At 44.8% G+C, this 71,509-nt stretch overlaps 2 protein-coding genes across 7 annotated transcripts in view; both read left to right on the top strand.

The window, feature by feature from the left end:
• Window positions 1-16,830, top strand: part of BTRC (beta-transducin repeat containing E3 ubiquitin protein ligase) — a 203,068-nt gene extending 186,238 nt beyond the window's left edge. For all 6 annotated transcript variants that reach the window (XM_015415946.1, XM_015415944.1, XM_015415945.1 and 3 more), the window contains 4 exons: window positions 1,960-2,070; window positions 4,307-4,385; window positions 10,873-11,066; window positions 11,655-16,830. In XM_015415946.1, the coding sequence (XP_015271432.1) occupies window positions 1,960-2,070; window positions 4,307-4,385; window positions 10,873-11,034 (352 nt within the window). In that variant the 3' untranslated portion in view covers window positions 11,035-11,066; window positions 11,655-16,830. The remainder of the gene's footprint in view (window positions 1-1,959; window positions 2,071-4,306; window positions 4,386-10,872; window positions 11,067-11,654) is intronic.
• A 12,326-nt stretch (window positions 16,831-29,156) lies between these two features.
• On the top strand, window positions 29,157-60,875 carry LOC107114423 (solute carrier family 2, facilitated glucose transporter member 9-like). The gene is made up of 12 exons (XM_015415897.1): window positions 29,157-29,192; window positions 37,177-37,275; window positions 40,050-40,210; window positions 42,031-42,155; window positions 43,493-43,638; window positions 44,960-45,092; window positions 51,719-51,906; window positions 52,475-52,585; window positions 55,492-55,593; window positions 56,563-56,638; window positions 59,342-59,469; window positions 60,496-60,875. The coding sequence occupies exons 1-12, from the start codon at window positions 29,157-29,159 to the stop codon at window positions 60,739-60,741; spliced, it is 1,551 nt and encodes a 516-aa protein (XP_015271383.1). The 3' UTR covers window positions 60,742-60,875.
• The last annotated feature ends 10,634 nt before the right edge of the window (window positions 60,876-71,509 follow it).

Raw genomic sequence — 71,509 nt, 5'->3', positions numbered from 1 at the left:
GGTGCTGAAGGTTAAAAAATCTGCCTGTAAGATATGGGAACTTCTTCGCACAAACATCTTTCCACGCAGAAACACATTTCTCCTCTTCATCAACCTCCTTTCTATTCCAATGTACAATGGGTCTTTGTGTGCCAAAGAATGGAATTTCCATTGCAAGTTTAGAACAAGCTAGACATTAAAGTGCCAGACATACGTGTAAGAGTTAGGTTGTCACTGAATTTATACGTGGAAGGAGGAGGGCTGGCAGAGAGGTCTAAGCCGTCCTTCCACCTACCCCCCCTCCCCAACAGATCTGCATGAGCAATTGCTTTTTTTCTTGGTGGGGCTCCAAGACTGAAAGATTAACACTGTGGAAGAAAAGTGGATGAGAACTAAGCAGTTTTGAATGGAGGAAGAACTCCCTTCTCTACCATTCTGTGCTTTGAATCCTCTCCCCAGTTTAGTGTGGCTGGAATTGACACTGTCATGGCATCTAGTTTGATTCTTAGCTGCAGACCGTCACATGAAAAGGAATTTTAACAAATCCAGGCAAAAATATGGAGACCATGAATCTTTAAGCGATTATTTATTTCTTTAAGAAGTCTTTAAAACCATCACTCCAACTAAGGGCTCTCAGTGCAATAAATAAAACAATATCAAGTCAATTAAATTATGAATATAATGAACCAGGTAGCAGAACTGCAACATATAACAATGCTGGTCAGTGTAAAAATGAATATAATAAACTATCTAAAGAAAAAAACTGAGCAGAAGAAATTGTAGTATAGCAAAGTAGTTGGGGGGGGGGACCTTGTTAGAAAGAGAATTCTACCAGTACAGGGCCACCACATAATTGGCCATGCTCTTATGCTCTGATTTCCTGTGGATGCAGTGGTTATCTTAACATGTGAGTATTGTAATATGCTTTATACAAAGCTGCCCTTGAACACTACTCAGAAACTACAGTTGATGTAGAATAGGCAGCCCATTCATTATCACAGGCTAGCTGTGTGGAACAAACTACTCTCGTTATATGATCATTGCACTGGTTGCCTACATGTTCCTTGACCCAGTTCAAGGCACCAGTGCTTTCCTTTAATGCCCATAAAAATTTGGGACCCACATGTGCTCTGAACATCAATAATCTGTTAGCCATTCTGACCCCTACAAAGATGCATTCTCCAACTGCCTGATCATGGGTTTTCTCAGTACCAGCTCTGTGGAACAGTCTCCCAAATGAACTAAGATGGACTTTATCCCAGTAGCACTTTCATAAGGGCTGTATGTGTGAACTCTTTAAGAGAGCCTTTTGGGCTACTTGACGGTTTTACAGTGTTAAGATTTTGGGGGGCAGGGATCTGTAAATGAGTATGATTTATTAAACTCACTGGCTGTTTTTAATTGTTAAACGTTGTTGGTATTGTGTGGCCTTAAATGATTTCATTTGGTTATCTGCCTTGGGTCTGAGCTGTCTGGGAGAAAGTCAGGCCTATAAATATTTTAAGTAAATAACTCTGAGAGGGGATCAAGGTGTAGTTGACAGAAGCAGGGTTTGTGTCTGAGAAGCTGATGTAGCTGGAAAAAGCTGTGCAAGCAACTATCAAAGTCTCCCTGCAGCAGCAAAGCCGTTTTCCCACTCAGTCTGCAAACCTCTCCTTCAGAGAGAATGTAACCCAATCCAGAAGGGGCAGTCTTACTACTTCAAGACAGTGTGGGCCCCCGTCACTGTTGTCTGGGTTCTCCTATGGATTATTAGCCTTAATCCAATCCAAAACACCAAGCAAACAGTGAGTCAGAGGCATCATTGGCAGGAAATGAAAAATAATAGGGTTAGAGTTTAGATTTAGAACGTAGGTGAGCCTTTTAAAGCCCTTTGAGCCCTTGGTGAACAGTCAGGTAGGTTTGATTAAGAACTTGCATTTCTCAGGTAAAATTTCAAACAACTACATAATGCCAGTTATTTGACTTGTCTTCTCCCAGGTTATGGGACATTGAGTGTGGAGCATGCTTGCGGGTCCTAGAAGGCCATGAAGAGCTGGTGAGATGCATACGCTTTGATAACAAGAGGATAGTCAGCGGGGCCTACGATGGGTAAGAATTGGGGAGAGGGGAGGCACTAGTCTCTCTTTTTCATCTCCCAACCCCACTCTACACCGTCTTTTCTTTGATTCATGCCCTAAATGCTGAAGTGTGAAAAGAACTTTACAGGGACGTGACTGGCACCCTACTATTATCAAGAAACTTGTCTGCAATTTGTTTTTGTTTTTATAATGGAAGTCAACTTTTCCCCATTCAGTTATAAATTCTGGAAGGAGGAAATATTTATAGTAATGTAAGCAGGAAGTAATAAAATATCTGCAGATCTTGGCTAAGCAACTGCACTACTACCTGCCATAATAACCAAGCTTGCTGTTCACCTGACCTCATTTCATTACAGGAACACGTTCTTCTGAGCCTCCCATTAGATTGATTATCTCTTACCTGGGGCCAATTTCATTGATCTTTTTTTTAATCTCTCCATTAGAAAAAGGAGATATGGGTTGGACACACTTTTAGTCATTGTGGAAATCCAATCCAGTTATGAGCAAACCTGCTTTACTGATGTTCCCATTGCTTGTATAACTTTAGTTTCTTCTTTGCACAAAAACTCATGCCTATCTCATATTCTTCTTTTACACAATGTGTCTTAGCTGAGCATCAATGCAAACAACGTGTGCAGTTCAGGCTACTTGAAACCAGTCTTCCTGCTTCCCATCTTTGTATTTCTGAACTTCTGTGCCCATCACCTGCTCACTAACAGAATTGTGTGTGGTGTTCTGGTTCACATTTATTATGGACTCTGCAGGGCAAAGGCCCTCAATTCACAATTAGCTAGCCATCATGGCAGGCTGGCTGCTGTACTCATTTACCTCACCAGTGTACCTTTTCCCAGTGCAGAAAGAACACAACTGCGGTAAGGCAAGAGACTGCAAATACAATTCGGAAAAAGTTGATCTTTTGGTTATATTGTGGGCAGGCTGTAAGACTGTGGTGTTCAGAAATACTGCCACAAAATGCTATGTTTATAAGGTAACTGTAGGTGTAAAGTGCCACAGGTTAAGAGGCAGGCTGAACCAAATAGGGTTGCCAAATCAAAAAACCGGACCGGCGGGGGATCGTCCCGCCAGTCTGGGAGTCGTCGCCGAAAGCGCGCGCGCGCGATTCGCGCGCGCGCCGCCTGAACATCACAGGAAGTGACGTCATACGCTGGGCGGGGCCACGCCATTTGAGGGGAAAACTCTTTGTTTTCCCCTCAAATGGCGTGGCCCCGCCCCCAGCGTATGACGTCACTTCCTGTGACGCGCACGCTGGGGAGGGGTTCCCCCCGGGCCCCGATTCCCCGGCGTCGGGGAACGGGACCTCCGGGGCGGGGGATTTCCGCCCTACCGGGGGGTTTGGCAGCCCTAGAACCAAAGGATGCACAGAAGTCACCAAGAGCACCAACGTTCAGAAATATATTGCACAAGTATACAGAGAGTACAAAGAATTTCACGAAGGGACTTGTGGTTTCCAGCTTTAATTTGCTTTCCTGCAGAGAGCTGCTCATTGCCTGTGCTGATAAGATTTTTCTCACATGTTATGTACCACTCCTCACTATTTCAGTTCTTGTGCCTGCAGTCTAGTGTATATCAGACTGTCAGCACTGTCCTGTTTCCCATCATCAAATAAGGTAATGAACACTCTGTGGCCTTCTCTGTCCCCATTGTTTGGGAGCCCAGGCCTTCTCAATAGCAGATGACATCACATTAGTATGCATGGAGAGCAGAAAACTAAAGTTATTGCTGGCCTACTCTGAAACACCTGCATCATTATAGTTTTGAGGTTTTGGTGGCAGCTCACCTGCCTACCCAGAAACACTACTTGGGTGCCTTCTTCTCTGCCAGTCTACAAAATGAGGAATGGAGTGGGGACCCCTGGATGGAAGGTTAGGTGCAAATTAGATAATGTCAAACAAGGGTGGTCACACATTTACACTTGTCTGCCTTCTTGCTTCTAAGCCACGGTATGATACAGAGTAGCCTCTCATTGCTTCTGCTTTAGTCAGCATCACTTCTTTAGTTTTGAATCAATTTGTATGACAGCCATATACTTTCCCCCCATTAAGATCACTAAGCTCTATACAGGAGGGAATGGGAGAATCAAGGTGCAAGGTTTAAATTATTCTTTTTTGCCCATGAACTGGATTTATCACCTAAGTTGTGTTAATGGCTAACTTTAGATCTCAGAAAGTGTTTGCTTTCTCTCCAGTGGGATCCTGATTACCTCTCTTTCTTTCTTTTGTCATTAGGAAAATTAAAGTGTGGGATCTGGTGGCTGCTCTGGACCCTCGTGCCCCTGCCGGAACTCTCTGCCTACGCACTCTTGTGGTAAGAGCCTTCAGTTGCTGAGTGGCTGTATGCCCTTAGTTATGCTATTATTTATGCTAGTAGTATGTAATGAAATCTTAATGGTTTGGCAAACAGCAGTTGCCACCAATACAGTGTGGCTGTCCTGTATCATTGAGATCCATTTAAGGTTGGATCTAAGGAGAGGAGTTTTAGAATTCAATTTGGTTCCACTGCAAGAAAGGAAGAATGCTGGTTTGAGTGAGTTTATAGCAGAATGGGAAAAGGTGGTAATAGTGCTTCGCTCCTCATTGCTTGCATTGTGTAGATGTTGTCACTGCATTTTTAAAAGTGTACACAAAGTAGAGAAAATACAGAGAGCAAAGACAATGGGTTGCATTCAACCACACTGCTCAGCTAGGGGTGGCACATCCACTGATGCAGAAATCCTGATTGAGGCTGGGAAGAAGGGCGTTAACTCTTTCTTCAATGCCCTTTTTCCATAGCTGATATTTTCTTGGGAAGAACGTGCTGTCCAGGGGCTCAGCCCTCCCCCCACCTGTTTATCTGTAAAAGGACCTGAAACCCAGTAATGTTTTGTTAATTACTGGTAAATTATTTGGGGGAGGGTTGCATTTTATTAGGATTCTTTATGTTTCTAAACCACGTTGGGTGTTCTTATGAACAGAAAGGTGGGATATAAATAGATTAATCACATATTTGCCTTGTTGGGGAAAACATGCAGGTTGTTAAGAGGGTGCCTGTGTATTTTTCCCCAGTGGGGCAGATAGCCTCTGTGAGGGGACTTCTGAGGTAACGAAATCTTTCTCACATTACAACTGCTAATTTACAGAGAACGACATGCTGGAAAACTGGTTATAGATCTTACAGCATCTCTTTCGGTTTGGCCTTCATACTCTTAGCCTAGAAAGGGTGGGTAGCAACATGTTTTAGGTGTTGTGTATATCTATAGCAACTTGATGGGCATCCTGTTTGCTGTTTCACTTCTTCTCCTCAGTTCCTGTAATTAAGCCTGGCTGCACAATGAACATAGCATACCCCCTGCTGTTTTATGTTCAGTTTCCAGAAAGCAAGAGAAAAGTCCACCCAAGTATTCATGAGAGCCCTGCTGTGCATGGATGCATCTAGCCTAGCATCCTGTTTCCCACACTGGTCAGCAGATTTTCTGGGAAGTTGGCAAGCAGGGCATGGAGGCAATGGCCATCGCCCACTGTTTGTCACCCAGTATCTAGTACTTAGAGGTGTACTGCCTTTGAAAATGGAGATCCTATTTAGTAGATACGGCTAGATAGTTTTAATGCCCCTATCTTCCATTAATTACTCCTCCAATATACTTATGTGTGGCAGCTCCATTCCTCAGGCTGTTTAAGGTGTGATTTTGTAGGCATACTCAAACACCATCTGCCCAGGCCAGACCAGTGCATTTGTTTCTGTGCTGTGGAATGGCGTTCTTGAATACCTCAAGATGGCATCCTCTTTGCTGGTATTCCAGCACCACTGTAGGATGGGATTGTTCAGTAGTCTAAGTTGGGTGCATGAAGTAGTTTTAATGTTGCATTTGTTGAGTCTAACATTCTTATATTCTGGATATATATTTTGATTTATGTTGTAACTCATCTCACATCCATGGAGGAGAGGTAGGTTACAAATGCTATAAATAAATTAGTATGATTCCTATTTTAAGCTGGCTGTGTATTGTATAAGTTTATATGTATTGTGCAAAAAGGTACTTCCTTTTTCTCTGTCCTAAATCTATTGCTAGACCGTTTTGAGAGAAAGCAAAACATTTCTCTGTTCACTCTTGCCACACCATTTATAATTTCAAAATCTTATCTCCAGCATTTCCCTTTACATTCTTTTCTGAAGAAATAGTAACTGAAACTGTTGAGCACAAGGAATACAGATGGCATCTTGCATGCTGGGCCTCTGTCCTTTAAAGCCCTCTTGCCAGGTCTGTTCCTTAGCAGCTCTTGGCACTGGTTGGGAAGAGTGGGTCAGGAATATGTTGGAAAAATTGGTAAAAATAGATAAATATTCAGAGATTGCAATGGATCTTCGCTTCACTGGAGAGAAGGCATTTTCTTCTATGTAAAAATCTTTATTTCTAAAGGGAAGGGTTCACAGGAAATCTACAAAACAACAAAGATACCTAAGGCTGCAGTCACACGGAACATTAGCCACGCAAGAGAGATGGAAGACAGGCAGATTTTCCGGTTGCGATCTCACCGGCACATCTGGGAAGCGTAGCGCTTCCGTGGCACAACCGAGGCTTCCCGCCGAAAACGCGCAGCAAAAAACTAGTACCACGGAGGTACTAGTTTCCGGAAACCGCGGGGCAAGGGCGGGCGTCTGATCGCGTTTCTGGTGGCATCCGGCGCCCGCCCATGTCCCCTTGCGAAAAAGGTGTGTGGTTTTTTTCCAAGTCTCCGTGGATGCGCACACGCACCCAACGGAGCATGCACATTTGTCGTGTACACAAAAAAAAGAAAACCAGTTTGCCACACCGCGCGCTTCTTCGTTGCGCGCAGGCGTGTCCTGTGATCGGCACCTCTCCCTACCCACGGAACCTCCACGGTACCTCCACAGGACCTCCACAGGAGGTCTGATCGCTTAACCATGCGTTAGTTTGCCCCGGGGCAAACAGCCACGCTTCCCCCCCCCCGCAGTTTCCTGCCCGTGTGACCCGGAGCCTAAGAACTACATTTTTACAGTTTGACCACACAGTCTACAACAATGAAGATTCTTCTTCTTCTTGACCCTTAGAAGGAAATTACCTGAATGCATTAACCAATGATTGTTAGTAAATAGGCTGCAGTTTCCTGGGCTCTCTTCCCATTGGCTCTGTGCTAGGTTCCCTTCCAGGTCAGTCTAAACAATAGCACATAAGGTAAAGCACATTAACCCTATAATGACTGAATTTTAGACCTTGCAACACACATATTTCTAACAGAAATGGGCCCTTAGGCATATTGGCTTGGTTACCTCTTATTTGTTAATCGGGTAAGTACTTTATGGAGAGAATGCTCCCTTGCAAGGCACTGTTCACATGCTAAATTCTAAAATGCTATCATATACTCATATGCATGGCAATATGAAGGAAGTTATGATAGACCCCAACTCTCCCCCACTCCCAGGCAGATTTTCCCACCAAAAACATTTTAGTTTCCCTTCTGTATCGTGTATTTCTTCTTTATTTTATAATGTTTAACTGTCCCACCCTGTCACCGATATTAGTTTAGGCTTCTGACCCAGCACAGGATCTTAAGGAAAAATACAGGAGCTGTCTTACATTTGAACCCTTATTGAAATGGCACTTGAGGCAAAGTAACATTCAAAAGAGAAACAACATTTTATTGAACAGGCATGGAATATATATAATAGGAGATTGTCAAGGTTTAGAAAGGCGTAGGTAAAATTTCATGCCATATACAGATTTGAAAGCTTAGATCATACAAGAGATTGTATTTGCAGTTTAGTTTCAAGGTTTTGTAGTTCTTTCTTCAAGAGGTACTGTATTTAGTATATTGCATCACTAATACAGTTCTTATTAATGTTTCTTCTGGAGAATAGCATTTGCTTATAGTTCCTAGATTTCTTCTTTTAGAAATCTGGTTTCTCCCTTCTGGTATTATAGCTTTCCAGAAACTCTTGGGTTATCTAAGCTCTTCCTCTTTATCACAGACCAGGGTCCTCTTCCCAACCCCTTCCTACTGGGCTAGAAATTATTCTTGTCCCTAAGAAGCAATAACTCCTTTTACTATTTGGTTTATCTGGGAATTCTCTCTAACTCCTCAGACCGCCTGCCAAATTCCTCTTCTAGTTCTATATGTCTGTATAAAGCAGTGTTGTAGTTTTCTTGACTGAGAATCTGAATTCTCCTTCAGAGTAGTTTTAATATATCTTGGACAATGAAGTCCTTCTTCTCACTATAGAAGTACTTTTCTGACAATTCCCTGACAGAAATCTCTGACTCCCAAAGTCTCTTCCCTCAGAAGACAAACCCTCTGGCTACTGATCCAGATGTTAGATTTCAGACAAAAACTAAAAGTGATTCAGAAAGAGAATGAATCTTTTCCCTCCAGATCAACTGTTTTATTTCCTCTCTAAGCTGATGCTGGCCAATCAGAGAGCAAGTAGAGCATCCGGTCACTTAAGCTCTTCTCTCCAGGGAAGATTAACCAGTATGTGTCAGCATGCTCCTGCCATGGATAGTATCCAAAAAGGAGAAATGATTTGTACTGAACAACGACTCCATCTTAGTGCTGTTAAGTGGCAGGTAAGCATACAGTCAGTTGTGAACACATGGCATAAGTAAGGGCTGTCTTTCAGCTCACAGAAAGGTGTCATGTCGGTTGAAATGCATTTTCTGTTGAGTATGTTTTATGTATGTCAGGGCCAATCTATGTGTTAAGAAAAGGCCTCATGGACTATACCACTTAAGTCAATCATAAGACTGGATGCTCCTGAGCAGCAAAAACATTCTTTGCCGGTGGAACATTGTTATGTCAAGGAGAAGGGTTTTAGTGGAGCCTAGACCATATTGGTCTGCTAGTTCTCTGTTGGCAGTGATCTGTTGCCATGACATATCATGTCGTACTTCAGATTAGGTCTTATGTTTCTGGCTGTAGTTTCCCTGACATTTCACATGGAATTGCATTGATCTCTCTGTGCATGCACAAGTAGATTGACAGAGGTACATTTGAAACCATAGTTACAACACAGAGCCATAAACACAGAATAGCTGTAAGAACTTGAGGCTAGTGTTCAGATACAATGAGAAATTCAGAATGTAAACCCTTTCTTGGTTTGTTAGAGGTTAATTAATGGATGTTTGAAATATGTTAGAGGCATGGTGTATTTACAAGCAGAACTAGATTTCACATTTTTGGACTCCAAGATTTCATATGTGAAGACCAGAGTAAATTCTGGATGTTATCCTAGTTACATACAGGGCTCTACTGGTAACAGGAGCTCCTTTGCATATTAGGCCACACACCCCTAGTGTAGCCAGTCCTCCAAGAGCTTACAGTAGCCCCAGTAAGAAGAGCTCTGTAAGCTCTTGGAGGATTGGCTACACTAGGGGTGTGTGGCCTAATATGCAAAGGAGCTCCTGCTGCCCTGGATGCATGTAATTCTTCCTAATATATTTCATTCATAAAATGTGGAAGATTTCAGGACTTTTAGTTGGAACATGAGTTCTTATAAGAGAGGAGATGACTAGAGATGGTCTGGGCTTTACATGCATCAGAAAAAGAAGTTGCATAGTATAGATACAGGCCCTTTCTCTAATCCACCACAAATCCTACATAAAACCTCAAACTTCTGAGGCTTCTGTTCACATATTATTCTTCATGGTCTCTCTGCGGGCTCGTGTATGAGTTCTGTGTTGGCACAGAGCATTGAACCAAAGCATCCCTTGGAGTTTCCTAAAGACAAAGCCATAAAATTGGTAGCAGAGCATCTTTTCCTCCTATTCTCATGGGGAAGGAGCAACAATGTGCATACCTTGAGGAGCAGGGCCACATCCAGGCCCGTACCTGTGAGGGGCATTTGAGAGCAATGGGCTCATCTCAGGAGGATGCCAGACCCACCCACCCCTGGTGCACTGCTCTGCTGCAGCTGGAAGCAGTAGGAAGACCCAGCAAGGCCACGCAGCAACTGCCCGCTGGGGTAAGGAGCCGCCTCCTGCTGCGGCCGAGGGGCAGCCTCGGCAGGTCTGAGAAGCCCACTGCGGATGGCACCTGTGGGGGGGGGGAGCACCACACTCATTTGCCTCACTCGTGTTCGCCTTGCCTACCGGGCTCTCCTCCTCGAGTGTGGGCATGGGCGAGCTCGGGCACAGAGAAGGCTGGCATGCAGGGCAGCGGGCTGTGCTAGCGAAGAGAAAGTAGGAGGCAGGCAGGCAGGGGAGAATGGCCAGCCCCAGTGCCAATCATCAGGTCATATGATTTTAGGACTATTTAAATTTGTTTACTTATGTGTTTTAATCTATGTAAGCCGCCCTGAGCCAGCTTCAGCTGGGGGGGGGGGTATAAATCCGACAACAATTAAAAAAAAAAAAATGTCACAAGTGACGTCACCACATCAAGGGTACGTGTGCTCCCTCCCAACAGAAATTTTCTGGTTATGGGGCTGACTGTGTCATCCTAGCCTGTTCTCTTTCAACCACAACAGCATTGCTGAAAGCTTTCTCCTCTTATGCAGTGGGCGAGGCCTGCTTTTTCATTCCGTTCTCTGTGTCTATTCTTCTTACTTCATTATTCAGTTTTCTTCCTTTCTGTTTTGTGGTTTATTTCCCTTAGGATCTTCCCACACATTTCTGAGCTTCTGCATCTATCACTGTTTACAACTTAGTAACTATATTCAAAAATATATTAATCATTTAACTTTCTAAGCTATGAATAATGTCTAATCAGAACTTGCAGTTGACTTGTATTAAACTTTCAGCAATTCTAGAAATATAATCTGCATTTAATTTGTCTTTCTTCCCTCCCTCTCCCCAACTCAGGAGCATTCTGGCCGAGTTTTCCGGCTCCAGTTTGATGAGTTTCAGATTGTCAGCAGTTCACATGACGACACCATTCTCATCTGGGACTTCCTGAATGATCCAGCTACCCAAGCAGAATCAACCCGCTCCCCCTCCAGAACGTATACTTACATCTCCAGATAAATAGTACTACACTGTACCTCACACTTGCACAGGTAAAAATGAGAACCCTTGCAGGCTGCAAAGTGTGTGTTGGGGAGGGGGGTTTGTAAATGGCCAGGTAGGTCTCTGCCTCCTGGAAGAAAGTGGGGATATTTCCTGGTTCCTTAACACGGAGGCATTCTTGAGAGCTTAATAGCCAGCCCAAAGTGAGACTACAGGACCATCCTGTCATCACATCAGCCAGGCAAGAATCTAGTTTCCTGCCTGTAAGGTCAGGTGACCTTTCAAAAATTGCAGAAGAACAAAGGGAAAATGCAAGGATGATATCGGAAAGTGGAATACTTTGCTTTGGATTTGTGATGCTCTAAAACCACTGTAGAGTTAGATGACTTGCAGAGAGCTAAAGTCCCATTCTGGGATTATATGATGGTCATGAAGTTTATTCAGCATTCCCCCACAAAAGAAGGATGAGGGGGGTGCTTTGTGTCGTGAAGACTAAAGAGTACTCGAGATTGTAACAGGCTGGTGTATAGACAATTGGATTAAAACCATATCATGGAATCATCTTTTCACTAGTCGCAAGGTTCCATTTGCAAAGATGTAGATGAAGAACTGTTCTTCTCTTGTCTTCTCTCCCCCAGGACTCATTTAAGCTGCGATATTTAAATTATCTGCCAATGCCAGGGCAAAAGAATTATCCACATAACAGATACTCCTGAAGAGAGGCTCTCAGACATACTTCTGGAACCAAGTTGGCATGCGGTTGATCTCGATCAAGGTCTTCTCAGCACGGCTGACTGCTCAAGTGCTGCTATATCAGAAGATTTCTTTTGTCTTTCCTGAATGACTGATGTGCTAACCCCCCCTTTGCACTCTTCCCCCTCTCCAATTCCCCCTTTGTTGTCCTGAGTGCACACATCCTATAAATATATTTAACATGTTACCAGGATTTCTTGCTTTGCTCTTAAGCAGAAAAATCAGTGCCACCACTCATTCCACTGGGAAAGTCATCTTGTGTTTCAGGTGGAGGGGAGCAGCAGGCTGATGCCTTTACTTTTTGGGATTTGCATAAAGGGTATCTCTGTTTAGCCGTAGAATGCCATAAGACTTTACAAAAGGGCCAAATTAATGCCAAATAAAGGCCCTGGTGGCCAGAAACCAGTTGAGAGGAAGTCATAATGAAGTCCAAACTATTTCGTCTGGACCTTTTGGAATAGTTCCATCTGTACAAGGTGTTGGTTTGGTAGATGCCAGTAAGTGAAAGCTCTCATTTGCCAGAGTCTAGTGTTGCTGAAGAGGTGAGAGTTACTGTTGCTATTAAATCCCTGAGATTGCAAGAAGTTCGTGGTGGCTTTGAGAAATGTTTCTCTGTCAAGGGTGTTCTACAGAAAGCTAGATTTCTCTGTCCTCCTACAAAGCACTGTATGCTGATTTTTCTGTCCTTATTGCCTCTCTCAAATCCACCATATTGCACCAGTACTCCTTATGCACAGCATGAAAACAGAGTTGGATGGTGCCTTCATCAGCACTGAATGAATGACCTGGTAATTCAGACTTTTCCTGCTCACCTGTTTATATCTGTTCATGGACTGACATATGTGCATTACTGTCCTTCCCAGTCAGCTGCAAATGTGTCTCTCAGCCCCCAGAACTGCAAGGCAGATATATATAGGGGAAGGACAGGGGGAAGAGTGGGAGGCGAGGGAGCACAGTAGGATGAGCAGCAAGCCTATGGTACTAAGTAGCTCTCATTACTTTGGGGAACATTTTAGAAAAGCTCTGACCTTCCAGTGGAAATACCAGGCCCTTTGTCTCCTAAAACGGGGTTAAGAGTAATAGGGCTACTCTTTTGGTAAAGACTTGTTTTAATTTAAGAAAGAAGAGGGCTTTACTTCATGCTGCTAGGCAGGCAGGCTTTGCCTGTGTCCTGTCCTTATTCACTTGGGAGTAGCTGTCGTCCCAGTAGAATCCATGGTAATGTTTGGCAATTGCCACAGCAGGCTTGGGAGGCTGGAAATTGTTGGGTACTTTAGACTAAGCGGGCAGCTGGTCCTGTCCTTGTGGTTCTCCATACTGGTTCAAAAGGGATACCCCATCCAGGGATTTTTAACCTACACATGAGCCAGGGACATATTATCACCAAAGGCATAGAGTCAGAGGCATTTCTTCTCTGAACAGAAATATTAGTGCTGATCTGATGTTTGTTTTTAAGTGTCAGTTACTGTAACTAGGAAATTCAGAGCTGCAGGTAGGGATTTTATCCTTACTCTGTGCTGCCCTTCAGTGGATGGGAAGTTTTGCCTTGCACAGTGCTTTGCAACTTCATGCATAGCAAGAATGGAAATGAGAGAAACAGAATTTTCCAGGTATTATTCTCTGTTATGATTAGTCTCTCTCTCACACACACCTTTCACATCGCTTAATAACTATGCCCTTGAGTCCTGTGCCTACAAAGCTTGCAGTGTTGGCTGTGTATGTGGAACAAGATGCAGATCTGCTACAGCTGGAGCATCATCAAGTTGTACTCTTGCTTGCAGCTGGAACTGTGAGACCAGTGTTTTCTTCTCCGAATACTACAGGCATTTTTTAAAAATGTGTATTTGGTGGCGACTCTGATATGACTTTTGATTTGCTGAGTTATGTGGAGCTAGGGATCATAAAAGAGGCTATGCCAGTGATGGGGCAGCTCTTCTTTGGCTGGTGTTGCCTTGCTGTTGTTCTCAAACCATTTGTAAGCACTGAACTCTTTAAAAGAAACAAACATGAATGAATGACAGTGTGCAGAGCATGTTCTCAAGGGGAAAGCAGCAAGATTTTGCTATAAGCCATTTCAAAGGAAAAGGCTAGAAGTGTGGGTTTTTTCCCTGATAGACAAAAAGGTTACCACAAAACAAAGACCTTCCCTCACTACCCACTTGAGTTGTATGACCTTGAAGGAAATTTTGAAGTTTACAGCCTTCATTCTGTTGCATTTCCAACCATTTGGGACGGGTTTGATGTTCATCTGATGTGGTTCTAAATCTTTATCTGTGTATTTGGATGTTTTCCGGATGGTTAGTTCTCAATTGGATCTGAAGTCAAAGTAGAAAAAAGGGAAATTTAATGGTCGTGATGGTTCTTTAAAAGATCTGTGATCCAGGGCTACAGCTTGCTTTGGAGTGAAATGCTAACCTGGAGTTACTGCTTGCAAAAAATAGCCTTCTCTCTCACACACTGTGGAGCAGAGAGCTCTGCAGACAGGTTTTCAGAGGAGGAAGAGCAGTGCACTAGGGGAGATCCCTGGTACAAGAACGTACATGTCTAGCATGAGGACTGTTGGCTAATTTAAAGTGTATTTAGAGAGTGTGGATGCACAGTGAGATGTAGCACATAGGAATCCCCTGCAGAAATACATGCTGGGTCACTTTCACTGTACTTATTTAGGCTTCTGAGGTTTGATTACAATTACAAGGCCTGTTTGTGAATCCGAAGATGGACAAAAAATCCCATTGCTGCAAAATAAAATAAAATAAAAATCCTGTATTTAACTCTGTAGGACAGAATAAGAATGCGGCATATCTGTGTGTCGTCCCCCCCCCCCCCTTCACTGGCCTCCCTTATGTAATTCTGGCTGTTTGAGCCAATGTAAGTGGCAGGTGCTTGGCATCTTTGATATTTGGCTCTTTGGGTCCTGGGGGTTTCTTCCTTCCAGGCTAGGCTCAAGCATATCTAGCAGTTAGCAGTGTTACTAAAAGAAATAACTGTGTGTATATTATTTTCTGTAATTAACCCATTCTAGAGAGAAGATGTTCTATGCAGGATTTGAAGGAATATTCAAAAATTTCCAGTAGCTATCCAGGTTACATGTCTCCCATTTAGCATATCTTCTTTCTCTAAGGGAAGATCTGGGAAAATCCCTTTCGTACGTGGCACTGCCATGGCCTCCTAATTGGCATGTATGATGCAGTGCTGAGTTGGGATCCAGTTTATATCCTTGGCCCAAATGGCTAAGTAATTTCCTTTCCTGAAACAGGAGAGATCTCCAGATAGCTTCCTACGTCTGTGTCCTCCAGGTTTCACTTCTGGATGAGCCTCTTTCACATGAAATTGATCCTACATATCCAGCCAGGAGTGAACTTACTGTGTGGCCTTGGAAGCACAATTCTCCCCGTGGGTCACTTTGGCTCAAGCAGCCTCCGCACAAGTTAAATGCTGTGCACTGAGAGGTGCATATTCTGTAAGAAACATATATCTGTTGTAAGTCCCTTTTGGCTCCCTTCTGAACTATAACTTAGCTCTTGGTATTAAGCACCAGTGTGGCCTCTCCTTTACAGGTCTGCCTGATGGAAGCTGTGATTGATCAGTTACTGCTTCCCTTTGGTTCTTAAACTCAGCTTTCTTTAGGGCTTTGCATTATCATTCATCATGAGCATCATGTTGGAGGGTTGACCTCCCCGTCCCCTTATGCAATGTGCAGTTGGGCTATAGCTCAGTTGAATTCAGGTCCTTTGGAGTAGCAGTGATCATATCAGGATTTCTAATTGCTTATTAGTGACTCTTCAATTATATGAGGTATGCTTAGGATTATGGGCCTTGGAGAAATCCACATCAGTACAAGCACTGAAACATTATATAGATGCAGTCCCCACAAAAGTCACTAGTTAGTATTCTAAAGTCACTGTAGACTCTTCTCTAAAAATCACCTTTCTAGAGACAGAAACATTTGTTCTGGAATACTGCACAGCTTTTCTGGAGAAGGTACAAATGGTTCATTATTTTCTAGGTCTGCTCATGTGCGTAAACAATTAAAATTCAGTGCTCAAAATAAATACAGATCAATAAAGTGTACACTGATTTTCTTAATTTTTATCAATTTGCATGCTTTGTTCTGAACATGAATTTGAGTTTTTGCACACTATCAAACTTTGGGTGCGGAATTATGGGTTAGCAAAGGCAAAATGCAAACTGAGGTGCTCTATGGAAGAGCATAACATTGAGTGTTATGAAGGCAGACTACAGGAAACAGAAGTACCACCTTCTGACTGGATAATTTCACAGTACCTCCTGCCTGTTTCAAGTGTGTTTTCACATTAAAGAAGGTTGGTCATTTTACTTTAAAGGTGGGAAGGGGAACTGAGATTTTCAGGAACCCAGAAAACACACAAGTATTTGTGCACAGAGACTTGCAGATTGTTCATTAGAAGAAGGCTCAACATCTTAAATTGCTTCTAAGCACCCCATTTTTGTTCTTCAGATGTCTTTACTGGTAAGCAAAGAGCTCTCCTTAGTTCTGTGGAACTAAAAGAATGGTTGATGTTCACTTACCGAATGATGGGTTCTGGTTGAGTAGGGAAAGGGCCAGGAAGCCCTGGTCCATACAACACAGGAGATTGCCTTGTATGAATGTTGCTCAGAATATAATAATGGACCACTCTAAAGAGGAATTTTGGTAACACATTTGGAAAGGATGCAGCTTCATCCAAAACCTTGCAAAAAAGAATTAGCACCTGGTGACAATTCCCCTAGCCTAATAGCATGTTGCTCTTTGAAAGTACACAGCAGCCCAATACATGCGTATTGCAACTGCAGGAAGCTCAGAGAACTGTGGGCACAAAAGGTTAGGAAGTAAACATACGATCTATGAAATTTTATTTGTAACTGCTCTCTGTTCTCTAGATCCTTAAAGTAAATGAGTGCTTTGGAATTTTTGTGATTACGGTCTGGTGATGTGTAGCTGATGTACTAATGTTCACTTGAGCTAGGATCATGGTAACGTGTGGTTTTTTTATAATTTTATTTTAACTGTTCAGAAGATAACTTAAATACAAATATAAGATGTGAACCTGATAAGCGTTTTTATTTCTTGTATTTTGAATGAAAACCTTGTTTTCCGGGCATTCTGGCAGTGAACAAACTAATGCAGAAGTGCAACACCATCTAGTTCAGTTAGCTGTCATTTGTTCACACTGGTACGAACTTTTTCATAAAATCTGTGTACTTTGTACAAAGGTTATTCATGTTGGCTTCCATCTGAGAGCACTGTAAGTCAATCAGGATGCATGTGAGCATAGGCAAAAGGGGAGGTGCATTATTAAATGAATCCAGAAATATATACAAGTGGGACAAGAAAGAACAAATTTGGTTTTAGAAGTTATTCTAAGTGCAGTTGTTTAATGATTATGGTTAAAAGAAGATGGCCTCCAAACTGATTCAGATGTGAAACCATTTAATCTGATCTACTCTGTTGAATCCAGTCTGAGCGCATTCAACTTTGGTCTAACCTTTCTCAACTAGTATATTTTTGCCGGTGGTCACCAGTTCAATGCTTCCCTCATCCTTGCTTCAGTTAGTGTGCTTTGTGACTGGAAAGTTTACTCCTTTGCCAGCACACTTGGTCCATTGAAATATATCATCTGGATTAATAAACAGGAGATTCATCTAACACAGCACAAGAATATGACAAAACAATGCAGGTGACTTGAATTTGTCCCACTTTTGCAGAGAAAGACCACAGGTGTACTTTGGCTTCTCCAGTTCTTCTTTTCTTTGGAACTTTCCCAGAGGGAAAAGAAAAAAACCCAGTAGGAACAGCCTTAGAGATTTTTATGGAGAGTAGCATCTCGCATCATCTTTTATGCTGTAGGCATTGTCTGTATCTTACTCTGGAAAACCCCTGTAAATTGTTCAGTAGGTTATAATTGATTTCAGAGGAAGAGAAAATGCAAGGTGTGAAAAAAGAGCAAGCATCAAAGGCTGAGAGTGGGGAAATGTATATATTCCGGTTTGATATGTAACTCCATTAGTTAACAAAAAGCAAGCTTAGCTGCAGAAATTGAATTTCCAGAATCTGAGACCCTTCATGTGATCCACTATTGCACAGGTGACTTAGGTGGACAGGTTATCAGGTAGAAAACCCCTTTCAAAACAGCTTAAAGGGTGATGGAGTCTACAGAGGCCAGGGGGAGAAAGAAAGGATGGGTCTCCATTCCTTTCACTCACTGGTATGATTTACTTAAGGAAGTCAGTCCTATCTCTCACCCCATATCTTTTGTCTACACTGATGGACTTCTTTCCACTAGGTTTTCAGTTGAATGTGGGCATTCATCTTTACCTGATTGCCTTTGTGGGTTGTGTCACTGCAAAAATTTGGACCACATCAAGCCGTATACTCTGGGCCATTACCTGTTAAGGTCCATCCCCATTTCATTCCATTGGCTGACATTTCAGCTAGAGGTTAAGTGATCAGGAGAAGTGGAAACGGTCTCTAAATCCTCAGCGTGTTGTGAGGGGCGTCCTGAATAAGAACGTGCCTGACAAACTGCATCAGGGAAAACGGCTTGATATTACAGACTAAGCAACGAGTTGCTCCTTTTGCAGTGGAGACCACCTTCCAATTGTCCCGGGTCCCAACAGCCTTCCCAACTTGTTCTGAAAAGCCCATGGCCATACACCTAGGATACATTTTGTAAACTAATGTGCAGCCAGTAGTGGAAAGCCCTTTACCCTCGTGGACTGTCTGAACTCCCATATTAAAATTATGGGTAGTTTTCCCAAGAATTTTCTGGGGAGAGGGTGCTTCTGAATATGGTTAATGTACATAAAAGGATGGAGTAAAGGCATAAATGCACATCATCATAATCCTTCCTGTGCATAGATGCAGACTGAAGAGTTGGATTGGTTGATGACTGCCTTTACCATAAAGCAGCAGCATAAGGAACTGATGGCTGCGGTCAGGGCTTTTTTTGGGGGGGAACACGGCAGAACGGAGTGCCGGAACCTCTTCGACAAAACTCTTTTTAAAATGTTTAAAAGTTCATGAGTTTTCAGTATACAGATAGAAAACTTCATTTCCCTCTTGAGAGTTCCGGCACCTCTCGACCAAAAGGGGAAAAGGCCCTGGCTATGGTACTGAAATACAAAATGATAACCTTTGGAACATGGATAAATATACATTGCTGTAATCCCATCTTGCAAGAAAAATAAGTTAAATACCTCTTGTGAAATTGGTCATTCATGCAGGAAAGCTTGCAGGTTGGAAAGTGGGCCTATGATGATCTGGGGCTACAACAGCAATAAGGTCACTGATAATGGGACTGGCATTCAGAGGAAACTCTTCTTGCATGTTGCTGTGCAGCAACCTGCTATGTGCTACAAGTTGACTTTGTGGGATAGCAAGGAATGTTCCAGTTTGGCAGAATGCCCAGTCTCTACATAGATTTTCTCCCCACAACCACAAATCCATGGAAAATACAAAATTACTCATTCATAGTTAAAACTGAAGAAGCACAGGCTTGGGGAGGGGAGGCTGCACAGTGAAGAAAAGTGTGTTCTTTGGTCCATGTGGATTCTCAGTCTTGTACTTTGCTGCCTGTACTGTAAAGTCAGGCTGGTGCCCAAACCACCACTCTCCCCCAAAAGGAAATGTCAGCCTTTAGAGCAGTGGTCTGCTTTTTTCCTGGTCTACGACCTTTTCTATCTTCTTGCCAGTTCAGGTTCTGTCTCTGCAGATCTTCATAGCCCTGTGTTGCATAGCCCACTAGCCCCCACTAACACCAGTAAAAGTGTGAACTCCCCAAGAACTTTTGGCCTGGGATGGATGGATGGATAGATACAGTTTTGTACTCAAGAATTTTTGACCATATGATGTCAGGAGTGAGGGGAAATGCCTCTATTCTCACCTATCCAAGGTATACTTCCTATGCATGCATAAGTATCCCTTCTACCACAGGCTGGTTACACTATCTTATCAGAGCCCAAGACTTAGGTTTGCACATGTAGGGTTCCAGGGCTTAAGATGCACCAACCAGAGCCTGTGTGTTGTAGTGGTTAGAGTGTCGGGCTAGGATTTGAAAGACCGTCTGAATCCCCACTTTGCCATGGAAGCTTGCTGGATGATCCTGAGCCACTCACATACTTTTTCAGGTTAACCCAGGGGTCGTTTCGTAGAAAAAGAGCTAGGGGAACTAATTAGAATAACTCATTAGCATATATCACACACCCTGACATCACCGGAAGTGTGTTATAAGGCCACACACCCCGCCCCCAATGGTCCCGGCCGCCGCCGGCGGGAGTGTGAGGAAGCCCCGCGAAGGCCCTCCCTGGCCCCAGGCAGGCAGGGGTAGGGAGAGGCAGGGAGGAAGCAACTTACCCTCCCTCTTCTCCTGCCTCCTCCTGGCTGAATGAGGGCCGGAAGTGGGGCGGCCGGAAGCAGGGGGCGGGGCTTCGTCGTATGCCCTGCCCCCCGTACCTCACCCGGGGGAACTGCGATCCCCCCCCCGAAATGACCTCTGGCTTAACCTATCTCATAGGATTGTTAGGGTAAAATGAAAAAGAGGAGAACAATGTAAGCCACTCAGGGGCCCCACCGGGCAGAAAGGCAGGTTATGAAGGAAATGAATAAATAACCCCAAAGTTCACTAATGGGCAGCTAGGTTCAGACATTTTAATCCAATGCCAGATCATAAGAACATAAGAGATGCCAATGTTGGATCAGGCCAAAGGCCCATCCAGTCCAACACACTGTATCCCACAGTGGCCAGAAATACCAGTGCCATCAGGAGGTCCACCAGTGGTGCCAGGACATTAGAAGCCCTCCCACTGTTGACCCCCCCCAAGCACCAAGATGACAGAGCATCACTTGCCCCAGAGTCCCTATCTATACCTTGTGGCTAATAGCCACTGATGGACCTCTGCTCCATATGCTTATCCAATTCCCTTTTGAAGCCGTCCATGCTTGTAGCCACCACCACTTCCTCTGGCAGTGAATTCCAAGTGTTAATCACTCTTTGGGTGAAGAAGTACTTCCTTTTATCCGTTCTAACCCGACCGCTCAGCAATTTCATGGAGTGCCCACGGGTTCTTGTATTATGAGAAAGGGAGAAAAGTACCTCTTTCTCTACCTGCTCTTTCCCATGCATAATCTTATAAACCTCAATCATGTCACCCCTCAGATCCTAGTCTTGCACCAAAATGGGGCAATACCTTCTCCATTGGCACCCAGGCAAATTTGGGTGCATAAGAAGGGCATCACAAGCCTTCCATTTTTGTATCTGGTTCCTCTCCAGAACTCTCCCATCACCATGGAAATCACTGATCCTTCCTTCTTCAAGACAGGTAGAGTATGATTTTTGTTATACTTCTTCCCTTACAAGATTAATCCTTTTCATGAGGTTTATCCGTTTACTTTCTCTTAGGCTTCTCCGCTCAGGACTGACTTTCCTTAACATTTGCCAGCTCTTCCCCACTGCATCCTGGTTAGGGGGGACTCCTGCTTTCATTTATGTTCCAATTTACCCCGCCACACTTTTTAGTCCCAATTTGGGTAACCCTCCCCCCTTTGCTCTGAGTAGTCAAGAGGAAGAAACACAATTTCTATAAAGTCTAACTTTAAGTTGGTATCTAGCTTAAAATAACTACATACAAAGTAACTGCTTTTTAGAGGATTTTCTGATGTAACTGCTTACACTTGCATTTCTTTTCCGTACTGATTCCTCATTTTCTAGTCTGTATCTTGGTAAAGGTAAGTGCTTAGATCCCTTCCATCATCACATGATCTGAGATCTATTATGTCCAATTGGGAGTCATAAATACAACAAACTATTTATTTTTGCCCCCAAGTTGTATCTTGGCTATTCATCTTTAGGGGCACACTTCAGTGATGTGCCTAACACAGGGACTGATTTGGGTAACTGTACCTCTGCACTTTCAGTCAGTGCACAGAAAGGGACAGTGAATGTAATAATTATTGTATAGCACTGTGTGTAGAATAGCCAGGAGATCCTAAGGTTGTCTAGCGGCCTATTCTAGGTTTTTTAGCATTATACACCACTAAGTTGTGAGATAGACTTTTTTTAAAGGCAAGAGATGTTCAGAGGTGGTTTGCTATTGCCTGCCTCTGTGTCACACAGCCCTGGTATTCCTTGATGGTCACCCTTCCAAATACTAGCCGAGGCTGACTGCTTATCTTCCGAGATCTGGCGGGATCAGGCTAGCCTGGGCTATCCAGGTCAGGGTTGACAGTGAATGTGATCACACTGGTCCCACTTCCCATCTCTGAATGATCATCAGCTCTGTGCTTACATGTGGAGGGAGTGTGCAACTGAGTGGGCAATCATGTAGAGAGGCAGGGGCTGCTGTCTATTTTCCCAGTCTGCTGACGGAACGTGTGGATGGGTTGTGCGCTCATTTTTCCTCCCTTTAGAGTGGAAGTGATGATTTAGAGGAACAGAATCTGCTAGGGATGTGTGCTCAGAAATTAACTAATCTGAGTCAAATTTCCATTATACTATCTTCAGCATGACTAATAATCCATTCACTAAAAATAAATATGGTAATGTTTGGCAGGCCTAACCTGGATAGCCTAGGCTAGCCAGATCCCGGAAGCTAAGCAGGGTTGGTCCTGGCTAGTGTGTGGATCCAAGGAATATCCAGGTTGTGATGTGGAGGCAGGCAATGGCAAACCATCTCTGAGCATTTCTTGCCTTGAAAATCCTCTGGGGTCACCATAAATAAGCTATGACTTGACAGCACTTTCTGCCACCAATATTTGGCAACATATAGATCTGTTGGTAATTCTGATGCTTCATTAACTAATTTTCAAGATGCAAGACACGAGAAAAGCGAGAGGGGCAGTGGGGGAGGAGAGTTAACGACAGAGAAATTTTCTGCCAGAGCTGGCAGATTGTTCCTGCCAAAGAAAATTGTCCCCATAGGCATCTGTGCACAATGTTTTCACTTTCCCACCAATCACTGCATTATCCTCACTGGCGTTGGGAGGGCTTTCCTGGTTATAGAAGCAGTTAAGTCCAGTTTACTTCCTGTTCCATTCTCTATTGTGCTACTGCACTGAGTTACCGACCTACTCTGGGAAATATTTTGCTTGGCATTCTCTACAAACAGGTACTGCAAACTCAGACATCACACCTGCAAAAATGAGAGAGAATATTTTCCTTCTACTCCCTGGAAGGCAGGCAGCTGTAGACAAACAAAACAAACTGAATAAAATTTCTATGAGCATGCCCAGAACCTGCCGCTGATTTAACCTTCCTCAGATTACATATCACTCGGGCATGACCAAGCAACTCTCTACTAAGGAGTCAGAAAAATAAAAGTAACCTGTTTTGTTCAATGCACAACGAGCGTACATATCAGGAGGAAATGTGAGGCAACTGATTTTCTGTGTTGCTGCTGGCTGAAGACGGCGTGCCATCCTGCAAGAACCATGGTCTCTAATGGCTTAAGTGGCAGGACAACAGATCTGTTGTATAAAATATTTGCTAATCGGCTATTTTTGGGCAGGAACACACAGGAACGGAGTTCCGGCTGGCTCCCAAGTTGGCCATGCCCAGCAGGAACTCATTAGCATAATAGGCCACACCCAACAGGCAGGAATTCATTAGGATTGGCTATATTAGGGGTGTGTGGCCTAACATGCAAAGGAGTTCCTGCTACAAAAAAAAGCCCTGAGTTTTGTTAACAAACAAGCTAAATAGAATATCAAGCAAAAGGTGGGTGTGGCTGGATAACCACACTTCTGGTAACATGGGGGTGCGACCTAATGTGCCAATGAGCTGTGCTGTCAGGGGTGTGGGCTAATATGCTAATGAGTTCCTGCTGTTGGGTGTGGCCTATTATGCTAATAAGTTCCTGTTGGGCTTTTTCTACAAAAAGAGCCCTGTTAAACTAAAAAATTCCCTGCACTTTCTAAGATAATTCAGGATCCACAGTTGAAGCCACATCCTGCTGTGGTTGATTCTAAATCACAAATCATTCTTATGATACCTATTCCAACCTTTGTACGAAGAGTATTCCATTCTTTGTGCTCATTAAGCCCACTTGTATTCACTGTCTTTCTCTGTCAGGATTCATTCAGTCCTTTCCCACCAAATTTCCAAATGTCCAGGGGTAGCCTCAGCACCACTGTACTTACCAGAGGAAGAGGAAAGGGCCAGCTGGAGTAGCCTACCAAGCAATGGCCTGCAACACAGCAGAATTTGGTCCCAGCCCATCAGTCAGTACAGCAGGGCAGTCTGCCCTCCAGGTGGTAGGCCCATTGAAGCAGAGCCCGCCTGAAAGACCTGTGGCACGCCCAACCCAGCAGGATCAGGCAAGAGAGGACCAACCACCATGGGGGAGGGGGCGGCTCTGAGCCTCAAAAGTACCAGCACCAGCTGGCTGGCGGGAGGCAGGGAAGCCATTTAAAGAAAGTGGAGGAGGAAGCTGGCCTAGCCCAGTCACACTTGATTGGTAATAGCTCCTGCCAATCTACCCTGGATGGTGGGGCAACCCTCATGGAGGCAGGAAGAGGAAGAGCAGGATATCCCAGGGAGTCTCCCTCATAAGGACCAGGGACTCTTATGACAGAGTAGCCCTTCTGCTAGCTAACTGGCTACCAGGGAAGGCAATAGAAAGAGAGAAGGAAGACCAACAGTGGCATTAACCCGGTCCCCTGTCTAATTTGAGACCTCTGGAGGGTGTGTTGGCAGTGCCCAACCCTGATGGTGTGGTTGTTGTTGTTCAGTCGCACAGTCGAGTCCGACTCTTTGGAACCCCATGGACCAGATCACGCCAGGCCTTCCTGTCTTCCGCTGTCCTCTGAAGTTTGCTCAGTTTCATGTTCGTTGCATCTATGACACTGTATAACCATCTCATCCTTTGCCGTCCCCGTCTTCTTTGACCTTCAATCTTTCCCAGCATCAGGGTCTTCTCCAGTGAGTGCTCCCTTCTCATTTGGTGGACAAAGTATTTGAGCTTCAGTTTCATTATCTGGCCTTCCAGGGAACGGTCAGGTTTGATTTCTTTTAGGATTGACTGATTTGATCTTCTTGCAGTCCAAGGGACTCTCAAGAGTCTTCTCCAGCACCACAGTTCAAAAGAATCTATTATTCGGCGCTCAGCCTTCCTTATAGTCCACCTCTCGCAGCCATACATGACTACTGGGAATACCATTGCTTTAACCATGTGGACTTTTGTTGGCAGGGTGATGTCTCTACTTTTTATCATGCTGTTTAGGTTCGCCATCACTTTCCTCCCATGGAGCAGGCATCTTTTAATTTCATGGCTGCTGTCACAGTCTGCGGTGATCTGGGATCCCAGGAACGTGAAGTCTGTCACTATTTCCACGACTTCCCCTTCTATTTGCCAAGGAGTGATGGGGCCAGATGCCATGATCTTAGTTATTTTTTTTTTATGTTGAGCTTCAACGCTATCACCAATAAAAACTGTGTCTTCAACTGCATCCTGAAGATTGACACTGAGGGGGCCAGGTGCACCTCCCTGAGGAGATTGTTCTATAGTTGTGTGGCTGCCTTTGAAAAGGCCCTCTCTCATGTGTGCCTACCAAATGAGCCACTTTGATTGGTGGGGCAGTCAGGAAGGCCTCACCCTGTTTTAGTTCCCAGGCAATAACATATGGGAGAAGACAGTCCTTCAGATATTCCAGTCCCAAGTCATGTTTACTGTTTTGGTGAAAAAAAACCTAGGCTCCCAGAATGCACATAATAATAATAATAATAATAATAATAATAATAATAATAATAATAATAATAATAATAATAATAATAATAATAATAATAGAATAATAGTTCTAGGTGTGGTAGACACACAGAATTATGTCCACACCACCATTTTGCTTTACAGCTTCACATGTCAGTGTGGTACAGTGGCTAGAGTGTCAAACTAGGATCTGGGAGACCCAGATTTGAATCCCTACTCGGCTATGGAAGCTTGCTGGGTGACTTTGGGCCAATCACACAGTAGGGTTCCCAGGACTTCATCTGTCACCACCTGGAGGTTGGAAACCCTACCCTCCATCCATTGTTTCCCACAATCACACAGTAGGGTTGCCAGCGAGGGTTTGCCCGCTTGATGGGCCCCTGGATCCGGCTGCCGGGGGGAACCCCACCCTCAAAGTGCTGGGATCGTGGCAACATGCCCAACGTGATGACATCATCCAGAGGTGACATTGTGCCGGGCACGTTGCGGGGGGGCGCTCTGTCATTCAAGGGAAAACTCTATGGTTTTCTTTGAATGATAGTGATCCCGCCCCCAGCATGCCTAACGTGATGACGTCACTTCTGGGGCTGGGACTCATCTGCCACAGCTAAAGGTAGGACCTGGCAACCCTATTTCACAGGGTTGTTGTGAGGAGAAAATGGAGGAGGGGAGAGCCATGTAAGCCACTTTGGCTCCCCAGTATGTGGAAGGCGAGGTGTGTAAGATGGAAGTAAAGTGCCTGGGGGCATAGGAAGTGAGCACATCAGCCAGTTTGGTGTAGTGGTTAAGTGCGCAGACTCTAATCTGGGAGAACCAGGTTTGATTCCCCACTCCTCCACTTGCAGCTGCTGGATGACCTTGGGCGAGCCATAGTTCTCTCACAGCTGTTCTCAAGGACAGTTCTAGAAAGAGCTCTCTCAGCCCCACCTACCTCACAGGGTGTCTGTTGTGGGGAGGGGAGGGGAGGGGAAAGGAGTTTGTAAGCTGCTCTGAGACTCCTTAGGGTTGCCAGCTCTGGGTTGGGAAATACCTGGAGATTTTGGGGGTGGAGCCTGAGGAGGGTGGGGTTTGGGGAGGGGAGGGACTTCAATGGGGTATAATGCCATAGAGGCCACCTTCCAAAGCAGCTGTTTTCTTTGGGTGAACTGATCTTTGTCACCTGGAGATTAGTTGTAATCCCAGGACTTCATCTGTCACCACCTGAAGGTTGGAAACCCTACCCTTCATTCGTCGTTTCCCACAATCACAATGTTTCCATAGTAGAAGATTTGCACAGTGTTATGTGAAAGATGATCAGACTAGCTCACCAAAGATTAATAAGGAATAGGAAAAAACATTCTTCTTGCAACTTAGAGAAGTAGTAACGTCTCCTCACTGTGTGATCCTGTATTGGAAGGCTAAAACCTGTCCCTTTTAAGCTGCCCCAGTTGCAGCAGGTAAGTGTCTCCTTTTTTCTCCACAGGGGCCGATGGGTAATGTAGGAGCTTTTAATTAAAGTGCTACCTGTAAAGCACTTCACTAGCATTTGGAAAGCCACTGTGATCAGAGGGATATTAGGGGCTTGTTTTAGATTGATGGGAGCCTCATTGTTTCTCCCGTGTTTTATTTTTGCTGCACCATGCTCTGGATCCTGCAACCACCCTTGTGATGAATGCTCAGATAGGGTAACAGGTGAACATCGCTTATTGGCACTCTTCCACAATAAAAGTGTTAGGCTTTAAAGATGTGCAATGTTCCCTATAATCTCCACAGTGTTGTGAACAGAAATTCTACCTCATGAGTGAAAAAAGCTAGCTGCATTAAAGTTGTGAGCAAGTTTACATTTAACTATTGCGTAAATTATTTTTAGAATATTATTTCCATAACCTTGTAAAAAGCTTAGAATGAATTATTTTAAGCTATATTTTAAGAATAATTTAAACATAAGAGAAAACACAATCAAGTGAAATTCTGTTACACAAAATATCCTCTACAGGGGTAGACCAGGCCTCTGGAGAAGAAGTTACCTGCGCCTTTCCACTATATTGGTAGGCCTGGCCTCCAGAGAACAGGTCTACCTGCCCCAGTCCACTATATTGGTAGACCTGGCCTCTAAAGAAAAGGTCTACCCACCCCTTTCCAATATATTGGTAGACCTGGCCTTGGACCGTTGCCCTGTGTGGACCCTTAGAAAACATACCAGCACTTTGGGGGGGGGGGTACTCTTGCAGTCTACTTTGTTGTTTTTTTAGTGAAATGACAACCAGCATTACAGATCAAGTATAACAGATCACTGTCAGAACACTGCCTAACCTAACAAACAGGAAGTTGCTTAAAAGTTATCAACCTGCCCAAATTACTTATTTATTCAGCTATTTATATCCCACTTTTCCCTGTGACTCAAGGCAGCTTGCAAATCATACTAAAAAGCATAACGGGTGTGCAAAAAAATTGGTTTTTTCTGGCTCAGTTACAGCCTATGGGGTCCATTATGGTCTGTGGGCCCCATAGGCTAGAATGGAGAATCCATCCAGGGGTATCTGGGGCTCGGGGGCTGTTTTTTGAGGTAGGGGCACTAAATTTGCAGCATAGCTGCTGGTGCCTCTCCTCCAAAAAAAGCTCTACGTTTCAAAAGGATTGGACCAGGGGGTCCAATTCTATGGGCCCCAGAAGGAGGTGCCCCCATTATCCATGGTTTCCTATGGAAGCTTGATTGGGAGCTGAAGCAGAAAGCCTCTGAGCTGGCCTCTGAAATGCTGTGCGCCAGTGCCCCCCTAGCACAGCTTAGAGGGAACTCTGGCCACAAGCCCTGTGTTCATTTTTACTCTGACAAGAGTTTCTTACTGTACAGATTAGTTGGGCTGCCTGCAACTCCAGGTCTTTTTCCTTATCACCAAAGCAAAGATCAGTTATCACGTTCATAGCTGGTAAAATTCACCTTGCTGGCATAAGCAGGAGAACAGTCTCTGCACTGCAGGGGCGGGTGCACTCAGCTCCTCCCACCATATATGTGAATTTGGCAGTGGAGGCAGCATGCCAATGTGAGAGGACAGACTTGCAAGACTTCCCAGTTCTTTTATCTAGTCCTAGTTAGAACAGGAGTCTGATGCTCAAGCTCTACTAAACACCTTGGCTTTTCATTGGCATTTGATTTTGCATTTGACATCTTTAAGCTGCCAAAGCCCCACCAACCTCAACTTCAGCCATCCTATGAACATAAAGAGGGTTAATCATGCCTTGGGCAGCTGCCTGTGCCGGAAGGTCCTAGCGTCTCCAGATCTTGTTCATATATCTCTTTCTCAAAGGGCCGAAGTGAATCACATTAACCGTCATGTGATTGCATGCTGCCTCTAAAGGCTTAGCTAAAGAGAGCCTTCCCCGCCCCCTGCCTCTTTCTTCCTTTACCCTCCCTTTACTGGCTTGGTCCCAATGCCAGTGGCTCTTTAAAAACTTTGTCCATCACTTGATGAAGTTCTGCAGATTACGGCCTCTCCCTGGCTTGGCGCTCTCTAGAGGGCCTTATAAAATCAAGCATTATTTTACTTTGTTTCCAGAAGTTTTCTTCTCTCTTCCTCCTGAGACAGTTCCACTCATGGGTCACTGAAATGAGCAAGCATACCACAGCCAAGCTACTTCACTTCTTTTTGCATCATTCTGTCTGGACATAAGAGACAACGGGTTACGTTTCCCAAATGGATGACAAACCCTGCCACAGGAAGATGACTGGGGTAAGTGATTTCTGGAGCCTTCAAAGTGGCTCAGAGCTACCTCCTTCCAGTCTGGCCTGCCGCTGTTCCTGGCATTCCTCAAAGGATTAGTCAGGATTTTAATTGCACACGACTTGAGGATGCTGGCAAGGGCTATATTCTCAGCTACCGTTCTTTGGGCTATGAGGAGTGACATTTTCCTGCTCTCTTGGGTCTGGGGCTTGATGTCCAACAGAGGTATCTAGGGCAAAGGGGGGCTATTTTTGATCCAGCTGCAGAAGTACATCAGCCATGCTGCTGGGTAGATCTTTTAGTAAACATTGCTGCAACTGTGCTGCATTTCAAGCCCCATTTCACTCAGCCTGTTGCATGATGTTCTGTTATGGAAATGAAGTTTAAAGGTGACCAACCGTGGTTCTTCTAACTTTGCCACCCAACAAAATTCTTGTTTGTCATGAGATTGTGTAATTTTTCTTATTTTTTTAAAGCTTTGACTAGGCAGTGGCTTTTTTTTAGTTTGCACATATTTGTAAGAATTTCTTTTATGCCAACTATTAGGTGGGCGGATCCATTCAGAAGAGCAACCCAAATTTCTTCCTTCCCCCATATAAGGTTAAATTTGTATATCTTCCCTGAGTCTTCAAATGTCTCATAATCCAGCACAGCACAGAAGTAAACCTAGACAGGTTCCAGTTTAAAAGTGCAGGATCCATTTAGCCTGGAATGTTGATAACCCATGGTTATCAGGTACAACAAAGTAACCTGGGCTTGGGGGGGAGGGGTAGCATGATTTTTGCACAGGAGCTACATACCTAACAGGTGCTATATTCATGTAAGTGACCTGTGTTTGGAAATATACAAGATGGTAAATATTTGGAATGGGGAATGGCAGGAACCTCAGTTTCCTACCTATCTCCTGTAACATACTGTATAGATTCTGCCCCCCCCCCCCAGGCCAGTCCAGGGATGAGTGGGATGAGGGGGAGAATTCTACACTGGCTATAAAGAAAATGTGGTCCGTCCCTTGCTCATTTTCTCATTCATACACCCTTAGATGCTGACATGTTTGTGAAAGCCTTTCTCCAATGACTAAATTGGAGCCAGTTTGGTGTAGTGGTTAAGTGAGCGGACTGTAATCTGGGAGAACCGGGTTTGATTCCCCACTCCTCCACTCGCACCTGCTGATGTGACCTTGGGTCAGTCACAAGCTCTGGCACAGCTGTCCTTGAAAGAGAGCAGTTTGTGTCAGAGTTCTCTCAGCCCCACCCACCTCACAGGGTGTCTGTTGTGGGGAGGGGAAGGGAAAGGAGTTTGTAAGCCGCTCTGAGACTCCAAGTGAAGGGCGGGGTATAAATCCAATCTCTTCTTCTTCTTCTTCTTCTTCTTCTAAATGTCATCCATATCATACCATCCTCTATGTACAAGGAGGGGATCCAGAGGGGCAAGCCACCTCTTCTGTGCATTCAGACCTGAAAATCACCTAGTCACAAATGAGTTTACGATCAGAATGACATCTGGTCCTCAAATTCGGAGCCAGTATAGGATTCCAGACTTTTATTCCTCATATTTCCTTGCTTACTTCTTCAAGTAAGATTAGCCAACCATCTGACCAATCTTGTCTGGGTAATTTAAACTAGGGAGTCCCATCCATTTATTCTGCTGCTAAAACATATCGCTTCAACCCCTTGCTGTATGAAGAGCATCCAGTGTGAGAATGCTGAGGAACTGACTTCCATCTATTTGCATTCAATGACTGTATCTTGTATCAGAATGTACTTTTTTTTTCCAATGCAGTTTTCTCCAGGTGTTTTGAGGCGATTAACTCCCTGTGTGTGTTTAAAGAGTTTCTCTTTCCTCACATGTAACAGGTTTCATTTTCTTTTCATTGGGGGGGGATTGTATTTTTCATATGTGCGTGTGTGCGTGTGTGTACCTGGAAGTCACGGTGAGCTCTGGTGACTGACCCCTACTGGAAGATATTCAGAGAGGTGGCTCTTCTGACTCTGCGGGTATTCCTTGGAGGTCTCCCATCCAAGTAGCTGCCAGGGTCGGCCCCGCTTAGCTTTCGAGATCTGCTGAGATCGGACTTGCCTGGGCTATCCAGGACAGGGCAACAGGTTTCATTTTCTTTTCTTTTTTTCTTTTCTTTTTCAATTTAAAGTTTTTTATTTATTTTATAACAATACAAATAGAACCATAAAACATACCACATACACATAAAATCAAACTAACACACTATATACAACTGGTAAATGAACCAGTAAATAAACAATTATATCTATACAAAGAACATATTAATAAAACACAAAATCTATGTATTTTTTTGGTAACTTAAAACTTTGGGACTGATTCGCATTTATATATTCAAAAAATACAAACCATTTTTCAGTAAAATCGGTAACAAAAATTTTGTTTATCTATTAAAGCTAATTGAGATGAAATTTTATCTGAGATTATGTTCTCCCAAACCTTAGACTTCCATTGTGCTATTGTAGGGACTTTCATTTTCATCGCTTAGTCAAGGTGTCTCCACTTTTGCTGTAAAAAATCTATTCTGGCTGCTATGGCCACATTCAAATTCATCATGGCAAACTTTTGTTTGCATGAAAAAAGCTTGCATATCATGCATACATGCTGCCCTTGTGCATGGAAAGTGTTGGAAAGGTTCCTGGTTAAGAACTTGTTGTGATGTCAAAGTTCCTGGGCTATTTTTTCTCCACAGATTGAGATTCCAAAACACCGGAGTTTGATTGAAGGCTTCCCAAACCAAGAAGCATTTAGTCATACTCCATGCATAGGGTTGCCAGCTTCCTGGTGGGGCCTGGAGATATCCTGGAATCACAACTGAACTCCAGATTCCAGAGATCAGTTTCCCTGGTGACAATGGCTGCTTCGGAGGGTGGACTTCACTGAGGTCCCTACCCTCTGTAAACCCCATTTTCCTCAAGTTCCACCCCCTAATATCCAGAAATTTCTTAAGCCAGAGTTGAAAAAGATAGCTATACATGAAGGGAGCTTCATGCTATAATGAACAAAAAGGGTTGTCCTGAATGTACTGCATGTAAAATTTAGGTTAGCATTCCTGAATACCAGTCTCCTCTATTTTATTTACAGGTGTTTTGGACTGACCATATCAATTCCTGTTTAACAAAGCCCATCCAAACACTTTCTAACAAATGCAAACAGAACCTTGGGTGAGGTGACTGTGCTTCTTCCTCGCAATCATACTGATCAGCTCTGAACTTCTTTATGCCTACTGTGTTTAAGAATTTTCCATCTCATTTTTCACACAGGAACAAAATTGTAACTGAAATAGCTTAAATCATTTTCCAAACCACCTGATTACAAGATTCCGTTTGAACTGAGGTTTCTCTTTTAAATGGAGGATAGCATTTTCTTTAAAACAGACTGCTTTTTAGAATTCCACAGTGAGATGCTGAGAGATTTATTTTTGCATTCCTGACAAGAATAATTACACATTCCTAAATCAGATTACTACCCATTAGTACTAATCTAAGTACTGACCTGTTCCTCAGCCTTTTACCATATAAACCAGTATTATGGATTAAATTATAAGCATAATATTTCTGCATTTATTTTCATATTTGGCTAATGCCATGTTCTCTCTGTTTCTACTAAATACACTATCCATTTAAGAGTACATCTTAGTTTTGCCCTTGGTTGTTCAAGAGGTCTAGGGTTGCCAGGTCTGGGTTGGAAAATACCTGGAGACTTTGGGGGTGGATCCAGGAGAGGGCAGGGTTTGGGGAGAGGAGGGGCCTCAGCATGGTGCAGTGCCATAGAGTCCACCCTTCAAAGCAGCGGTTTTCTCCAGGGAAGCTGATCTCTGTCAACTGGAGATCAGTTGCAAAAGCAGGAGATCTCCAGGCCCCACCTGGAAGCTGGCAACCCTAAAGAGGTCTGACCTATGTCTACATTAGACTCTTTAATTTGTTTTAATTTGCTTTTAAATGTTTTATGCTGACTTGGCACATGCTGCCGATAATGTGAGACGCCCTGAGCCTGCTTACGAGGAGGGCGGGATACAAATATAATAAAATAAATAAAAATACCTGCTCCCTATGATTATTTTATTACTATTTAGATTGCTGATCAGCCACCTGCCCAGTCTATTTCCAAATATATAGATATGTTATTCTTTAGGGGGCTTGGTGGTAAGATTATTTAAAACAGGAAAAGGGTGTTAGCATCCCCATCTATCTCCAAACACCACCGGTTTGTGCTACAATATCCAGTGAACTCTTACCTACCAGTACCTAAATAAGCAAATCATTTACCATGATTTCTGAGAACTGGCCAGCTTCCAGTTTCTCTAGGCCAAAGTTGCATTGTAGAAGGCAGCCTCACTGGCGGAGCTCTAGGGAAACAAGGGAGGTTCTGTTGATTCCTAGAGCAGCAGACTGAGGTCACTTCCAGGTTTCATAATGCCATTTACCAACAGTGGCCTCCCTCATATCCCCTCCCAGACTCCTCCTGGTTGCCAGCTACTAGGTGGCAACCCTACAAACACCCCCATCTTAGCCCTAGGTTCCCTTACTATTATCTTACTATAGGTATCAGTGTAAATAAAAGACAGTGTGAGTGTAGTGGTTACAGTGACAAGAATTTTGGAGACCTGGGTTTGAATCCCCATTCTGCTGTGGAAGCAAGACTTGGGTAACCTTGGGCCAGTCACACACAGTCACCCTAGCCTATCTCAAAGGCAGGGCCACCGATAGGGGGGACTGGAGGGGACAAAATTTTAGGCCCAAATCATCTGGAGGGCACCTGAAGCTAGTGTGACACTGTATGTACACGGTTAATTTTTTTCTGATGCAGTTCTGACTGCAGCCACTAGGGGCACAGGGAAGACAGAGCACAGTAAAGAGCTGTATCTGACTCTGGGGCTTGGCCTTTCTGCAGTTTACTAGAGGCTGAGGGAAACCCTTGCTTCTCAGATTCTGCTAAATCCACTGGCCAAGCCAGTACTGGAGCAAGAGAAGACCAGCCAGGACAAGCTACAGTCAATGCAGCCTCCTTACAAGGTCTATGCTTTCCTTTTTCCTTTAGTTCCACCCAGCTCCTGCACAGCCAGATCTCACAAAGGGGCAGCCTTGTGTAGGGATGCCAACCTCCAGATGGGACCTGGGGATACCACAGAATTACAGCTCATCTCCAGACTACAAAGCTCTGTTCCCCTGGAGAAAATGGATGCTTTGGAGGGTGGACTGTATGGCGCTGTACCCCGCTGAGGTCCTTCCCCAAATCTCCAGGAGTTTCCTAAGCTAGATTTGGCAATCCAACCCCCACATCCCCCTCCAGGGGCCAGGAGGGACCTGGCAACCCTACTTGTTAGTGTGGGGTAACAAACAAACAAAACCTTCAGTGTCTTTTCCTACATTTTTCTAACTTTTCCACACTTTTCTCCTCCTTTGTTTTGCTCTCTTCCTTTCATGATCTGCCTTTTCTTTATCCCCACTTCCAATTTTTCTCTCCTTCCCCCTCCTTTTTTCAGTCTCAGCCCTTCCTCACCCATCCTGGTTGGCAACTTAGGATGTATTTAATAGTAGTATAGGAGAAAACCTTTGTTAATATTATGAACAGAACGGGAGAGTTAATATTTCCCCATAATCTATCAAAGTAGTAAAAAGACGTTTCGCCTCCTCTCCTCTTACCATATATGATAAATGTTAATTTGCCTCAGTGGTAACTGTATAGGATTCTGCCCCTCAAGCCTGTCCAGGAATGAGAGGGAATCCTATACTTTTACAATACATTAAACAACAACCCACAGAGGTAGGCTACCCTCTCTGGATTTCAGAACAATAAGCCACCAGAACCTCTTTTAACTAGAGTCCCCTTCCAGCCTAAGAGCAGGGTTCGGACTCTTAGCTTGCATCTGGGGTTTGCACACTAGCACCTCTATCTAGAGATGCATGCTTAATTCTTACAAAGGTAGCTCATAGGGTGAGCAGAAGGCACAGGAGTTTAGCCTTGGAACTCAGTTACACATCAGAGACCATTTAAAAAGAAGAATAAGTTTTTATTCAACACAGAGCATTGCAATTAGACCATAAAGATTTCAAAATAACAAGCCTAAGGCAGTTTGCATTAACTGAACATTAATGCTTCATATTTACCATGTCAGGAACATCTACAGTCCAGGGTTCCAGGGGATCTTGAAGGGAAAGCCCATTTTTGCATACCATGTGCTCCAGTTACCAAGCAGGTCTTTGTTCTCCCAGAGGCCACATGTCCAGGTGCAATAAACCAACAAGCAGGGAGCAGAGAGCTCACAAACAGGAACAAGAACACAAGAGCAGCAGAGAGAACCAAGAGAGCAGAGCTCTCTCCCATTGGGAATGACCAGTTATAGGCCCATTCCAGTCACAATCAGCTGTGGCCAGGCAGCCAACTGCGAGTGGACATAGGTGTGTCCAATTTGTTGGTTGTCATGGGTGCAAGTGGGGATAGGCTGGACGTTTGGAGACTCCCTCTGCAGTCAGGTGACCCTAAACCCCAGTCTCCCCATCGGCTACGTGACTTTTTGCACGCTGGCCTAGCGTCAAGCATGGAAGTGTGAAGAATGTGTGGTTATATGGCAGGGCTATAAAGTTTCTCCGGCCAAATGTGAGGCCATATGGCTTCAACAGGAAACAAGGCACAGCAGGTTATCAGCAAGACATTCCAGGGGAAGGCAGGGGCTTTTAGAAATCAATATTTCTATACAGTAACACATGATGAACAGAAGTTATCATTTATTTATTTGTTTGTTTATTTATACCCTGCCTTTTTCCCCAGTGGGGACCCAAAGCAGCTTACACCTTTCTCCTCTCCTCCATTTTACCCTCACAACAACCCTGTGAAGTTGGATAGGCTGAGAGTGTGTGATGGGCCCAAGGTCACCCAGAAAGCTTCCATGGCAGAGTGGGGATTCAAACCTGGCTTTCCCAGATCCCAGTCTGACACTGTAACCACTACACAAGCTTTGCTTCCATTGCAAATAGCATGGGGGAGGGCCAGGATATTCCAATTCCTTTCATTTTTGGCCTTGGAACTCCCCATGACCATCCTGAAGCTGATGGCCAGTTTTGAGATTCCTATTTTTATTCTCTGAGTTATGTGCCACAAATGGACAGATGGACATGTGGATCCTTGTATTATTATAGATGCATGATAACAGCCCGCCAAATAGAGTTGCCAGCTCTGGGTTGGGAAATACTTGGAGATTTGGAGGTGGAGCCTGGAGATGGTGGTGTTTAGGGAGAGGAGGGACCTTAGCAAAATGTATTTCCATAGAGTTCGTCCTCCAAAGCAGCCATTTTCTCCACAGGAACTGATTTTGGTCATCTGGAGATCAATAGTAATAGTGGGAGATCTCCATGTACTATCTGGAAGTTGGCAACTCTACAGTGAAGTGACTTGTTTTGTTATGATATTTTGTTTGGATCAGGGTCATAAGGGGGGGGGAGCAAATGGAATCTTTGTCCGGGGGCCTGTGGTGGCTCTCAGCAGCCCTGCTCACAGAGTTCTTGTGAGGTTAAAATGGAGGAAAGGAGAATATTGTAGGCTACTTTCCTTCCCTATTGGTAAGAAAGGCAGAGTATAAGTTAAGTAAATAAGTGAAAGCTGGCTAGCTCTCCTTTGTACTTGTTAAAGCCACCCCTGGACTGGTTCTTCATGTTAGAAGTGTATGTTTCCTGACAAGTTCTCTAAGAAGCTGAGTAGATTCTTAGTAATTTTAATTGAGCTCAAATTCCTTAGCACTTTTTAACTCTGAGCAAACATAGTCAAGAGTGGCCTATAAACTATTTTCTGTTTCTGTACACATCCTTGAAGTTCTTGACTCTTGCCTCTTGGAATTTCAGTGCCATTTTTCCCCCACCACCAATGTTGGTAGTCTCACCAACCTAAGACAACTCTTGAGAGTAAGATGAGATGTTTGGGTTTTCCATGGTCCATTTCCATCCCTTTCTTATCTGATACGCATTTCTATCCTTCCCAGCACCTCACCTTCCCTCTGATGGCTGTTACACTCCTGTCATCCTTTGGATCTTCCATGCTGTATGGGTACAACCTGGCTGTGGTAAACTCTCCAGCCACAGTAAGATATTTGTCTCTTTCTTGGTATTTTGGGGAGCCTGATGAAATCAAGAAGGCTACTGTAGAAAACTCCAAGTTAGGCAAATTAATGAAGTATTCCGATATTATAGGGCTCTTTTTGTAGCAGGAACTCCTTTGCATATTAGGCCACACACCCCTAATGTAGCCAATCCTCCAAGAGCTTACAGAGCTCTTCTTACAGGAGCTACTGTAAGCTCTTGGAGGATTGGCTACATTAGGGGTGTGTCACTTAAAATGCAAATGAGTACCTGCTACAAAAAGAGCCCTTAACTGATACCATTTATGGGGAACAGTGTATATAAGAGCATTTTATAGTTTTTTGTTGGTTTCTTTTTCTTCCTTGATAAAAAGGCCAGGGTAGGAGTTTGTTGGGGGGCATAGAAGGGATGAGGGACTGCTCTTCCAGTCGCTATGCATATTTCTTAGAACGTTTTGTTAAGGGTCTAATAAGAAGTGCCTGCCTTTGGTCCGGCATATGCTGTCAGCAGCTCTACTTACACTGGATTATCAAGTTCAGGTCTGATTTGCAGATGAATAGGTCTGCCTATTCAATCCTCCATCCTTCTGCCTTAAAAGCATTGTCTCAAAGGTGGCAACTTTGGTGCGCTCCAGAGACCAGGCCTTTTCAATTGTGGCACCTCAACTGTGGAACTCCCTCCTCACAGAGCCTGGCACTGCATTTTAGATGCCAGGTGCTTATATTTTAATGCCCCCTGTGTTTTTGGTGATCTCTGCCCACACCATTCTTCTTATGTTCTTGGTGCCCCTGCAGGAATACTGCTTTATTTTATTGTAGCTTTGTTTTGTAGTCAAATGCTGCTTTTAAATGAACTGAATTTTATACTCTTTTTAAGCTGCTGTGATTTCGTTTTGGTCTTCTGTGCTATAGTCTTTGTAGTATCTTAATTGTTTGTGATTGTTGGAAGCTGCCTCCGGAGTGGAAACTGAGATCGCAGACAGTCGGTGTTTTAAAGAACTAAGAGACGATAGCGAGCATTTTAATAGCTCAGAATGGACATTCCATCCTGCCTCCAGTTAGAATAGTGCACTCTTCCTCAGGGCAGGGTGAAGGGGAGGAGAGAATGGAAGAAGAGCCACTCATTGTTTGGATATATTCATTCACTTTAAACTATACATCTGTGAAATAGATAATATCGTATTCTATCATTAAAACAGACCTTTTTTAAAAAAGCTTCTTGATATAAGGAGGAGTGTTGATTTAAAACTGGTATGCGGCAGCATAACCTGAGTTGACTGTGCTGGAGACCTCCCCACACAGGAATGAAAGATCAGGTGAAAGGGCTTTGGGTCTCTAGAAGTTATACAATTACTCCCATGATTACTTCACTGTATTCTGAGATTCACCCCCAAAGTTACCAAATCCTGCACCTTTCAGGGACTTCATCAAGCCTGACCAGAGAGGACTGGGCCACTTCAATCTTCTGTGGGCCCATATTTGATACAATAAAATATGTATCAGGCAGGGGTCATTTTGTGGAAAAAGAGGTGCAGGAGCTCATTAGCATAACTTATTTGCATATGCCACACCCCTGACATCATTGGAAGTGTGGCAGAAGGCAACACCCACCGCTCAGGCTCCACTGGACTGTTTTGGATTGCTAGCTATTGGGGGAGGGGGGAGAACAGGCAGATCTGTCCTCGCAGAGGAGGGAGAGCTTGTACCTGAATAAGACTTGGTCTTAAAGGTGCCACTGGACTGTTTTGGAATGGGGGGCTGGGGGGAGCTCTGCAGCTTACCTGGCTGTTTCTTACTCTGACTGAGGGCTGCTGTGAGCAGGGGGTGGGGCTTATTGCATGTGCCCACCCCTTGGGCTCTTTACTGCCGGAGCTCTGCTCCTGTGCGCTCCTGCAGGAAATGACCCCTGGTATCAGCTAACAAGAAATTCTATCCTAAACCAAAGCACATCTCTTATTTGCTGAAGTTTTCAGCTTTCACATTTTGGTCTGATAGGGATGGTCATAAAAACAAGTTGTGAAACTCAAATGCCAAATAATTAACCACTGACTAAATTTCAGGCCTAGGATTGTCAGGTTGCCCACTATAGTGGGGACCCTCCTGCCCTCATGGTCCATGTTCCCGTTGCCACTTGATGGAGCAGCAGGAGCAAAATGTGCAAGGGGACTAGCATCATGTGATACCATGACATCACTTCCAGTTCAGAACCTGGAAGGGACATTATGGCATTGTGTGACACACTAGATTTCCCCAGATATCCATGGCAAAAACCATAGAAATCTGGGAAATTCCTAGAGCATTATTCTCATGTCTCTTCCAGGTCCAAAACTGGAAGTGATGTCAGTGTGTTGTGTGACACATTTTTCAAAGTCTCTGCCCACTCATTGTTCCTGAGGGTTGCCAGCTGGTGGGCTGTCAAATCTACTGTGGCACCATTGGAGCTCTGCTGGCCTGTGCTCTAGATTGGCCCCAAATGTGATACAAGAGGCACAGTCACCCCTAATGTTGTCCTGGGATATCAGAGACAGCGCTGAATTGAAATGGAAAGCATGCATGTGCCCTAGTGCACACAAGTGCTCCAGAGAGTCCTCCATCACTTTCCAGAAACTCTACAATAGTTAGGAAGTGTTGAACTCTCAACTTTGTCTACTCATTCTGGATGTCACCCTCCACTCCTATCTTCACAATACTCCAACTGCTTTGTGGTGAATGTGCGGGTAGAACACCCACATTTCTGACATTCACCCCCTTTCCATGTTCCATCTTCTTCCTTACAGCACATCAAAGCCTTCTATAATGCCACATGGTCCAAGCGATATGGACAGGGCCTGACCCAGGGCGCACTCACCCTCATGTACTCCCTGACTGTCTCAGTCTTTGCCCTGGGAGGCCTAGTGGGGTCCTTTCCTGTTGGAATGCTGGTCACTCGATATGGCAGGTAAGAACAGTACCAACAAAGCAGTGATTCTGCAAGCATAGGTACAGAGAAGGGTAAGCAGATTCTTCAACTAATTTGGGAGAAAGTGAGAATTCTTATGGTGTCACCAACATGTTAGGGTTCAAAATGCGGGTCCTGAGGAAGAAGAAACTGAGAAAACTGAGTGGCAAGATGTGATCAAGGCAGACAAGAATTTGGAAGGAGAAGAGTTAAAAATCACAGAATGGTTCTCATTTCACCCGGCGCCGAGGGTGAAGAGTCCAAGCGTTATCCTGGACTCCTCCCTTTCTATCGAAGTCCAGGTGACCACAGTTGCACAGTCATCTTCAGCTGGTCAGGCAACAAGTTCTCTAGTTGTAGTGTAGAGCCAGTTTGGTGTAGTGGTTAAATGCGCGGACTCTAATCTGGGAGAACCGGGTTTGATCTCCCCATATGTGCCCTAAAGAGCCTTGCACTCAATGGATCAACACCTTCTGGTTGTCCCTGGCCCAAAGGACATCTGACTAGCCTCAGCTAGGGCCAGGGCCTTTTCAGCCCTGGCCCCAGCCTGGTGGAACAAGCTACCAGTTGAGATCAGGGCCCTGCGGGATCTATTGCAATTCCGCCGGGCCTGTAAGATGGAGCTGTTCTGCCAGGCTTTTAGTTGAGGCGGCAGGCGTCCACATTTTCCCATTTTTGGCCTCCCCTACTGGCAGCCCTGGCCTTGTGTCCAGTGGCCAATGTCACTGGCACTGCTCAGTAGTACATAATAGTGTTGCTGCTACCAAAGCAATGTCTTATGCTGGTTTTATTATCATCCTTTTAACTTTTAAATTTCTAATTTTGTAATATTTATGACATTTTACTGTCTTATTGTCACATCTTATGTGACCTGTAACCTGCCCTGAGCCCGCTTGTGGGGAGGGCAGGATATAAATTGAATATAATAAATAATAAAATAAATAATAAATAAAGTGGTTTGTCAATTATGGCCTAAATCCTCTTTGCATCAGCTTACAGTAATAGTGGCATCCTCCCTCTCCTTCACTCTGCCAGGCTATATTTGTAAAAGTCTGAGATCAACATAAAATTACAGTACTCAAAACCCACTCGCTCTTTATCCTGGCTATCAGTTTGTGTCATGGATTTGAGTTTGCACTATTGCCACGTTTTATCTGTGCAAAAGCAATTTTCATGTGTTCGAACTTCTAGTAAATATCCCTACCTCTGGATATCACAACTACCCGGCCCACTGGGAGAACACAAAGTGACATATATTCTGTTCGGCTAGTCCATTCTTGCCTGCATGTTAAAGCAGTTCTCAGATGAACTGAGAAGAGGAAGGGGTATCTTTGCTCCATTTGGATGTCAAGGAGGAAAGAGGGTGATGCAACAGTGTTAGGGGTGTTAGGGGCTACTGGGTTTTATGCTACAGTGGAAAAACTGGGGCTTGGAACAGCAGCACTAGGGGAACTAAAGAGGAGAAAACTGCATGGTAGGAGTGATTAAAACGTAGAATTTTCTGCGAGAGGATGTAGTGATGGCCACAGGAATAAACAGCTTTAAAAGGGGATTAGATAGATTCATGAAGGGTAAGTCTATCAGTGGTTACTAGCCATGGTGACTGAAGGTACTAATCCTCTGAATCCCGGATCCAGGAGGCAACATCAGGGGAAGGCCTCAGTCTCTATGCCCTGTTGTTGGCCCTCCAGAGGAACTTGTGTAAGACAGGATGCTGGTCTAGATGGACCAGTGGTCTGATCCAGCAGGGCTCTTCTTATGTTCTTATGACTTGATACTTTCTAATATCAAAATATCTTATTCAATGGCCTCTCTAACAGGAATGGGACCTTGATACGTAGCAGCTTCCTTGTCTTCCTGGCTGGTGTGCTAATGGGGTTCAGTCGATACATGGAATCACCTGAAATGGTCATCATTGGGCGTTTCATTACTGGGATCCACTCTGGTAGGCAATGCTACTTTCTCACCATACTTGGGGGGGGGGAGTAGGGAGGAGCAAAGAGGTGCAGCACATGAGACATCCAGTTTCCCCAACTTTCAGGCCTGTTTCTCACACCCAGTAGTTGAGGTGGTAAGTCTGTTTCTGGACTGCGAGTAGGGGGTTCACATGATTCAAGTTTGTTTCACATTAAAAAAACCGCCAACATTTCACATAAGAATCTAGCAAGTCCATGTTCTGTTCTAAGCCTCTTTGTAACATGCTTGTTTTCTGTGTATAGGATTTCCCCCCATCATGCAAACCCCCACATGATGAAGTGGCACAATCCAGATTCAAATTTGCCTTCTCATCTCTTGATGATTTTTGCCGTTGGCTACAGATGATCAAACAAAGGGGTGATGATGCCAAGATCACATTTTACCACATCACTGTCCTGTCTATGTGCAGGGAAAGGGTTTGTGCAAAAGTCAAGCATACACACTGTTGCATGATTGTTTGGGAAACTTCCAGGCCATTGTCCAAAACCCCAGCCTGGTTTCATTTATTCAGGCACTTTCCCTTACAGTAAATCTGTGCATTTCCACCCCTTCACATGTCTTGTGGGTTTTGTCTCTGGCTTCTTCATTATCCTATCACAGGCATTTTCCCCCTTTTACACTGCACCAGGCTGATGAGGTGGATGTTCAAATACAGCTTTTATTAAGGGAACCAATCCAGGCCCACAGTTCAGGGATAATGAAGTGAAATGAGAGCATGAAGATTAATGCTAGGAGGATAAGGGTTGAATGTGAGGTGAAGTGAATGTGGCAAGTTTCCTGGGCTTGGCAGGCTTTTATGACATAGCGACCTCCTTTCAGTCCGTTTCCCTTCCTGCCCCACACTTTGTATAGAACCTTTGTTCACCTCAAGTGGTCAAGTAATGTGCACCTATTGAAATCTTCCTTTTGAAGCCATTGCTGCTTTTTTTGCTGATGAAGCTCTATGTTGAACTTGATTTTCAGAAGGTTCTGGTTTTTAATCTGGGTGTCGAGCTCTGGGCTACAAAATGTTCATCATTTAGTGAATGTAGATTCTTTTCCATTTAATACATTTTCTGAATTAGGGTGTTCCTGGTGAAATGTCACTTCATACAGCCCTTGCGCTGGAGCAGACAAATCTGGTGGCTCCTTTAGAATTAATGTGTTTAGTTATGCCTAACATAATTAGCTCATGTTTAGCTGAATCTCTGAGGCTGCTGGATCTGTGTCATCTTGACCTTGTAGAACCTTTCCTCCTCCTTTGCATCATGTCTGCTTAGTTGCCATTGGTCCTCTTGTCTCCTTTTCTCTTCTCCTTCCCCTCAGGGATCTGTCTCAGTGTTGTGCCCATGTACCTGGGAGAAATTGCCCCTAAGAATCTGCGTGGCTTCCTGGGCCTTGTACCAAGCATCTTCATCTGCTTAGGGGTCTTCTCAGCTCAAGTCCTGGGCCTTCCAGAGCTGCTTGGGGAGGTAAGTGCCTACTACCCCCCACCAAATGGCTTGGACACATCCATACCAGTGCCACGTCAGCAGTCCCAGCTTAGTTGCTGTCAGAAACTAAACCAAGGAAAGGGTGAGAGGGACAGCATTTGCCATCCTTTAGACTCACAGTATGTACCATCAGCTATAGGGGGGAAATAGTCTCTGCCATTACTTCAGTGGAATAAAAGATGTGGGATACAAATGAATAAAATGTCTGTGTCATAGAGAAAGGAACCATTGCCATCAAGGAATATGCTGGAGATTGGCAATGCTGGATGGATTGCAGTGTTTCTATCTGTACAGGTCAAGGCCCAAGCACAGACACAATGTACTGTGGCCCAGGGGTCTCAGGGTAGCCTAGGTTGCAAGCCCAGTACTATGCTATGTTCTGTTTACGTCATTTTGTAAACAAAATATTTGAGGATTAGTTATATCTATGGGACCATCTCCTCTGTTATGTCCCCAGAAGGGCATTTTTTTGAGATTTAACTGTTTTTACTCTGTGTATGTGTGTATATACATACATACATACATTGTATACATACATACATATATGTATATACACACACATGCATATATACATTGTATACTGGTTATTATCTGATGGAAGCCGCCCTGAGCCTGCTTTGCAGGGAGGGCAGGATATAAATCTAAATAAATAAATAAATAAGCACACTGGTGATTCCCCGGCCCTAAGGATATCCAGCTGTCCTTGGGCAGGGCCAGGGCCTTTTTGGCCAGACTTTTGGTTGAGGACAGCAATGGTTTTCACCTTGGCTGGCACCCTTCTCAGTTTTCCATGCTCATTTCGACCTCTTCCCCCCGCCCACAAAATGGCTGGCAGTCTATAATAGGGGAATAATTAACTCTAGGTTTCACTATTCACCATCTGTTATTTAATGTAATTTATAGGTTCGATTGTTTTATTTGATTACTGTTTTTAATACTATGTACATCACCCAGAGCCCTGTGATTCATCAATCTGAAGAAGAAGATGATGATGATGATGATTGTTGTTGCATGGGCTCTGCTGGGGGGTGAGGGAGCTCTGGAGCTCTGGCACAATTTCATACCAGGCTTGGAGAAACTATGTTTGGGCTTGGTTCTGTTCCAGACACTTACTTCACTCTGTATATGCAGCCCTCACAATCATACTTTAGATCATTCCCTTCTTTGCATTTAGAATGTTGGCCCTCTACATTTCCTGGAGTCCAGGGTGAAAGAAATGTGTGTTTCAACTCCTGCTTTGCATGTGTTCCTTGCTAGCATTCCTCCTACCTCTTGGGAAACTCTTTTTCCCCCTTCTTAGGACCCTTACTGGCCTCTCTTCCTCTCAGTGGTGGTTGTTCCTGCCTTCCTGCAGCTCTTGCTGCTGCATTGGTTCCCAGAAAGCCCCCGCTACCTGCTTATTGAGAAGGACAATCTCCGTGGAACTACTGAAGGTGAGTACATCCTGCTACCTACCCCCAACAGGGGTTTTGTAGTGGGACCAGTGTTTCCCTCTAAGCTGAGTTAGTGTGAGCTACCTCACAGTTTTTTAGCCTCCAGCTCGCACATTTTTGTCTTAGCTCAGGAAGGATGGCTCCGGAGCAAGCTAATGTATGCACTAGCCATATCGCTCGCTCACAACTTTAATGCCAGTAGCTCACAAAGTAGAATTTTTGCACACAAGACCCTACAGTTTAGAGGGAGCACTGACTGGGACACAGCTATACTAGCCATGCCTAGCGCCCGGGAGAAGGGGGGCCTCACCTTCTCCTACTCATGTCATATTTCCAAGACTAAAGGCCCAGGTTAAGTGGGCAACCCCCCAAGTCCAGTGGGTATGAACCATCAAGTCTAGCTTGTTTCACTTAAGCATCTTAGTTTGGGATACAGCACCAGAGACATCCTTAAAGGCAGCATAAGGAGAGCAGCAGCAGCAGCCTGGGGGAGAGGCAGACTTAGAGCCAGCAGACTTAGAGCCACTCATATCACCCTTCAGTACAGTTCTTTTATTCTTTGGTAGTTATTTAAATGGAGAGGTGTATTTCTGTATGTTCTCAGGATTACAGTCCTCCCGCTTATCAGGGGGGCTGCCAGTTCCTGGCATTAAGCCTCTGTCTTTTTCTAAAGAGGATCTGATGGTGCCCAAGTCATCTGTGTCAAAGATTTGTTAGCAAATTGCAACTGCAAGTAATAAGGTGGGAAACACTTAAGGGCATGGCCATCTCTCTCCCCTTCTCCCTTTGCAGCCCAGAGATACACAGTGGAACGACCCAGCATCCCGGAGTGGTCAGAGTGTTAAACTGGGATCCGAGAGACCCAGGTTTAAACCCCACTCTGCCTTAGAAGCTCACTGGGTGACCTTGGGCCAGTCATTCTCACTCAGCCTAACCTACTTCACAGAGTGGTTGATATGCAGATAAAGTGCAGGAGAGGAGAATGCTGTTGGTTAGTTGCTTTGGTTCCCCATTAGGGAGAAGAGCAGTGTATCTATATACTAATAGCAAAGTCTGCCAGATCTGCGGATACTTAAATTCGGTGACTGGAGCTGTGAAGAGGCAAAGCAGATCTTCCTACAACTTGAAAAGGGCTTCAGGTTCGCAGAAAAATGTGAAATCTAAAAAAAACAACACAAAACCCAGAACATGGGGGGGGCATTAAAAAAAAACCCCAAATGATAAAAGGAATGCCTGTAATTTTAAGTAACAGAAGCCCTCAGTGGTTTTTGCTAGGCAACCACAGTTTTCCAGGCTGTGAGTAAAAAGGCAGGGGGAGAGGGCAGGGTCCTTTCCAGGGCTATTTGGCCTTTGAGAGAGGACTTATTGGGGCCAGGCCTGACTAGCATTGCCAGCTCCAGGTTGGGAAATTCCTGGAGATTTTGGGGTGGAGTCTGGGGAGAGGAGATTTTGGGGAGGGGAAGGAGCTCAGCAGAATATAATGCCATATAGTCCACCCTCCAAAGCAGTCATTTTCTCCTGGGGACAGATCTCTGTCATCTGGAAACGAGTTGTAATTCCAGGAGATCTTCATCCACCATCTGGAAGCTGGCAACCCTAGCTGGAGGGGGAGTCCAACCAACCTTCTTGTCACCCTGCCCACAGTGTCAGGGTCTTCCAGGAGATCTCCAGGCTCCATGTGGAGGTTGACACCCTGGGCCTGGCATCAACCGCTGGATGACATGATATCACCTGATTGTCATGACTCAACTACGCCTGGCTGCTGCTACTGTTTAACAGCAGCCACCTTATGAAAGCCAGTTTGGTGTAGCGGTTATAGCTTCAGAGTGAAGTTTGGGAGACCCAGATTCAAATTCCCATCTTGCTGTGCAAGCTCACTGGGTAATTTTTGGGCCACTCATATATTTTCAGCTTAACATACCTCAGAAGATTGTCGTGAGGATAAAAAGGAAGAGAGGAGAATAATGTAAGATGCTTTGGTCCCCACTGTGGAGACAGGTGGAATATGAATGAAGTAAATTTCTCTTATATATAACTAGGAAAAAGGCCCGTTGTGGAAATAAATACAACGATCTCTAGAAAGAGGCTCTGGGCAGGTGCCCCGGCCTTGGACACTCAGTGTCAATTTGCTGTGGCGACCTCAGCAGGGTATAATGACACTGAGGCCACCATTTTCGCCAGAGGAACTGATCTCTGCTACCTAAAGAACAGTTGTAATTTTGAGTGATCTCCAGCCCTCACCTGGAGATTGGCAACGATGGTTCCCTAGAAGGGAATGGTTGGTTTAGAGGGTGGAGTCTATGGCTTTGTACCTGTCCGAGGTCCCACACCTCCTGAAACCTCACCCTTTCCAGGCTCCATCCCTCACATCTCCAGGAATTTCCCACCTGGATGTGGCAACCCTATCTCCTTCACAGCCAATCATCAACCTACCTTTATTTCCCACTCACTCTTCAGCTTTCCACCCCACACACACCTGCAGCCTCTCCCTTGCTCTGAAGTCCTGACTGCTACGTCACATTGGCTGTCATACGGGGGCCACCTCAGCAGCATATAAGGATACAGAGCCCTCCATTTTCTCCAGGGGAACTGATCTCTGCCATCTGGAAAGCAGTTGTAATTCTGAGTTATCTCCAGCCCTCACCTGGAGATTGGACACATTTTACCTCAGAACAGCAAACTGTTTAGAATGTTAGAGGCAAAAGCCAATCAAGTCGCATATGCAAACGACCTCTGTGTTCCGAGGCAAAGGCCAATGAGGCTGCATATGCAAATAACCTCTGTGTTCTGATTGGCTATGGGGGGGAGAGGAACAGCAAAATGTTTAGAATGTTGGAGGCAGGACTCAGCCAAAGCAGCCAGTGGATAGGGAGACCCTCTGAATGACAGATCAGAGAGCGAACTGATTTTGGAGCGTGTGGAATATTCTAGAGAAGTGCCACCACCATTCGGCTTTTATGTATAAGGGAGATGTACATTACCAAGTTATGATTTTTTTACTCTAGTGTACATCACTTTCCAATTACTTATGGTGAACCTCATTTGCCATGTTATTGTCCACTTAAACCAGTTTGCAGAGATCCTTTTCTCCTACTGAAAACACAAGGATACATCCAGTTTCTCTACCAATTCCCCATCTTTGTTTACCAATCCTTCAACTTTTGTCATCCAAGAGCCCCTCCTCCACACCTAGTTTCTGGCTTCTGATTTTTTAAAAATGAAATGTAGTTTTCCATGCTGAACAAGTGTGGAAGACTGGCAACTGGCTGAATTTAAACAAGGAATAATACTGTGATTGCTAAAACCACTGAGCATGCCTACAAAGTTTCTTACGTTTCCAGCCCAGGTGCCTAAATTCTGTTTTGAAAGCATATATACTGAAGCACAATGCTAGACAGTGGTTCAAAATCCCAAGGTAATAACTATTTCAAGTAAACAATTCTAAAAAAATTATCTGATTAAAAAATCCTGAATGAGGAACACTTCATCTTCCTGTTCTGCTAAAATTAATTTCCACTAGAACAAGGATGGAGTATCAGCTTTAGTGATATTTAGGTAATAAAGAATAGGATAATATCGTTATTGGTGTATATACAAAGCAAAGCAGAGGCCAGCATCTTTGTGGTGTTTGTTATAACCATTACACACTCAAAGTAAACAGCAATTCTTCAGGGATAATTCTATTTTATTTGTTGAAATCCTGATATATATATCTGTTTTTTGCTCAATGCTGACCAGACTCATGTGGGATACCAGGAATGCATCTTCCCCCAAAGACTGGGGATTCCGTCTCCAAATACGGAGATTTGGCCAGTGGCATCTCACTGTCCCTCTAAAAAGGCAGTGACGATTCAGTGAGTCATGGCAGTGAATTTAAGGAGTGAGATATGTGCATGGGACGAGGGTGGAAGGCAAACAGTTGAGTAGTAAACTGGATCCCGTTTCGCCACAGTAGGCAACCAAGCTCGGTTCAGACAAAGGAAGGAAACCCTTTGCAGGCCTTTGTGAGGAACTCATTGGGGCCAGTACTGAGTCTAGGGTTGCCAGCTCCAGGTAGGGAGATTCCTGGAGATTTTCGGGTAGAGTCTATGGAAGCCAGGGTTTGGGGAGGGGAGAGGCCTCAGCTGAACAGAATGCCATATAGCCCACCTTCTAGAACAGTTATTTTCTCCAGGGGGGATCTGTTGTCTGGAGTTCAGTTGTGATACCTGGTGATCCTCAGGCTCCACCTGGAGGTTGGCTGCACTAGGCGTAGTGGTCAGTGCTTCAGAGCAGGGTCTGCTAGATCCAGGTTCTTGCTGTAGAGGCTGAGTGGGTGATTTTGGACTGGTCACAGACTTTCAGCCTAAACTACCTCACAGGGTTGTTGTGCAAGACAAAAGGGGGAGAGGAGAATGATGTAAGCTGCTTTGGTCCCCATTGCAGAGAAATAATACTTTTCCTCCTGGGGAACCACTGTTGCCAATCTCCAGGTGAGGGCTGGAGATCACTCAGAATTACAATTGCTCTCCAGATGGCAGAGATCCGTTCCCCTGGAGAAAATGGTGGACTCTGTGGCAGTCAGGGCTTCAGAGCATGGAAAATGGTGGACTCTGGCAGCCAGGGCTTCAGAGCACGGGAGAGGCTGCAGGTGTGTGGGGGGGGGGATGGAAAGCTGAAGAGAGAGGGGGAAATAAAGGTAGGTTGAGGATTGGCTGGGAAGGAGATAGGGTTGCCCACTCCAGGTGGGAAATTCCTGGAGATTTGAGGAATGGAACCTGGAGAGGGTGAAGTTTGAGGAGGGATGGGACCTCAGAAAGGTACAATGCCATAGACTCCACCCTCCCAACCAGCCATTCCCTTCTGGGGAACCACTGTTCCCAATCTCAGGGGTGGAAATCGCTCAGAATTACAACTGATCTCCAGGAGGGAGGGGGGAAGAGATGGAAAGCTGAAATCAAAGGGGCAGATAATGGCAGGTTGATGCTTGGCTGAGAAGGAGATAGGGTTGCCAATTCCACGTTGGGAAATTCATGGAGATTTGGGGTGTGGAGCCTGGAGAGGGTGAGGTTTGAGGAGGGATGGGACCTCAGACAGGTACAATGCCATAGACTCCACTCTCCAAACCAGCCATTTCCTCATGAGTAACAATTGTTGCCAATCTCCAGGTGAGGGCTGGAGATCACTGAAATTGACAACTGCTCTTCAAGTAGCAGAGATCAATTCCTCTGGAGAAAATGGTGGACTCTGTGTCATTATACCCTGCTGAGGTCGCCACGGCACATTGACGCTAAGTGCCCAAGGCCTTGGCACTCTCCAAGAGCCTCTTTTTAGAGCTCGTATTTATTTCCACAATGGGCCTTATTTCTAATAAATAATAAATACAGCTGAAGATGGGAAGCAAATAAAAGTTAGGTTGGTGAATGGCTGAGAAGAGAGAATGGGGCAAGTAAAGGGGAGAGGATATGGAGGAGGGTTGCCAGGAGGGAAAGGGGAAATAACGAGGGGAGGGGGGAAAGTGAGGTGCCCCCCCCCAGTCCTTGAAGGCTCCATACTTAGGTTGGTGAATGGCTGAGAAGAGAGAATGGGGCAAGTAAAGGGGAGAGGATATGGAGGAGGGTTGCCAGGAGGGAAAGGGGAAATAACGAGGGGAGGGGGGAAAGTGAGGTGCCCCCCCCCAGTCCTTGAAGGCTCCATACCATGCAAGTGGGTCTAGCCCAGCAGCTGCACCACACAACTGGGCCATAATTTTCCTAGTCAGAGGCTGCTGGAAGGCAGGGAGAGAGAAAACAAGATGGGGGGCAGGTAAAGTAAGTTGGTTGCTGGGTGGGAAGGAGAGGAGGAAGCAAACTAATAGAGGCTTTCAGGGAAGGGAAAGAATACATAATAGGGAAAGGGAAACTGATATGCCTCCTGCAAGTCCTTGTGGGTTACCCCTTGTAAATATACAAATAAACAAGTGTATCAAATTATTTCCATAAGCTAGTGAAATACCAGTTTGGCCTTTTGTGCACCTTTTTGACCTTTAACTATTCAAGTTCCTTTGTGTGCTATGTTATTGTATCCCCCTGAAATCTTTGTGTCTTTGTTCAAATTACTCCAGAGTTAATTTCACTACACTAAAAAGTATTGAAGTGTGCTGTGTTCTTCTTTTTTTGTCAGTAAGTATGTTCATGTGCTTATAGTAATCCTTATGAGGCAGCCTGAGCAGTCTTGGTATTTTATTTAGGTATGCTCATCAGACAAAAGTCCCCATATTAAGTACAGTGTCTAGAGGCATTTGTACTTGTACTAGTAGCTTGACAGGATGATTGTACCTTCCCTTTGCCTTCCTCTGGTGCATAAATGACTGACTTCTCTCGTTCCATGGCCCACTATTCTCCTGAGGGTGGTCCTGGGACTGGAAGTGGTTAGCTCCATGATAAAATTGGCACATGTAGCAGTCAGTGTACATGAGTACATGTACTCAGTCACAGAATTATATATAAATACATATTAGCTACAAAAAATATTTTTAATGTGATATTAAGAGTGTGGTGTATGTGTTCCTTACAACTTGAAAACATTTTTGGCATTGGTAAGCAAATTTGGAACTACTAGTTGGCCATTAGACCATTATTCTTGTGCCATTCACCTTACTTCCGCAGCCCTGCGCTGGTTCCTTGGCAAATACGATGTGGAGGATGTGATTGAAGAGATGCGGGAAGAGCAGCGCTCACTTGCCTCTGTGAAGACTGTGTCCGTGTGGCATCTCCTGACAGACCGTTCTGTGCGATGGCAGGTGCTCTCTGTTGCAGTGATCAACATGGGCATGCAGCTTTCAGGAATTGATGCTGTAAGAGCTAGCATGGACTTAAATCTCAGGACACTTGTCCATCCATCCACCATGTCTTCCTGTTGCCCACCTCTTCCTCCTACATCTTTACATTCAGTATGGTCTTAATGCAACCCTTTTGTCATACTTGTATCAGAAGCCCCATTACATACCTCTCTACAGCATCTCAGCTAACTGGAGCTGAATAAAACTGAGCCACCAAAGACATGAATCACAACTGGGGACATTTACCCACCACTGAATTATTCTTTCTCTTTTATGTGATGTGTGAAAAGTGATGTCATTCTCTAAAACCATGTCTTGTAAATAAGTATTCCGAAAAGTATTCCCACTATCTGGTTTATGGTGTCCCCCCCCCAAAAAAATGTTCATTAGTTCTCTCTCGTTTGTGTTTAAGGATTAGGTGGGAATTGTATGTGGGAGGTTATGCCTACCTCCCTGGATGCCTAGTATAATTATTCCCAGGATGGACCTGCCATTTCCATTCAACTAAGAAGAAGAAAAATTGCCAAAACAGAATATAAACTGGGTCTGCTTGAGCTCATGACTTTTGTCTCTTCCTCAACAGATCTGGTTTTACACAAATATCATTTTTGAGAATGCTGGAATCCCTGATCCAGAGATTCCCTATACCACGGTGGGCACCGGAGCCATTGAAGTTGTTGCTGGTTTGATAGGTGTAAGTGTGGAACATCCTGGATTGGGTGATGCTTGCCCTTATGGTGATGTGGTTTTAGTGCTACTTTTTGGCCACTGTGAAATAAACTTGTATGTCCTTTTTACAGTGACATTAATCTTTTACCTTAACACCAGGCCCTTGCCAGTGTTTAGGGCACACCCTTAGGAAACATGCAGCAGGAAGAAAGGTCCCACAACTGGGTGGGGCTCTGTTATTGCCTCTGTCCTTTCAGGCTTAATGTTCATCTCTGCCTGCCAATATTAAAGGAAAGATTGCTGGGCTGGGTATCAGAGGTATCAGAGGGTAGCTGTGAAATCGCTCTGAGTTTGTAGGCTAGAGTGACCTCCACTGGCTGCAAAGTGTCAATGCCAGACTGGGGAATGAAGAAAGCTGTGGGCTGGTATAGAAGAGAGTCCTGGATGATAGCCAGAGGTGCTCAGGGAGTTTTGGAAGTGAAGCTGTGGTAGCATGTTAAGGGGATCGAAAAAGTTAAGAAATGCAATCATGCAGGTATTGCATTCAAGGTGAGACAGACAGAGGGGGGATTAGGAATGGTTAAGTAGGAGTGTATGGAAAGTAACCTTAGAGGGCAGCAGCATGAAGGAAACGGAAGGAGAGGCATATCTCCAACATAAGCTTTTCCTGGGAGAAGTAAGCTGGACCTTTCACTCTGAAATACGAATGGGTTCCTTTGTCACTGCCTGATCCTAGCAGAATGCACTTTCAGGCACTCATTCTCAGCTCTCTTCGTATCTTGTCCTGTACTTCAGCCAGGAAGAAGCTAGCACATCTCACTGACTTGGCCTCCTTATTTACCAGATGCTGCTTTTTGGCTAGTATTCGTTGCAGCTCCACCTTATTCTCCTTGTCGGCTCCTGCTCAGTGAATGATGGCAGCAATGCTTTCTTGGCCAGAGCACCAGATCAGACAAAGGGTGGCTGGAAAGAGAGTTGCCTGGAAAGGTTCTCTAGCTGTCCTTTATTCTCCACTGACAGAAGGGAGAAATGGAGAAGGTGGTAAGCACAATCAACTGCAGAGTGAAGCTCTGTTCCACATGTTTCCTTCTTAGATGGGGCACCTTTGAACTAGCCTAGACTCCCCCTGTTTAAAGAAAGGATGAATGTGAAGAGCAGCTGCTAGGTGAAATTGTATGGGGGAATCAGGGGCTATATTGGTATTGCAGGACCAGCCTTCACATATTCTCACAAACTTGGGGGTCTAATCATAGTGCAGCCAATCAGACATTTTTGCCCCTGGGAGTCACCTAGGCACTTAATTATATACATTATCGTCATTGAGAGGAACAAGGGTAATCAATGGCATCTCCTATCTACAGAGAGTGACTTGTCAGTAATCCTGAAGGACAGAAATAATTTACTGAGTAAGAAGAAGAAGAGTAAAAAGCTCACATCCTGCTATAGGAAGAAATTTGTAACACTGATTTGCCTTGGAATGTGATTCAAAAGAAGTCTTCTATTGTTAATAGCCCATAAATTGTTAATAGCCCATAAATAGCCCATGGAGCAGACTGGTAGAACAAGGGCTTCTGAGGGGTGCAGAAGTCACTGTCAAATGCAGATGAGCTCAGTTACAGGCTTACTGGTCACATGGGATAGGCAGGCCTTTGTTTTTTTGTCCGACCAGAGGAATAGACGAATCCTGTGTCCAATCCATCTTGAAGTTATCTGTTTGTACTTAGAGGTGTTACACTCAGCTCTGTCACGGCCTCTCTGATTCCAAATCTCAGCATAGCTGGGGACAAGTTTTCGGCCAGGTATCACCCTGGGCTGTTCAAGTGTCAGACCTGAGTCTCCCGCTATTACACAAATGCACAGCTCTCTCTCCCACCAACCGCCTTTTGCTGCCCATCAGCAATGCCTAACTCCGGCAAGCTCATCGCTCCATCAGCCTGATTGCTCCTGAGTGCCGGCAAAAACGGCCCCCAATGGATGCACTGAGGTTGGTTATAAAATTACAGGCATTTGTTCTGCTGTCAGCAGCTTTCCTGCTTTGGCTTCCTTCTGGCAGCATCTTTTCCCCCCATCGTGGAAGTTTCAGGCTCCTGGATCCCAGAACATCCCCCTCCCTTCCCTCACCAGCCCTAACCCCCTCCTATTGCTGGAGGCAGAGGCAGGATCCCGCCTCCCAGGCTAGTCTGCTGGACACTACTCCTCTTCCATAAATAAACTTACGAATGACTGTGTCCGAGCCTCCTCTCCATCAGCTTTAATCAAGCAGGCCCTTTGGTACCACCTGCATTTAATGTACCATATCTCAGGCCCTTCCCCACACAAGAAACAAAACCAAAGAGTTCTAATTCTTAGATCCTAACCCATTCATTCTTGGAATGCATAATTCAGGAGAGCTGATGTTCCCATTATTCCCTCCCTGGACCTCACCCTCCTCCTTGGTATGAAGATGGAGCCCTGAATTTCTACAGGTCAGCATTCTGGCCCCTAAAGACAAGCAGAGGGGGATAGATACACACAGGGGTCATTTTGTAGAAAAAGAGGGGCAGGAGCTCATTAGCATAGCTCATTAGCATAACTTATTTGCATATGCCACACCCCCTGACATCACCGGAAGTGTGTCAGAAGGCAACCGCTCAGGCTCCACTGGACTGTTTTGGATTGCTAGCTATTGGGGGTGGGGGATGTGCAGATCTGTCCTTGCAGAGGAGGGAGAGCTTGTACCTGAATAAAACTTGGTCTTAAAGGTGCCACTGTACTGGTTTGGACGGGGGAGGCGGGGGGGGGGCTCTGCAACTTACCTGGCTGCTTCTTGCTCCGATTGAGGGCTGCTGGGAGCAGGGGGTGGGGCTTGTTGCATGTGCTCCTGCAGGAAATGACCCCTGGATACACACAAAACCCTAATGTAATCAACGTCTTCATTTTTTTTTTTTACAGTGTTTCACCATTGAGAAGTTGGGGCGCCGGCCTCTTGTCATCACTGGATTTTTCTTCATGGGCATCTGCTGCTCAGGCATCACCATGTCCTTGGTGCTGCAGGTATAAGCATCCTCTTAGCTATGGCTATGCCTGTAGTACAGGTTGTTAACAGAATCCCTGCCAGTTACATCCACCCCACCCTGAGATATGATTTGGTGGTCCTCAGTAACCCCTTCCTGTCTTCTATGCAACTCTTTTTGCAAAGGTTCTCTTCCCCTCTTGTAGCTAAAATGTACACACAAAGATAATTTGGTCCTAGTCAAATGTGGATTGATTTAATGCACAGTAACAGAGCTTTAGGTAATGGAATTTGGAGGGTGTATATATGTGAAGCTCAGCTAAGTACAATTCTATCTAGCTCCCTTGGAGTGTTCCAACTATTGGCCATTTGCAAATCTCTTCTTTGGGGTCAGAGTGTTGGCAACAGGTGCTGGCAACAACCTCTGGCTTTCCACTGAGTTATTGTTTGTTTGGATTGTGTTGCCCACTGGATAGGGGACTTTCTCAGATTACGTTTTCACAGTTTAATCTGTTCTTAATATTCCTAAAAATATTATCAGGATCTTTGTTGCTAATATTCCTGATTTAAAAGTTAAACTACTGTTGGATTCTCTGGCTTTCAACATTTTGCTGTTTGACCATGTAATCCACAATTATTCTACTGTAATGTTTTTATTGTGATTGTTTTTAATATGCTGTAAGCTGCTTTGGACATTAGAAAACAGTGGGATACTAATGTTTAAATGTAAATAACGTATGTGACATGCCTCTCGAATTGCATGAATCATGCAAGTGAAGGGTGGGTACCAGGAAGGGAAAAGCTCAGAGCTAGGCTAGTAAAGAGCTGTGGATCAGAATGTTAGAGCTAATGTGTCTGATCAAACAGGCATAGGATAGCCTGCAATATACAGGCTAGAACTGAGCTTATCAGTGGAACATGCAGAGGTGGCAGGGACAGTGGTAGAATCTGAGAGAAAAACAGAAATCACTTCTGCTAATTATTCTGCGGAATGTCTGTTCTTCCTGCAGGCGACGGTGTCCTGGATGCGTTATGTCAGTGTGGCCTGTGTCATTGGGATCATTGCAGGATTCTGTATGGGACCAGGTGAGTCCCTGGTGCCAAGTGGGAACACCCCAGGAACAGCAGTATGGCTAGACTGCCATTGAAGTCCATGGAACACCAGCAGAACTGGGGGGGGGCGGTGAGACATCAGAGGTCTGGACTGAAGACCATCAACCAAGCTAAGACTGAGGATCTCAAGAGCAGGACTGTGAGGGACAAAGGGTGAGAAGTGAGTCATGGGATACAGGTTAATTCAGGCTCTCAAGAAAGTCTGTGCCTAGGAAATGAACAGTGAGGAACTTTCTTCTGCTGAATCACCCTCTCTGTGTGTGTTTTACCCACTTAGATTTGGTTGAAGGTATGAAACGTAGACTTGGCTGTGGAATTTTGAGCGCTCTAAAGGTCACGGGTAGCGAGACAATGGCAGGAAGTGATTTATGCTTTGATATAGTTCCGTGGCTTCCTGTCATACCTTAGAAGTGGCGGAATGTGGACTGTCACTTGAAATTCCAAAGGCCCAGTGCCATCTTGCTGTGGACTGCAGTCAGTTCCTTTGCCTGCTGCTAACAAAGGGGTGAAAGCACAGCACTCTAAATATGATGGACGAGGCAGCTGCTGGTTTACCCAATTGATGTATTAGTGCAGCCGCCAACAGATCCATAACTCATTGTCGGCCCAGAATTTATTCGCTGTAATTACATCTTTAATTAGGATTTTAATGGCTCATTGTTCACAAACAATGATGAATCTGACTTTTAAAATAAAAATATCTCTCTTCCCACTTTGGGTGATCTGTGAGCAACGCTTGATCAGGGGTTCTAACACTCCCTGGATGGATTTTTATTAAAGGTTTTTTTTAATTATTTGAGGAAGCAAATCTATATGCTCCTGAAAGAAAGGGATGGTGATTGAACTGCCACAGTCTGAACAAGCAGATCGTTGTACAACAGGGAAATTATTACAGAACTGAAAAGTTCCTGATCCAAAGGTTTGTGCTCCTCTGTATGGTAGATGAAAGAAGCCTCCAGTTACCAGAATGCTGCTTCCCTAAGAGTACAGTTAAGCCAAATCCTGGGTGGCAGAAATCTTGAACATTTTTGTGGCTCTCTTAAAGTGCTTCTATTTTCAATGATTTTTCAGGGGGCACTCAGTAAAACTATTCATAGGGCACGGGGCATACATAGGGCATGGAAAGCCAGTTTGGTGCAGTGGTTAAGTGTGCGGACTCTAATCTGGGAGAACCGGGTTTGATTCCCCACTCCTCCACTTACACCTGCGGATGACCTTGGGCAAGCCATAGCTCTGGCACAGCTGTCCTTGAAAAAGAGCCGTTTCTGTCAGAGCTCTCTCAGCCCCACCTACCTCACAGGGTGTCTGTTGTGGGGAGGGGAAGGGAAAGGAGTTTGTAAGCTGCTCTGAGACTCCCTTGGGTAGTGAAGGGCGGAGTATAAATCCGATCTCTTCTCTTCTTCTTCTCTTCTTCTACATATGGTTTGCCATGTTGAAACATGTTGAAGGGTGGAAATATCATTACCTCCCCTCTAAAGTTCATTATATGCCACCCACCAGGGCTGGGGGCAAAACTTGGGGCTGCTGCTTGCTGTGGAAGACCCTGACACTGTGGGCTGGTTTGGCAGCCCCCCACCTGGGTTTGCTAACTTCCAGATGGTGGCTGGAGATCTCCTGGAATTACGACTAGTCTCCAGAGATCAGTTCCGTTGGAGAAAATGGCTGCTTTGGAAAGTGGACTGTATGGCATCATACCCTGCTGAGGTGTCCCCCCCAAAAACCCTGCCCTCCCTTGGCTCTGTCCCCCCCCCTTTCCAATTTCCAGATCTTGCAACCCTACCTCCATCCCTGGTGCCCTAAGCAATCAGCTAGGTGGGCCTAATGGATGGGCTGGCCCTTAAACACTCAGATGTGTGTCCCGGTGTGCATTCAAATGTGCATCTGAGTGTGGTTGTTTATCCACATTATACTGCTGTCGGTGATATATGTGCTTGAATGCACCTTCTGACATAATAAGAGCTGGGTCAGGACTTTTGACTGAGGGCAGTGCAGTTTTGTTTGTTGTCATCATATCAATGTGTAGCCAGATCTGACTGGCTCCATGTAGCTCAGTTTTGTCAACTGTGACGTTCAGTGGCTCTCTTGCTTATGGCAGAGAAAGGTCTTTCTCAACCCTTCCTGCTTTAGCTGCATGCAAAACATGTGCTTTTCCACTGAGCCACAGTGCCTCCCCTACTTGACTGGGATCAAGAGAGGGGGAAAACTTAAATTAAAAAAAAAATAAGGCGAAAAAAGCATTAACAGTAAATTAGCAGAAAAATCAGAGAACAAATCGACGCAACCATGCATGAAAAATAACACAAAAGGCAGGAGTCTAGGGATGCTTTTTGCACTCCTCAAAGGCACTTTTTTCCTGAAAAATGAAAAGATGAAAATTCAAAAGATGAAAATTCATTGCAGATCTATTTAAGTTGACTTCTCTTTATGATTGCCATTCTAGTTTGTCTCTGCAGAGGGCATTCTGCCAGCAATACAGGTGGGCTGTAAATAAAGTCATTAATAAATAATCTTGTGGGTAATTGCAGTGTTTTAGGAGCCTAGGATTTAAAACAGCCTCCTTCAATAGGAATTGAACCAGCCCTTAAAAGCCACTTGCAGATCCAGCTTTGTCCCTCTACCAACAGTCTGGCTTTGTCTAAAACCCAGCTTGGCCTAACCAGTGTCTTTCTCATGCAGCCGGGGTCCCTTTTTTGATGACAGCTGAACTCTTCAAGCAGTCCCACCGCCCATCTGCCTACATTGTGGGTGGGTCCCTCAACTGGCTCTCAAACTTCACCGTGGGGTTTGTGTTTCCCTTCCTGCAGGTAAAACATGGTGCTTTGAGTGGGTGGTGTGGGTGAGGATCTAGGGACAGAGATTCTCACATGATAGTTCCTGGATAACACCCAAATGACCAGACTGCTGTATTTTCTGCCTGGTCTAGAAAACCCCAGCTACTGCACAGCATAATACGTTCTTGGGAGAAAGTGAACTTGGAACTGAAAAAACAAACAAATAGGTGGCTATGACAGGCACACGACAACAGTGGGTACTTGAGAAGAACCACCAAATTACTACTGAAGGTAACAGTGGTGCAGACAAAACACTGAAATGGGCTGCGTCTTTCCAGACTTCATTTTATGTCTTATACTGCGGCTCCAAAAGGGCACAGAAGGACCAGTCAGCAATCTTTAGATTACAAAGGGAGAGAACTTGCAAAAAAGACCCAGCTGGTCTCAGCAGACCACTCCCTAATCCAGGTGACAAGAACGCACCAAATGGCAAACCAGTCCTACTTCAGGCAGCATTTTCTATAAATTGTATTCAGTACCTCAAGACCAGAAATCACTATGTTCTAAAGGCAACTGGAGCTTCTCTCAGATAAACAGCACTGGAAAGCTACACTGCATGAGGGAAAGATCCCAGGTTGCTTGCTGCAGGGCAAGGCAAAGATACTGGCCTTTCTCAGGCCAGAACTGCACCTCTGGCTTGACCAGCTGTCTTCCATAGGACCTTGCAGCCATATTGACAGCAGTTGGGGGAGTCATGCATTTAACACTGCTATAATGGAGAATGAATCATGCTAATTTATTTCAGTCATAGTTTGGGGCTTTCTGGCTCCCAGTTTTAGAGCTATGCATTCTAGAATATCAAACCCTCTGCTCAGTGAGGAATGCATCAAGAGTCTGTGATGGTTAGGGAATGGTAGTCAGGTCTGAGTGCCCTAAATACTTCAAATGGTGCTGGTTGCTTCCTGTTGTGTTGGACAAAGTGAATGTATCACAAGACTGGAAAATGCCACTGTTTGTTTACTTCTGATTGTCCTGACCCCACTTTGTTTCCATCTCCAGATGTCGGCTGGTGCTTTCTGCTATCTGGTCTTCTGTGGCATCTGCATTCTGGTTGCTTTGTATGTTTATTTCATTATCCCAGAAACCAAAAACAAGACATTTATGGAAATCAGCCGTATCTTTGACTCTCGCCACTCCTTCTTCTCCTGCTTGCCAGACTCTGTCAAGATGGTCAAGTTCAATGGCTATGGTGCCCTGGAGAACAGCTCCCTGGAGTTCTCTGGTTCTGGATCCAGCCCAGCATGAGGCTCTCCCTTTTGCGCTTTTGGGAGACGGCTGTCCTCCCTGTTGCGAAGCCCTAGTCCTCTGCCACTGAACAGAAGGAGATGAGAACTCAGCACAGATTCTCTTCCTTTGGTGCCTTTCTTCCTACCTGGGTCAGCAATACAAAAGGGACTTAGGGAGGAATTTGGGAAGAAGTCTCTGATTCAGATCTACTGAGGCTGCCTCCTCCTTCCACCCCGGCCCTTTCCTTCTCCTGAGAGCTGAAAATCAAGAGAGCTGGGTGACAGCCGTTTTCAGGAAACTGGTCTAAAAAGACATTCTAGACTGTCATGGGACTTATCCTCTTTCCTTTTGGGTTAAAATTTAGAGGGATTTAGGGTGACGTATTGATGCATCTGCAGGTTTATAGTGTATAGTTTGATGTCAGAGAGGTCAACAATAAGAAGACATCTCTGTTGTACTGCAACTGAACAGCAACCTCAGAATCTCAGCAATAGACCAACATAAAATTTACACATATTTCTAAGTGTGCAGTAATAGATATACACCCCACATTTGATCTCAGTACTATCTGCACTTATGCGGTCAACTGAATTTAGACTTAATGAAGTTTCTGCACACCCCCCCCAAGAGAGAATTCAAGAGGTTGAGCCTATAGACTTGGAAGATCAGAAGATTTAAAAAAACAGACAGAAGCTTAATAAATTTATCACACAAGAATAATTGATCTGTATTCTTCCCACCGCACTGCACCCCAGTAAATACAGAGATCATGAGACCCACTCGCACCTGTGCTGTCCTCTCTTAAGAACAATCTGCTTTGGTGATGCAAGGAAACAGGTCCAGAACATGGGCAGTTCCAGCCCAGATTGTTCTGGTCCAGTTTTATCAATGCATTGGAATCCATACAGAGCGTCGGAATAACAGATTTCAGCAACTAGCTAGACTGTCTAGCACTTTCCTTTTTTTAAAAAAAAAAAGTGAGATATTGGGCTATTGTCTCTCAACAGAAAGTGAGAGTAAACTAGGCAGACTTGCTCCTGCCTTTGTGTCCTTGGGCATCCTAGGCAATGGAGGGAACTGGGCCAGGCAGATGTGCCTCTGTGAGAGACTGGGCTGGAAGATATCCACAAAACGGCTAGTCTCTCTAAGATATTCCCTTCCTTTTGGGATGCCTCCCTTGTCTAGAACTGAAGCAGGGATGATGGCTGTTGCCCTAAAGAAAAGCAATCCCTTCAAATGCCTGCTGCTTCTCCCGTCTCCCCAACTCCTTGGTCATCTTCCTGGAAACTCCAGAGTAATGGGAGCAAGGGCAGTCTACTGAGATTTTGCAAAGCAGAAACAAAGGGCTAAGTCCTCTGAACAAGTAATATTAGGACTCAGCAGGGGAGTGGGGGAGTTGTTGATCTCCCTCCCTTGCTCACCTGTTGGGATCAAAGTGTGTACAATATGTTTTGAGAGTAAGAGCAGTTAATATGGCTAAGCGAGTATCTTCTCCATTGAATGATGTTTTGAATGTGCAGACGTTTTGCCATTGAAGAAGGTTCATCTGACTTTGAAGTTAGTATGATATGATTTTTCGATGGTTAGGACATGCCTTCTGCACATTATCAGAGACACTTTTCTGATATTGCTCCAGGGCTGAGCCTTGGCTCAGACTAAACCAAGGGTAAGTAAAGGGTGATCCTGAAAGAGTACACAAACGGCGGCACAGGGGAAGTTGTATGCATAAGGGAGAGAAGAGAAAGTCAGAATAATGTGGCACAGAGAAGGTATGTGAAGGCCGGATTGTGACACTGGAGAAATGGGCCTTATGGTAGGAAGAAGTTAGGAAACAAACACAGCACTAGTTTGTGTCTTTGTTAACCTTTACCTTTACTTTTGCTTTACCTTAAGGACTGGTGATGTTATTGTGTACATGGCATCAGTCTTCATCAGTGTTCCCTCTAAGCTGAGTTAGGGTGAGCTAGCTCACAGTTTTCTAGCCTCCAGCTCACACAGTTTTGTCTCAGCTCAGGGAGGATAGCTCCAGAGCAAACTGATTTATGCAGCAGCCAAATCACTCGCTCACAGCTTTCATGCCAGGAGCTCACAAAGTAGCATATTTGCTCACACAACTCCACAGCTTAGAGGGAACATTGGTCTTCATTATGACACATCCTAGATAGTTGGGCTGTCTGATGAGAGCAGATGTGCTCTTCACTTTCTGGATTACAATTTCTGTTCTGGTAATCCGAGAGGTGGCAGTAGGGGACCATTCATGTTATTCTCTCAGGATGCTAATGTGCCTTCTAAATGGCTGTCTCTGCCCCTCAGTAGGGACTACTACTCAGAACTGGAATCTGGCAGGAAACTATTTGTCAGGCCAAGGGAACAAGTGGCTGAATCAAGCCTTGCCTCTGGAGTCACAAGTTCTGGATGGTTGGATTTTACAGGCAGTTTTCATGCCAAGTGGTCAGGGGGTGAGGAGCTCCCAGCCCGGTCGGGAAAGATCCTTGCTGAGTCATGCCCAAGCAGCATGGGTTAAGGCAGTAACTGTTGAGCTGGCAGCAAGGTGAAGCATCCCATGTGTTGGCTAAGTCAGGACAAATGCAGAAGCCATGTTCTAGTTCAGTGGTGGCGAACCTATGGCACGGGTGCCAGAGGTGGCACTCAGAGCCCTCTCTGTGGGCACGCGTGCCATCGCCCCAGCCAGGCCCAGACCATCATTAAAGTGTCGAATTCTCTGCCAAATCATTTTAAGTAAATGAAAGCATTTGGGATTGCTTTCCTTACTTTGTTTGGATCATCTTAAGTTAATGTATGAGTTGTTTTTTCTAAAGTAAAACCCCAGTATTCAGGTTAAATTGCCGTGTTGGCACTTTGCGATAAATAAGTGGGTTTTGGGTCGCAGTTTGGGCACTCGGTCTCTAAAAGGTTCACCATCACTGTTCTAGTTCCTCTGGTAAAGGAGATCTGCATGTTCCACTCATCCAAGACTTGGCTGTCTCATGGAGCTTCACGGAAAGCAAAGTGAGGCCACATTTAAGGACTGAAGGGTGATGAACCAGAAAAGATTCTGCTATGGCTCAGTAAGGTGTGGTGTCCACGCTGATTGAGAAGGCATGAGGTAGTGATCAGTGTGTGAAGTACAAGAGGCATTTCCTCCTCTTTCAGTGCCTGAGAATTACTGTGGCTAGTAATCTGGGAGAGATTGCTTTTACAGGACTGCCATGACCTAACACAAGGTCCGTCTCTCAGAGTATGGATCCATGCACTGGCTCTCTCGATGATGGCCTCCATCCAGAGGGCCCACAGAAGAACTCCAGCTTTCCATGTCATTCCTTCAACAATCTGTAATAGTTTCCTGGAGAATGTGCCTAAAGCTGTTTGCTAAACATCTTTCAGAAGGCACATAAAACAACTCTATTACGGAGGGCATTTCTTCATGTTATTTGCGCGTTCAGAGGTGCTGAAGTAGATCTTTGGGGAGCATCCTCTTCTGTAGGAGTTTTACCGTTGGAGGTTTTATCTTTTCAATGCATGTATGTGTTGTGATTTTAATGATGTTTACTGTAAACTACCTTCAGCTTTAGAAAGGTGGGCCAAGTTTTAAATTGTTTAAAAAATGGAAGACTGTGAGTGATTTTTAGCAAGGAGGTGCCTGCTGGTCAATGTAGTCAATAAAAGTCTGGATGTTCCCTGGTCCATAGTGCTTTTGTCGTGCGCAAGTTGGACCAATTTAGACAAGAAAAACTCACACGGGTGCTTTCCCTTATCGATATCCCACATGGGTCTTCATTGCATGGCGAACCAGATGGGGAAAATGTCTTCTACCATATTTTCCCCCCAAAGGTCCTCCCAAGTAATTGCTGTTTGCGGGGTTCTGACTAGTAATGGATCAAACACCCCTCTCTTCAGATTGCAAGCAGTACTCTTGAACTCTTAAAAATGGTTCATTTCCAAGTTATTCTAAAAAATATTGCAAATGTTTCATGCATGCAGATTCTTGCTGTGCTTTCTTGTACCTGCCCCTTTCTCCCTCCTCTTCCACTTTTTGCTAAGTTACCCAGCAGAGAAAATATCTGGCATAAGAAGTGTTTTCCTTAGTTGAATGGAAGCTGTGTTGGGTTGTTTCACTAGTATTCCATTAAAAAGAAAAAATATTATTAGATTTATAGCCCGCCCTCCCCGCAAGCGGGCTCAGGGCGGTTCACAGATTTTATCTGCATGACTCATGTTAATTGGCATTTATTTATGCATGGGCAACTGCAACCATTCCCTGAATGTTAGACACTATGCACAACTTCTTACCTAATGATAAGGACCACAGTGACCTAATCCAAGGACACCTTACTCCATGTTATCTATATTTATTGAAATAGTTACATACCCCAACTTCCCATTCAATATAATGACTTAACGGCAGGTATAGACTTGGGATTCCAGTCTCTTGAAGGGTACTCACTTTGGATCATTAATTTCTTACCATGATTCATTTATTATAGGGATTTCTTTTATGCCGCCTCTCCTGGGGAACCTGTCTTAGGCAGCTTACAAAATCTCCCTTATAAATAAAAGCTGAATGGTGGTGGCACTTCTCTAGAACATTCCACACGCTCCAAAATCAGTTCGCTCTCTGATCTGTCATTCAGAGGGTCTCCCTATCCACTGGCTGCTTTGCCTGAGTCCTGCCTCCAACATTCTAAACAGTTTGCTTTTCCTCTCCCCCCCATAGCCAGTCAGAACACAGAGGTTATTTGCATATGCAGCCTCATTGGAACACGTCTTGGAACACAGAGGTCGTTTGCATATGGAACTTGATTGGCTTTTGCCTCTAACATTCTAAACAGTTTCCTGTTCTGAGGTAAAATGTGTCCAATCTCCAGGTGAGGGCTGGAGATCACTCAGAATTACAACTGCTTTCCAGATGGCAGAGATCAGTTCCCCTGGAGAAAATGGTGGGCTCTGTATCCTTATATGCTGCTGAGGTGGCCCCCATATGACAGCCAATGTGACGTAGCAGTCAGGGCTTCAGAGCACGGGAGAGGCTGCAGGTGTGTGGGGGGTGGAAAGCTGAAGAGTGAGGGGGAAATAAGGGTAGGTTGATGACTGGCTGGGAAGGAGATAGGTTTGCCAACTCCAGGTGGGAAATTCCTGGAGATGTGAGGGATGGAGCCTGGAGAGGGTGAGGTTTCAGGAGGCGTGGGACCTCGGACAGGTACAAAGTCATAGACTCCACCCTCCAAACCAACTATTCCCTTCTGAGGAACCATCGTTGCCAATCTCCAGGTGAGGGCTGAAGATCACTCAAAATTACAACTGTTCTTTAGGTAGCAGAGATCAGTTCCTCTGGAGAAAATGGTGGACTCAGTGTCATTATACCCTGCTGAGGTCACCACAACAAATTGACACTGAGGGTCCAAGGCCGGGGCACCCGCCCAGAGCCTCTTTCTAGAGGCCGTTGTATTTATTTCCACAACGGGTCGTTTTCATAGTAACATAATAAAACATAACATTAAAAGTTATTAATTTAAACTCAGCATAAAAAACCCCCCTCAGGATAAAAATAAATAAATAATTGAGCAGCTTAAAATAAATTTAACAGTTTTCATATTAAGAGCCCACTATGATTTTAAAAGATCATAGAATCATAGAGTTGGAAGGTACCTCCAGGGTCATCTAGTCCAACCCCCTGCACAATGCAGGAAATTCACAAATACCTCCCCCGCCATACCCGCAGTGACCACTGTTCCATGCCCAGAAGATGACAAAAAACCCTCCAGGGTTGCGGTCACACACACTAAATAATCCACTTTCAGTGCACTTTCCAACTGGATTTTACTATGTGAACTGGCATAATCCAGTTGGAAAGTGCATTGAAAGTAGATTATATAGTGTGTATGACTGCAGCTCAGGATTGCTTCCTGACCCCAAAGTGGCAATTAGCATTTCCCTGGGTGTGTAAAAAAGGGCCACAAGAACTAAGCACTGAGGCAACGCTTCCTGCCCTCCCTCTCATGATCTGCCTAAATTCACAGAATCCGCATTGCTGTCAGATGGCCATCCAGCCTCTGTTTGAAAATCTCCAAAGAAAGAGAGCCCACCACCTCCCGAGGAAGCCTGTTCCACTGAGGAACCACTCTTAACTGTCAGGAAGTTCTTCCTAATATTTAGCCGAAAACTCTTCTGTTATAATTTCAACCCGTTGGTTCTGGTCCAACCTTCTGGGGCAAAAGAAAACAACTCCACACCATCCTCTAGATGACAGCCCTTCAAGTACTTGAAGATGGTTATCATATCACCTCTCAGTCATCTCCTCTCCAGGCTAAACATACCCAGCTCCTTCAACCTTTCCTCACAGGACTTGGTCTTCAGACACCCCACCATCTTCGTTGCTCTCCTCTGGACATGTTCCAGCTTGTCTATATCCTTCTTAAATTGTGGTGCCCAAAACTGAACACAATACTCTAGGTGAGGTCTAACCAAAGCAGAGTAAAGTGGTACCATCACATCTCGTGATCATACTGCTTAATTTTTTTTTAGAAAGGTTAAACAAAAACACGAAGTTAGGTGGGATTGCTAATTCTGAAGAAGACAGTCAGGATTCAAAATGATCTAGATAGGCTGGAACAGTGGGCTGAGACAAATAAAATGAATTTCAATAGAGATAAATGCAAAGTCCTACACTTAGGTACAAAAAATCAAAGGCATAGATATAGAATGGAGGGTCTTGGCTTGACAGCAGCACATGTGAAAGGGATCTAGGTGTTCTGGTTGATCACAAGCTAAACATGAGCCTGCAGTGCGATGTGGCTGTGAAGAAATCTAACGCAATCTTAGGATGCATTAACAGAAGCATTGTGTCCAGATCAAGGGAGGTGGTAGTTCCGCTCTATTCTGCTATGGTCAGGCCTCACCTGGAGTACTGTGTCCAGTTTTGGGCACCACATTTTAGGAAGGATGTTGACAAGCTCGAGCGTGTCCAGAAGAGGGCAACCAGGATGGTGAGAAGGTTGGAATCCAAGTCTTATGAGGAAAGGCTGAAAGAGTTGGGTATGTTTAGCCTGGGAAAGAGAAGGCTTAGAGGGGACATGATTGCAGTCTTCAAGTATTTGAAGGGCTGTCATGTAGAAGATGGAGCAGAGAGCCAGTTTGGTGTAGTGGTTAACTGCGCGGACTCTAATCTGGGAGAAACGGGTTTGATTCCCCACTCCTCCACTTGCACCTGGCTGGATGACCTTGGGCAAGCCATAACTCTGGCACAGCTGTTCTTGAAAAAGAGCAGTTTCTGTCAAGAGTTCTCTCAGCCCCACCTACCTCACAAGGGTGTCTGTTGTGGGGAGGGGAAGGGAAAGGAGTTTGTAAGCCGCTCTGAGACACCTTTGGGTAGTGAAGGGCGGGGTATAAATCCAATCTCTTCTTCTTTTTGATCTATTCTCTCTTGCTCCGGATTGCAAGACTAGATCTAATGGGTGGAAATTACAAGGGAGTCATTACCGGCTAAATATCAGGAGAAACTTCCTAACTGTAAGAGTGGTTGAGCAGTGGAACAGTCTGCCTCGGAAGGTGGTGGATGCTCCTTTGCTGGATGTTTTCAAGCAGAGGCTGGACAACCATCTTTTGGGTATGTTGTAGGTATGTAGGGCTATCTTTCAGTATACCCTACAGAGTGCAGGGGGTTGGACTAGATGACCTGCAAGGTCCCCACTTTAACATTCTATGATTCTATGATTCTGCCCTGGTACCTAAAAGAAAGTTACACAGGTCCCAGGCAAGCCTCAAGGGAAAGGCCATTTCACAGATGAGGTGCTGCTACTGAAAAAGCCCTGTCTGTTTGCCATCCACCTCACCTCTGAAGGCCAAGGGCACTGACAGAAGGGCTTGTGAGGGAGATCTTAACCAGCAAGGTGGACAATATGAGAGGGGGCAGTCCTTCATGCTTGCAATACCTATGACACCCAAAAGTATTTTTCTGAGCTTTTCCCCTTACAGTCAGTGACACATGTCAATAGCTGATGCATAATAGCAGGGCTTTTTTGTGACAGCACTCACTGGTACTGAGTATTGGCACCTTTGGGAGGAGGGCCTCTCCCAGGTCCTGAGGTGGGAACTGGTGGAAATCAGTGCAACCTTATATATGAGCGCCAGAACCTTTTTTTTTTTAAAGCACAGCATAATAGAGAGACTGCCAGGGAATCCCCTATAAGTGGCCTTGAATTTAGGGTTGCCAACTCCGGGTTGAGCAATTCCTGGAGATTTAGTGGTAGAGTCTGGGGATGGTGGCATTTAGGGAGGAGAAGGAGCTTGGCATGGTCATGATACCATAGAGCCTGCCATCTAAAGCTCCCATTTTCTCCAGATCTGATCTCTCTATGCTGATCGGTTGTAGTTCCAGATCTCCAGGCCACACCTGGAGGCTGGCAACCCTACTTCAGTTCCAAAGCAGAACAAATACTAGATATCAATGCAGAAAATAAATAAATTCTCATCAATGTGATTTTGACATTAACATTATAGATTGATTCAAACACAAATGTAAGCCTCAAAGGTGAAAACATCCACAGTCTGCATATTTGTGAGAGAAAGTGCAGGTTTTAGAAATCTCTATAAGGAAAAAAGTGGCTAGGTGTGAGGCAATTTGTAGTGGGCAAATAGCAAAGGAGGGAGGATTGAGCACACCTCTCCCTCCTTCTCTGCTTTGTATTACCCTTGGCTCCTTATGTTAGAAAACAGGGCCCTGAGGGGGGAGAGTTATTGCATGCACTTGCACTTTATTTCTACTTCAGTCCTGAGATCTCTTGAGCAAACGCCCCAAACCATAATTTTCTTCACGCTAACTGGACTTACAATGAGTGACCACTAGATGTCCCTGTTGGTCAGTAATCTCAAAAGGCAGGTTGCAATAAAACCGAGCTGCATGCATCTGAAGGTTTAGGTGGCAGTTCTAACAAGGCAGTGAACACCATTGAAATCATTGGGACTTACTTCTAAGTTAACTTCTTTAGGATTGGGCTAGTAGAATGGCTGCTGGTTTGTTGGTGTAGGGATCTGCTGCAATTGTCTTCATTACTCTCTTAATTACTAGCAAGGATGGAGAATAGATTGGGAGGGGGTTGCCTTCGTGGGTCCTGGTCTAAATCTCTGAGGGGGGATTCAGGAGACTTGGCCACCATCGGGGCCAAGAAGACAGGCGAGACATATTATTTGTTTTCATAGGTTGTTAAAGGTTATGGGTGGTAAGAACATAAGAACATAAGAGATGCCAATGTTGGATCAGGCCAAAGGCCCATCCAGCCCAACACTCTGTGTCACACAGTGGCCAGAAATACCAGTGCCATCAGGAGGTCCACCAGTGGGGCCAGGACATTAGAAGCCCTCCCACTGTTGACCCCCCCCCCCAAGCACCAAGAAGACAGAGCATCACTTGCCCCAGAGCCCCTATCTATACCTTGTGGCTAATAGTGGCCACTGATGGACCTCTGCTCCATATGCTTACCTAATTCCCTTTTGAAGCCGTCCATGCTTGTAGCCGCCACCACTTCCTGTGGCAGTGAATTCCAAGTGTTGATCACTCTTTGGGTGAAGCAGTACCTCTTTCTCTACCTGCTCTTTCCCATGCATAATCTTATAAACCTCAATCATGTCACCCCTCAGCCGTCGTTTCTCCAAGCTAAAGAACCCTAAGCGCCTTAACCCTTCCTCATAGGGAAAGTGTTCCAACCCTTTTATCATTCGAGTTGCCCTTTTCTGCACTTTTTCCAAAGCTATGGGATTGCCATAGTGGGGGGGGGGGCTGTGCAGCAGATCAGAGTACCCCACTTATTCCCTCTGGGTGGGAATTGGTATTCCCTGGTATTGGAGGTAGAGGGAATCTCTGGTGGCCTCTGGCGGCTCTTGATGGCCCTGGCCCCAGAATGTGGTGCTGATGCTGGGCAGGCTTCTATGCAGGAGCATCAGATGTGTGGAAAGGTGGGGTACAGCTCCAGCAGCCAAGATTACATGCTGTTGTAATCTAGCTGGATCAAGGAAGCTTGATGTCATCCTATGGACAGAGATGCACTGGCCACTTCCATACTTTGAGATTTAGTGCACAGTCCCCATTCAGAGAAAGTTATGTTGCAGTTGACTTGTCCCACTAATTCAATGACACTCTGTGGCTTAGGAGCCACATTGTGGTTCTTTGTCATGCCATCTGTAGCTCTTCTGAGCACCATTCCCTGTAGCTTCCACCCTGGGGTCCAGGAAAGTGGGCAGTTTCTTTAGAAATTAGAATAATTTTGTTATGGGCCCAAGATAAAACTGTCAGCTTTATTTTTAAAACACAACTTATCCATGATGATCATATCAAGGTTATCAAGATTGAGGGGTTGTGTGTACGAGGCTGGGGTCAACCCATACAGCTGAATGAGATGGAGGAATGGGTGCGCCACTAATGAATGCCAGCCCAAAGAACAAAACTCATTGCAAGTAGAAAACTAAGTAAGGCAGAGAGATCCTAACCCCACACCTCCTTCTGCAGAACTAGAGTAAAGCCTGAACTTAACATAGAGAAGCATTTATTTTACAAAATGCAGCCCAATAAAGTGTTCTGCACTGCAAATCTTGCACACTGTTTTGTGTCATCACTCTATGACTTGCAAGCCCTTCCCCTCACTCCAAATACTCAGAGGTTGGCTGAGATCTACACTGGAGCTGAAATTCAACAGCAGTATATGCTCTGGCAATTTAAAAGGTTGTTATAGTTATTGCTTGGGGTGGTGTGCAAGGTATACCGCGGTCATGTGGCTCTTTTGGTTGGTGGGGATTG

Source organism: Gekko japonicus, unplaced genomic scaffold (genome assembly GCF_001447785.1).
Source record: "Gekko japonicus isolate JY-2015 unplaced genomic scaffold, Gekko_japonicus_V1.1 scaffold59, whole genome shotgun sequence".
In the NCBI taxonomy this organism is placed as follows: domain Eukaryota; kingdom Metazoa; phylum Chordata; class Lepidosauria; order Squamata; family Gekkonidae; genus Gekko; species Gekko japonicus.
The sequence above is the reverse complement of the archived record's forward strand: the minus strand, read 5'-3'. Positions and strand labels throughout refer to the sequence as shown.

Excerpts from the sequence above, each read along its gene's own strand:
- LOC107114423 (XM_015415897.1), top strand. The coding sequence starts at position 29,157 with ATGGATGACAAACCCTGCCACAGGAAGATGACTGGG. Across the intron at positions 56,639-59,341 it reads AGGATTCTGTATGGGACCAG|CCGGGGTCCCTTTTTTGATG; the intron begins GTGAGTCCCTGG and ends TTTCTCATGCAG. Across the intron at positions 59,470-60,495 it reads TTGTGTTTCCCTTCCTGCAG|ATGTCGGCTGGTGCTTTCTG; the intron begins GTAAAACATGGT and ends TTCCATCTCCAG.